The sequence below is a fragment of the Rhipicephalus sanguineus genome, chromosome 6 (genome assembly GCF_013339695.2).
Source record: "Rhipicephalus sanguineus isolate Rsan-2018 chromosome 6, BIME_Rsan_1.4, whole genome shotgun sequence".
NCBI classification, from domain to species: Eukaryota; Metazoa; Arthropoda; class Arachnida; order Ixodida; family Ixodidae; genus Rhipicephalus; species Rhipicephalus sanguineus.
The window spans coordinates 149,394,060-149,466,148 of record NC_051181.1 but is presented as its reverse complement, the minus strand read 5'-3'; the positions used below and the strand labels follow the sequence as shown (position 1 = coordinate 149,466,148).

At 47.2% G+C, this 72,089-nt stretch overlaps 1 protein-coding gene and 1 long non-coding RNA gene across 3 annotated transcripts; one reads left to right on the top strand and one right to left on the bottom strand.

The window, feature by feature from the left end:
* Positions 1 to 20,517: 20,517 nt before the first annotated feature.
* On the top strand, positions 20,518 to 21,421 carry LOC125759042 (uncharacterized). Its single transcript, XR_007416643.1, has 3 exons — positions 20,518 to 20,632; positions 20,664 to 21,060; positions 21,241 to 21,421. It is a non-coding gene; the product is annotated as an uncharacterized LOC125759042 (long non-coding RNA).
* A 567-nt stretch (positions 21,422 to 21,988) lies between these two features.
* LOC119396747 (metabotropic glutamate receptor) lies at positions 21,989 to 57,105 on the bottom strand. Of its 2 annotated transcripts, none has more exons than XM_037664053.2 (6): positions 56,345 to 57,105; positions 53,158 to 54,073; positions 46,015 to 46,751; positions 45,073 to 45,399; positions 28,503 to 28,704; positions 21,989 to 22,530 (listed from the first exon to the last, which is right to left on the bottom strand). In XM_037664053.2, the coding sequence occupies exons 1-6, from the start codon at positions 56,819 to 56,821 to the stop codon at positions 22,433 to 22,435; spliced, it is 2,757 nt and encodes a 918-aa protein (XP_037519981.1). In that variant the 5' UTR covers positions 56,822 to 57,105; the 3' UTR covers positions 21,989 to 22,432. The 2 variants fall into 2 exon arrangements, with proteins under 2 accessions (XP_037519981.1, XP_037519982.1); XM_037664054.2 differs by having other exon boundaries at positions 28,471 to 28,704; positions 56,345 to 57,104.
* Between the last annotated feature and the right edge of the window lie 14,984 nt (positions 57,106 to 72,089).

Below are 72,089 nucleotides of genomic sequence, written 5' to 3'. Positions count from 1 at the left end.
AGGGGCGAGTGTTGTAGCATGGAAGAGCCAACGAGGGAGAGCAGAACGCGTAATCCTAATTTTCCCTGTCCCGAAACGTGCCGCTAGGCCCCTGGAACGCTATTCCCCCTCTCCCCCACCCCAAGTGTAGGGTAGCCAACCGAGCCAAAGCTTGGTTAACCTCCCTGCTTCTCTCTCTCTCTCTCTAGGCCGGTCGACGCGATAACCTTCAAATCGCGCTGGACTGAGCCAGCGCTCTCTAGAATATGTTCGTCCAGGTGGCGTTGACTGAGCGCGGCGCAGCCATGGTACCTACACGACTTGGCTCGTGGCTTTGTGCACCGAAACGCCATTTATGAAATTAGCCAATGTCTGTCGTGCCAGCTTGATGCGCAGTTGATGACAACATTGCGACGAAAAGAGCAAGTTGTTTTTGCCTGTTTCTGATACAGAATAGTTAGCTGTTGCTCATTAATATATGGCTCACATGTAATCGCGAAACATAGAGCATCGGGTGAACTGCTGTGCTTCCAAACGGTGAAGCTGCTACGAAGTCGATTGTCTAGTAGGACTGAACACATGCGGATATGAAACCTTATGTCAAAATGCATCATAACACAAACTTGTATACACGACAACACGCATTCTTACGGTGTATGTGGCACCACGTGTTTGTTTCGTTCTTTTGTGATAGCGTATGAACCCAAGAACACCTTCCGGTGTTTGCTTCCTGGCTGCCACGTGAAAGGCCCACACTCAATGAAAAAGAAAAAAAAAGGAAGAGTATGTTTTACTCTTTCCGGCGGGTCGTGACTTGTTACGTATACAACTCTGCTTAGAGAGACACATTACCTCTCCTTTGGGTCCGACGACTCTCCGACGAGAGTATAAAGATCTCCAAAGAGAGTTCACGTGTTTCATTAAAGATAGTCATATACGTGGCAAGTCAGGCACGTTGACTCTCTTTTTGGTCCCACGACTTTCCCACGAGAATGTAATGATCTCCAAAGAGAGTTCACGTGTTTCATTAAAGATAATTGTATACGTGGCGAGTCAGAAACGTTGGCTCTCTTTTTGGTCCCACGACACTCCCACGAGAATGTAATAATATCCAAAGAGAGGCGTTTCATTAAAGACAGTCATACACGTGGCAAGTCAGGCACGTTGACTCTTTTCGGTCCCACGACTCTCCCACGAGAATGTTGTGATCTCCAAAGAGAGTTCACGTGTTTCATCAAAGATAGTCATACACGTGGCAAGTCAGACACGTTGACTCTCTTTTAAATGCGAATGCATTTCTTAGTCGGGCTATGTGAGGCATCCGGCGTTGTCCGCAGCGCCCTCTCCCATAGCAACACCTGTGGACGCGCGCGCGTATCCTCGCCCCTAGCAACCGGAGCATGTGGTGCGAGAGAGTGTAGGAGAGGGTAGGTGCAGTGCTTCGCCGTTCGCTCTCTCTCCTCCCTGCGCCCCACTCTCCCGTCCACTTGCGCCTCACTCTCGACCGTTCGGTGGCTGGGCGCCTCTCAAGAACATCCGGAAATGTGTGCTCGAGACGCCGCTGTGAAACGACAACGCCGAGCCGAGAACGCTGGCGCCCCACTCTGCCGTCCGCTCGCGCCTCACTCTCGACCGTTCGCTGGCTGGGCGCCTCTCAAGGCGATGGCAGAAGTCGGTGAAGGCGAATGTCTGACGGCAACGGTACCCTCTCTCGGCGCAAGAAATGCATTCGCATTTCCTCACGATTCCCTTCGGGGAGGTGGGGGCATTTTTTTTTTGGTACCTTGACTCTCCCACGAGAATGTAATGATCTCCAAAGAGAGTTCACGTGTTTCATTAAAGATAATCGTATACGTGGCAAGTGAGAAACGTTGACTCTCTTTTTGGTCCCACGACTCTCCCACAAGAATGTAATGATCTCCAAAGAGAGTTCACGCGTTTCATTAAAGATAGTCATACACGTGGCAGGTCAGACACGTTCACTCTCTTTTTGGTCCAAGGACTGTCCGACGAGAGTATAATGGTGTCCAAACAGGGTTCACGTGACCCTTTAAAGAGATATGCGTGGCAAGTCAGGACTCACAAAAAAAGGTCAAATGACTCTTTTACAGGGAGTGCACGAATCAGGCTCACCACTGGTGGTAAGCGAGGAAGTAACGAAACTGTGAGACGCCATGTACGTAGGTTCAATTATTTTTTTTGTTTTCTTTTATTATAAGACGGACACATGATAACGGGTCGACCTGAGTATGTCACACTCACAGACAGATTGACACAATCTTTTTTTTTTTGTTGAGAACAACACGCGCATTCCCTGCACATACGTGCACACTGGAAAGAGAGACAGATAGAAACAAAAAAAAACCTCACCACACATGTGAAACAACGCACACCGGGTTCAGAACGTTGCTTCCGTGAACTCATGCACACTGGCGCGCGAAACACTGGCTAACAAGAGGTGAGCTACAAGATTTTTTTTTGTTACCGTACTCTCGAAGAACACAGATACTTCTACGACCACTTCCGCAACGACGTTCTCTGCGGTATATTCTCGTGAAAATTGTACAGGTAATGACGGCAGCGCGTTGTCCCACGAAGGGAGCAAACAGCGAGGGATTAGTGGACAGACACAACAAAAAACGAAACAAACGAGTCAACCAAAACGCTGACGTCCGACAACTTCGCTTATCCGAAGATCGGGTCAACGCACGTGGGGATGATACAACTCTATGAACACTTCTTCCATCTTTTCTCGCTCGCTCACCTGGTGAACACCTCACGAGTGTTCAACGAGAACATTGTATTTACAGAAAAAAAAAGAAAACAACAACATCGATAGTGGGTCTTTCCGAGTGTTTCCTGCACTCGAATGGTGCAGACGTGCATTGGGATGGGAGCATGGGGATGACACACGTTATATTGTACTGACCCTGACAAGAGTGTCGAGGGAAACGCACATGCGCGACAAACTGCTCTTAACACGAAGATAGGATACTACACGACGTTTCAGATGCCACGTATGCACACACTAACGGTTTATCAGGGGGTAAGTGAGGAAAGGATAACACAGCCGTCTAGCCATTGGACTGGACGAACCCGGTCACAGTGGACTTTCCTGATTGATCGAGCGCGAACCACACTGTAGACGGAATACAGATGTAAAGAGAAGACAAACGCTATGTTGTGTGTTGTCTTCCTACATTCGGCAGTCTGCCTACAGCGTGAGTTCGACGTAATGTTTTAATGTTCTACGTGATAATAGCACTCTTCCATCGACTTCCCTTTTAAATGTTCTCGTCAAATGCTGTGTATGCAATTGCTATTTCCAGGAATATGCGCAGTTCTGTGGACCCGTAACTAATGAAGGAAGGGTAGCCACACCTCCTTACCTATTTTCAACGCGATAATTTGAAGGCAAAATTTCGATACAAATTTAAATACGTGTACGCTCCCTGGGTGGACCCCTGTTAGCACATAAGCTGGACTCGGAACAACGGGAGCAGGGTGTCGAACACCACGGCACTAAAATGAGTTCACCAGATTACAAAGGTGCGCACAGAAACATGCCGTATTTCTCTCCGCAACTCTCAATTACTTATTCCCGGGCCGCATTTTGCGAGAATCAATTTTTCATTAAATCATCTCCAGCTTTCGTCATTGTCTCGTTCACCACCTCGCCGACGTTATCGTCTGTATCGACGTGGAAGATGAAAAAAGAATTTAAAAAAAGAAAAGAAAAAAGAAATGTTGCAAAATACGGCCCAGTAGATCAACTTCCTGCTCTGTAGGCTTCAACGAGGAGTCACCGATAAACGCAGTCTGATATCTCAATGATAACAAGTGCTCTAAAACCGGTTCCGCACACGTTCTCCCGATTCTGGTAAGCACCCGACTCTCTCTAATCAACAACGAACTGGAGAGTTGGCTATCACAGCCCAGCTGCCAACTTTGCAGTCTCGAAGGAACTAACTGAATGACTAGTCAACATGAATGGGAGATGGGAATACAGCACTTCCCGAAACAGTGTGGGAGCGAGGGACGCACTGTACTCACACTTACGCGCTACAGGATGTGGGACGCTGCGGGAGAGGGAACTACGCGGGCTTCGCGATGTCTAACACTTGTGAATTAAGAGTGAGTGAATGCATGTGCGGCACGCGAGGCAAAAATTTGCACAGACGAACATTCACGAAGCCATCGTTATCGCACCAACGTTTCTTCAATTAGCATCGCACACTTGATCCTTTATTTGGTGGCCAGCTCAGAGACAGAAAAACCATTCTTGCGGACTGCGCACTCTGTTCTCTCTCTCTCTCTTTTTGTATTTGGTGTAGCACGTTACTAATTAACAGAAGGAGTCTTTTATATGCACTAGCAAGGTACCAGAGGCGGAGAGAGAGACGAAAGATATTAGGCAGAGAGGTTAACCAGTGTAGCTGACAGGCGCGCTAGTCCGCAAGATAGAAACGTGAAGGCTTCAAGATAATGCGCATTTTTTTTAACAAAGGAGGCCGCACTCTTTCAACATGGTGATGTTGAGCCAATAGCCCATATATGAAAGGTTACTTACTGCATGAGACTAAGGTATGTCAACTCACTTCAAGCTTTCGTAATTCGGCATCAGCCTCTTTACGTCTATCAGCGCACGTTACGACGAGTTAATTTTGAAGTTATAAAGCTTGACCACAAGCTGGAAAAAAGATAACGAAGCAGCAAAAGTTTTGTTCGCAGTGACGTACCAGAATTCGACATGTGTCCAGAGCGCATTATGAAATAATCGGCCACCAGGATCTGCTGTGCTGCGTAGCACGAAGCCGTCTTGAAATACAGAAAACAAGAACGAGAAGAGAGGAACTTGTCTGCGATAACTCAGGTGACTGGCAGAGTTTAAAAGTTAAATAAATGAAAATTTCGGTTGCGCATTCGTTAAATAAAATGAGATACTAGATGCAGCTTTTTTAAAACCTTAGAGTGACTGAGAATGATAGCGCAAAAAAAAAAAATATCCAGTGCCTCCATCTGCTTCAGGAACTAACACAGCTGTCGACAAAATTGCCCTCTTGAGTACAGCGTCTCTCTTCACTACATCACATCGCCCGACATGACGTACGTCATCAGTAAGTTGGTGCAGCGCAGAATTGACGGGCTCAACCCGAAATGTCAGGAGTTACAGTTTGCCGATCTCTACTTCTTTGGGGGGTAACACACAGAGAAAGTGCCAAGTAATACAAAATAGTACCGATACAATGGCGTGCAGAGCGCCAATAAGAATATCTGCAGGAAAAAACATCAGATAAAATTGGGCAGATAGCACTTCAACTAATTGCATTTCAGTTACTACCAATCTATTACAGTTTACGATTTATGAACAGGAAACAAACTGTCGTATGGAGATCATAAACCAGCATGTGAGATATTTCCCCCCTCGTCTGACCTGACCAAGATGGCGGACCTCGACTAGTATCGTTACGAAGTGAACGAGAATACCGGTTGTCGTTTTGCCTGTTGACTTCGCCATCCATGCTTCTAAGACACGCATTGTCTCAAGTTTAACAAGAACGCGGCCATCTTGGTCGGGGCAAATTCCGAAGTGTGGGAAGACCATCTTACGAATTTGGCGTATCGCCTATTGTTCTGCAACCTTGTTTTTTTTATTTTTTCGCTCTGATCTCGCTAGTGACAGAAAAAAATTCGAAATAAGAATCGGTTTGGACCTTTGGGAAGAACAATCTATCCATATAGCTGCACTTAAAACATTGCCATCTAGTGTTTCCTTAGAGCGATGTCGAACTTCAGTGGCTTTCAAACATACTACACAAACAGCGCTGCGCTGGTGAAACATCGAGGGTAATGTTTAACGGCGCTGCGCAGTAACATAAGCTCGCTTGCGCACAACACTTTGCACAGTCACGTGTAAACGACGTGCGAGGAAACAACTTTGACACTTGGTTTTGCACTCAATGATTCGTGGCAAGGCGTGAACAAAATGTGGGCGACGCTACACAACAGTTCTTTTCCCCTTCTCGTGGGAACCATTGGCAAAACAGCCTTTTCTTTTAAGAAGAGCTTTCAGCCTTCTAAGCGTTTTTCTCACTAAGACGACCTATGAGAATGAGAGCGGGACTATAGACGTTGCGAGTTTCTTGTGAGAAGCGTTTCACTGAACGCGCACTGTCGTATGATGATGCTACTGTGGTTCAAATGCAAACTACGATGCTAATCAGTGTCTAGGCAGACTACTGCTAATCAGTTAGATGGACATAATCTATTGTTTTTTCATGCGAACGAAGCCAAGCCAAGCCCGCATATTCTCGTAGGCTCGACTACGGTCGCGGTAGTCTCGCTTCACGCCGTGTATTACATGCACGAGAGGGACGCTTCAACGGTGAGTTTTAGCTTACCGCCACCTTATCTACGATTACAACTATTTCACGCATAACCTACCAGTTTCGCGCGTTTAACCAAGTGGCGCCGAACATATACCAAGCGCAGATTAGCAGGCAGATGCGAAACTGACATGTGGCTGATACTGAAGCGGTAACAGCAGAGTGCAGCAGCGCTATGCTGAAACTCTCCGATACTTAATGAACGATAGTAACCTGCTTGGTCGGCAGTCGCTATGTGACACGCACCCACTAAGCATCGCTGAACAGGGAACTCAGATGCTCGCGCTCATATCGACGCGGAACAGTGTTTGGTCGTAGCTGGACTCGAAGAACACGAAGCACGAAGAACAAGTCTTACAGAAGAAAAGTTTGTGAACAGCTGGATTTTTATCTAGACGGCGAACTCCTAAACATTTCTTAAGCTTCGAAACTGTTTTAACAGGGATCAAACAGTGAGTTTCGGAACAAGGAGGTCAAACACAGACGCGGGCCTCCGACGCGCTATATCTTTGGAGTTCTGCAGTTAATTGTTATCTCGCGTGGAGTATCCGCCAGACGATAAGACGAGCGATAGCATACAGTCGGTATGTACACGTATGTATATAGGCTTGTCACATATATTAGCGAGTAACACGTACGCGAGACCCTGCGGATACATCGAGCACACTCAAGTGCGGACTTTCCATTGTATAGGCCCTATGTTTTTTATACATACATATGAATACGCTGAACCTCGACAACTACGCGAGCATTTCTTTTTTCGTGGAGTCCTCGGTATATACATGAGGCCTCCTCAACCGAAGAGGACAGAGGACCTGTACGTGCGCACTTTCTCATGAGTGTAGACTCGATGAGATTCGAGAACGGTGTGAACTTATGGCACGCTTCGTTTGGTTTTCGCACATCTAAACACAAGAAAGCGCGATTTGTTCAAGAAAGAGAAAACATAGAAAACGTTAAGAAACGTTCCCTGCATCCCCGTACATACCAGGCGATCACTATGAGCGCATTATCCGTCTTACGCGAAAAATTATTCGTGAGCCCACCAAAAATGCAACGCGGGGATTAAGATACGCCTCGGTCGACATTCCGGAAACAACAAAAACGAACATCAGGGCGAACACCTTAATGGTAGAAAACACAGCGCTTGCACACAACAGCGAAATATCAACTCGGTTATCAGAAAAAAAAATCACGAAGAGTAGAACATGACGTCACCAACGCTGGCGCCCCGTTTTTTCTTTTGCATACGTGCGCGACCTTCAGCATCAAGGAATCAGCTTAGCGACTAAGCGGACATTGTCGCCTGTCTGAGGAATCACCAGCTTGAAGGTTTTCAGTGCACATTCGCTAAATTAGACCGTAAAAAACATGAAGTGTATCACGCACATACTGATTCGCTGTGCAATACATTTTCACCATGGCTGCACCACGGATTAAGTGGTTAGATATATTACTTGATTTTTTATGTGCTTTTTGTATCGCGCCAGATTGTCATCTGGTTCACTCTATGTCTCAGAGATAACATTCTAATATTTTGGGTGCCTTCGTTTCAAGTGCGCGTAAGATTGCAAGTCTTTGCGATAGTTGACTGTGGCCAGTGGTTTCAGGCAGTTTTGCGCATTTAGTTTTTGGCTTGCGCCGAGATGAGTAGCCGGTACCAATAAATGCGCCAACGTCTTCTTATATTGCATATCGGCAAATAAATTAGTAACTCATTTTTAACAAACAATGAAAATAGTAGTACAAAGTCCATACATATTAACGTTCCGCGCATGACTGCACCTTAAGCCTCGAACAAGGACCAGCGACAGTCTGGTCGTTTTTCAAAAGGAATAGGACGTGCCATACAACGTGCAGACTGAACAACAGTGAAGCCATTGTTGAATGTAAACGCCGCCAAAAAAGAAAAGGGAGAACCTCTCTGAAAAAGTAACGTCTATTAGCGCAGCCAAAAAATCGGCTTACTCTCTGCAGTCATTGCACATCATTCCAAAAAGCACTTCATCTCACGTGTTGCGCCTTCGAAAGCACGCAGGATCGAGTTGTTTTCGACGACTATGGCGAGACGTCGTCGAGGTACGACGTCCACCTAAAAATACCGAAACGTGGCTTGAAGTAAGAATGCCAGGAAGAGCGGGAGGCCGCGACGTCACAGTACACAACTATGCAGTTGATTGGCAGGAGACCTCGCAGTTATGTTCTCTGTGTGAGAACAGGCAGGATACGCGTTTTACACAAGCAAAAAAAAAGAAGAAAGAAAAACGGCGAAGTTGCGGACTTAACGGTACCACAGCCCCTTCTTGGATGTGACCCTGCGCGATTGCTCAAACGTGATTTCGACACAATAACAACACACCGTACGCTTTATTATTATTTTTTTTTCTGTTAGGCAGAACGTTTGGTCAGCAGTAAGTGAAATACGGAAAATATTTCTTTTCCCAGACAGAATTGCTGTGGGAAACAACCATAAAGGCTGCCCCCATCAGGCCACGAAACTGCGGATGCGAAAGCAGGGGCATTAGGAAAAATTAACCGCACATACAACTCACTACCGCCTGTGCCATAGAATGCTTCTTTACCCTCACAAATGTATGCTCAAACATGCACTTCCATTAGATACAGATTAGCTGTCTGGAATGTGTGGCGTTGTCCAAATGCGGCTTATCTTAGTCGCGGTTGGCGCTATCGAGGTCACGCAATTTTAGTGAGGTACTGAGCATAAAGACATTTGTATTCATCGTACGGCGTAACAAAAGGAAAGCAAGATCAGGTTTCTTTTTTGCAACTGCTGTTTTATGGTGCAGTGCCTAAGCGGTCGCTTCTAAAAGCTATAAGAAATGGTAAATTATAATTTTTGTCTGTTTTCATTGATTACGTAATGTTAGTCATTTCAGTTGCCGTAAATGCTGTTCTTTATGCTCGGGATCCTTTAATTTCACAATGGTTTTATGAACGAATAAATCGATTACGACGTGATGAAATTTAACCTCTGTAGATATAACCTTGCCAACTCACTCAGACTTGGAATGGCCGTTGATTGAGCTCAAAAAGAAATGGTTCAATTGTAGTATTTCGATAGATGCACGTCGCGAGATTATCGTGGGCGGAAATGTTAAAGATGACCTTATACTTAACTTTCTCGGTGTATGTATCAGCGTGAGACGGTCCTTCTGCCAAATGCTTGTAATGCATACCCTACATCTGATACGGTCTCTACACACGTTTAGGACTCTCAGGCGTCCTTATCTTCCAGCAACGGCACGCGTTCTCTAATATATGGCATTATGAAAGCGAATGTTGTAACCTACATTACTGCACCACGTGACTTCAACAGAGCGGCTGGCAACATGCACTCCCACAAATCCGCCTCAAGGATGCGGATCGACTCTCAATGGATTGCCCCTCAGTGGATGGATTTTAGGACATTGCGCGAATGTCAAGAACCGTTTTAGTGGCCCACTTCAACGTCAAAGCACGTTAAAGACATTAAATATCCGGTTTAGTCAGCTGACTAGCTGACTTTAGCTGTAAAAACGAGAACAAAAGAAAAAATCACACCATCTCCGCTAAAGGAGACCATGAGGCGATGCGAAGCAGCGTTTCGGCATGTCGAGACCGCGTTTCAGAGGGGAAGTGGAGAGGGGGAGAGGGGAAGTGGAGAGGGAGGAAGGCGGAGAGGGGAGGATGAGAGGGGGAAAGTGGGAGAGGGGCAGGGGAAAGGGGAAGTGGAGAGGAGAGAGGAGAGGGGGAAGTGAGAGAGGGGTAGGGGAGAGGGGAAGTGGGAGAAGATGTGTGTGGAGAGGGTTCGCGGATGAGCAGTAAGTGTGGTCACGCCGCACACCACCACCACCTCCACCGGTTTGAACTCCGCCATCAGATGCTTCGCATCTAAAACACCACTCCAGTGCGCAAGCCTATTGGCGGACTGTCAGAGCACACACTTATTGCTGCCCAATTTAATTTTCTCAGATCAGAGAGGCATGCTCTTGGTCCATCGACAAGAAAGACTACCACGGCAAACAAACAAAAGCAAGCCCCATGCCTTGTTACAAAGCGACCACTCACACTCGCATTCACACCTTTCCGCGAACACACTTCGAAAGCTCGAGCGACAGGTGGCAAGGGCTGGTGCAAGACAGCGAGGAAACCTAGCGCAGTGGATGCGCACGTTGGGCGAAGCGATATTTACACAACTCGCGAGCGACGAGCTAAAACATTTAGGAATAAATCCACACAGATGGCACGACAAGTGAACCATTCGCGGTGTTGATTTTTCTCAGCGTGAACATCAAAGTGCAAAGGAGCACAGAAAAATTGTTCCACATAAAACGCTTTTCTGTTGAAGTTGATAAACTTCTACCAGCCTCGATTGCATGCGTATTATAGAAACATGCTGCCGCGTAGAACTGTCGATTACGAGTTTAGTGCATTTAATGGCGCCAATGTTTACGAAAATAGCGGATGGGCCTCCGTTAGTTTGTTCTGAAACCAAAGTGTTATCGAAAGCCACAGAATTAATCAAACGTCAAAGACATCCAAGGGAGGCACACCGCATTTAAATTTTGAATAAACGTTTGCAAGAGATAGCATCATAATAACGAAATTACTAATCCATACAAAACGCAAACGTTCGCGAGGATCTCATTTTTGCTCTTGCTGCTGGCGACGTCAACGTGAGCCACTGTCAGTTAGACGGTCAGTAAGTCTTGCGCCACGAGCAAAGTGAATGCATTGTGAGACGAATTATGTTTAAAGGATTGCTTTCTCTGGTTTGTCATTAAATAAAATGTGAACAGCTACACACAACACACATGCAGGGCAAACGTCTTGTAGACATCTAGAAGCGTACATAGACCCGTATCGAAGAACTCTTGAACTGTACATTCGGCGAGGCTACGGTGCAGGACTCTCGCAAATCTCTTTGGCATATAGATATTCTCGCCACGTGGCGTACATGACTGTAACTAACACGCTGATACAAAGAGAGAGAGAGAGAGAGAGAGAGAGAGAGAGAGAGAGAAACGGCTTTGCGAAAACGTACTTAGACTACAGAGACCTGTCCCTTTTGCTCTTTCACGGTGAATATCAAAATGAACGTCAACCAATCGTGACGTCGAGGGCGCATACCTTGGTATTGCGGTGACCAATTACGCAGTGAAATTGTTATCCAGATCTAACGAAAATAAAGAAACGATGGTTCGTAGCACGACCTACTATACTCCTGACCTGCCCAGATGTCCCCTCTCCAGCGCCCACGTTCTAGTTCATACCTTCTGCCGCTAGGGATGTAACCTACGAGCGTTGTGGCGCTAGTCAGCACCTGTTCGCTGATGACAGCTTTAACGCTCGTGATGATGTTTCACCAGCACAGAGCGTTCATATCATGTAATTATTATTCATAAATGCAAAATACTTTGGAAATAAAAATACGGAAAATTAATTAGAACTTTTTTTTGCATTTAAAAGGACACAGCCGTCCTACACTATGCAAGTCTACGGCTTCTCACGTTAGTCAACCAGTGCGCAGTAAATACTTAACTGCACAGAATAGCTTACTTGACCCTCCGTCTAAGTTTGCAGAAACAGTCACATAATACAGGCGTTCCGACTCCAGCGCCGTCCAAACGGTCGCAGAGTAGCAGACGATGGATGGATGGATGGATGTATACGGCTGTGCCCTTTAGATCGGGCGGCGGCTCACGCCACCTAGCCATAAAGTTAAGTACTATCACTATGTATTGAAGGATTGTAATTCACTCGTGCCTTGATTGTAGCCACCAATCGGTTAGCCTCCTCCTGGTTATTTCTACTCGTTTAAAGTCTATTTTGCCTTCACTGTCCCTAAACCCCAATGCTTTGAAATATTCCGCGCCATTATCTTGGACTGTAGGGTGAAGCCCTTTACAGAACATTATCAAATGTTCAGCCGTTTCCTCCTCCTCTCCACACGCACTACATAACGTGTCTGTGCCTTCGTATTTGGCTCGGTACGTCTTGGTCCGCAATACTCCCGTCCTGGCCTCAAACAGCAGAGAACTACCCCGAGAATTATCATAGATCTTTTCTTTTGCAATTTCCTGCTTGAAAGTTCGGTAGGTCTCCAGTGATGATTTCGTAAGCATCCCCATTTTCCACATGTTCCTCTCTGTTTCCTTCACCTTCTTCTTAACCGATGTTTCCTTTTGGCTTGGTATTCTGCTGTTGTCTAAATACTTGCTTGACAATTTTCGAGTTCGCTTCCTCCATTTAGTATCAACATTCTTCATGTACAAGTAGCTGAAAACTTTCCTAGCCCAACGCTCCTCTCCCATTTTTCTCAATCGCTCCTCAAATTCTATCTTGCTGCTAGCCTCCCTGCCCTCGAACGATGTCCATCCCATGTCACCCTGTACCCCCTGATTTGGGGTATTCCCGTGTGCTCCCAAAGCAAGCCTACCTATGCCACGTTGTTTAATTTCCAATCTTGCTTGAACCTCTGATCTCATGCACAAGACCGCATTGCCGAACGTCAAACCTGGGACGAACAGGTTATAGGAAGCGCCACCTACGGCAAGCGGTTGAACGAGAGCGGGGACGCGCGCTCCCATAGGACCCCCGATATCTGGGCAGGTCAGGAGTACAGTAGGTCGTGGTTCGTAGGAGCTCTCGTCTCCAGAACTCCTATAAGTCAGCCAGCGCCTAAAACTAAAGGGAACTGGTGGTTTCTATGCAACAGTGGATACGCTTGCGTCAAGACATCTTTGAAAGAGCACCGCCTGCTTCCCAACAACGTGGTAAGTGGTTGGGGTAAAGCAGTTTTTCCGCACTTTGTGGAGTCAGGTTGCTTGCTCGCAAATGTTACCAATACGGACAGGTCTTAGAGGAAGTCATGAAAAGTTGTGATGTTTCAAAGCATTTCGCTTTCACGAACGTTTTGCTCGCATAATCATTTTCCTCTCGTTGAAGAACGTCACTCTCGCCCCGTCGTGCACTGTTTCCATTTAAGATCTACCAGGTGGATCTCTCTCTCTTGATTTTACGAAGATTATAGTCCACTGTGGATACATTGACACGAGACAACCTCCAGCGCCTTGGAGTTCTAACTCTTAAGTTACAAATAGAGCACGTACTACTACAGTGGTTAGTGCTGCCTAAAGAAAGAACCCAACAATAGAGCAGAATACAGATTTGATTATAACTTCAGTAAGAAGAAAAAAAAACACGAAGGGTATAGCGTAACCTTTTCCGATAAGTTAACAACGGAGTTCAGTTTTCTGAGCATAATGAAATCGTGTCACTGTCATTCTACACAAAGACAACGAACAGGATTCCATGTACGTTTTTTTTTAAATGCTGTCTGCAGTAATCCTGTGTACCGCAGAAACTGATGCCATAGCAGTGGTCACCAAGGCGCCAACACTGCGATGAAGTTAAAAGCCGTTATGTCCAGGACAGACGGTTGGTTCTCGCGGATGAAACGAGACTGATCGGTTGCCACTGATTTCAGATTGTGTTATCAAGAAAAATGAGAGGTGTTGTAGCGATCTACCTTTTTGTCACCTTCAGTTTCGGATAGAATGTCAAAACTCACGCAGCACGTTGATGGAAGGCTTGGAACGCACTTAAGAAATGTGGTAGCGGCCATTTCGCACCGCATACATGCTCGCGGCATTGCGCAACGAAGACTCGCTTGGATTATATCTAAGAATAGAGTACATTAGCAGGTACGAGGTAGCTCACGCAGAAACGTAGGGTGTAAAAGAGAAACCGAAACGTGACGACGGGAACCGACAACGTGTCGTGGACCACACGGGATCAAATGCGGCGACGAACGGGACGTCGACCTCCCCGAAACGAGGGATCCGGGATGGCGTCGTGAAGACTGAGAAAGGAAGTGACGTCACGAAACAAAGCACCGGTAAATGACGTTAGTTAGTTATCGCCAGCGTTACGGTCAGAACAGCCATTGAAAACGGTAACCTTTACAGAATGAGAACGAATACCATTTCCGGATAAAACGCCACTCCATAAGATCTTTATCGAGGCAAATCGGCGAATATGTTTTGTGAAACGGGACGTACTGGTTGCCAGCGATCATACAGTGTTATAAAGACAAATTAGGAAGAGCTATAGCATATGCCTCGGGCAAAATTATGTAAGCTCCAAGCAGCCCGTATTTTAGCAGTTTAGTTTATGCTGCCAACCTTCATATATATATATATATATATATATATATATATATATATATATATATATATATATATATATATATATATATATATATATATATATATATATATATATATATATATATCATGACGAGCTCTGTCCTGCGTAAATTTCGTTGCTTTTACCCGTTCCTGTCGTGTCATTAATTTATATCGCATCTAACGCTTTTTCTACATTACAAATATGAAGCAGGCACGTCAGAAACAAGTATTAAGTGACAAGATGTTCTTATTAGCATATTCAAAAGAGAAAGTCGACACCTTATATAATACTTGACCTTATATAGTTGTTTAACACACAAATAATTTAAGAAAATGTGGCAACAAGCGTAGAGGTTCTGCGCAAAGCAGCATTTAAAAAATATATAGCTTAATCCAAATACATCTTTCAACATTCGAATCGTCAGACAGACGAAGCACGCTCTCAGAAAAGTTAATGCTATGAACGTTTTCCCAAAATCACGAAAAGATAAAATTTGTGGCAGGCATCGTTAGAGCGCATCAATGGCCTTTGATCTAATTTTGTATTTTCAATAGGCAATCACTTTCGAGAGCAAGATTAACAATCATTATCTAACTACGTCCACATGTCAAAAGGATACCTAGAGTGGTATCCACTTGTCGAAAGCAAAAACCAACAATTGACACTGCGCAAAAGCTTTCTTTCGTGACTATACGTGTGCTAGCTTTCACAACAAATTTTATCAGCAGTGCTACGATGTCACTTTCAACTTCAGTCTTCAAGAAGCACCAACGTTCCGCGTTTTGAGCCCGGCAGAGGCGCTCCCCCGCGCCGCCATGTAGAAAGGTCAAGATGGTTAGACGTTACAGAAACTGCGTATTATAATCACATTCTTTAGGAATACACATGTGCATATCGTATATGTATACAGGAGAGCAGAGAATCAAATATGAGATGCAGTTTCAGCATAATACCCCGATCCCCACCTCATGCTGGTGGTGGTCTTGCACACTTTGACGATACACTGTTGTCCACTGGAAAGTTATGCATGCATATATATAACATACGTTAAAACGACAGGCGAAGCCAGTAATTCGGAAGTTCTGAGAGTGACCTACATTGACGCTTTTCCCCCTTCTGTTTGCTAAGGTGCTGTGGACCTGCTTGAAATACAGAGACAGAAAAACAGACAGGTTTAACCAGAGGAGATCTCAGTTTTGTTACCCTGTACTTGGAAAGGGGATGTTCTTTCAAATGTAGAGAGTCGGAGAGACAGAAATGAGGTTAAATCTAAAATCAACGTACACACGTTACCTGTAGGATTTCCTACCCACGAGTAGTGGTAAGGGTAAAATACAATGAATTCCAGATCTGTGATCTTATTTCAGTGGCTTTGATGACTGCGAGAATTAAAAGTACATGAACGATAGTTACCGTAAGGAAGACACTGTTTACGAACGTGTAATAAAACGTTAACCAAACTCGAAGTAACGTCGCAAAAACGTACAACAACCGAATCGATCGCGTTCGGAGAGGCGGTGGTGAACTGCTTTCGCAAAGCAGCTGTGAGGAAACACCACCTTGCAAAGGGTGCACATGGAGAAGTTTTACGGTGAGAAGCAGGGCAATGTTGTGCTTTACAGATATTGCAACGAGAACTGGGTGACTCGAAGTTATTCTTTGAGAGTTAAGAGAAAAAACCACGCGCAAGAGGGCATCACACGAACTATGAGAAGTACAAAACTCGGAGCTAGCTACAGAGACCGTATCGCTTAAGGTCGGAATATTTCTGATAGTTCCCATCAAAGCCACCGCGGTCTGTACAGAAGAACGAAGCGTGCACAGACATGTTAAAACTGAAAGCCAGTGCACTCGTATTAAATGTTCACGTACGCACACATCCAGGTAAGCAGACACGCGCATACTCAAACACTTTTATCGTTCGACATTTGTAACAAGGACTGGGACATCTTGTAACACATTCTTTTACCACAAGTTTAAGGTCGTATTTTATGTTTCGGTACGAGTGTAGTCTCTACATGAAGACGAGAAAAGAAAAGTGTAAAAGAATTGGTCCGCACGTTTAGTGTGTGAACGTTTTCTTATTTACTATGATTGTTGACCAGATACCTATTTTGAGGATAGGTAAAAAGTAGCAAGGTCGAACTCGCACACTGCTTTTGTTAACCAACATGTGTAGCCAATTAACTTGCAAATTAAATTTCAATTAAATCGCAATTAAAAGATCTCAGAAGCAGTGTGCAAGGCGGGAATGCTTTGCATACGCAATTGAGCCTGAGATAGCCGTGATTGTGATCTCACGGGATCGAACCTATAGTGCCTATGCGCGAGCAATTTGCATTGAGATTTGATCAAACAAAAAAAAAAACATAAAAACAAAACAAAATGAAATAACTACATCCATTAACCAAGACAAGGCATGTTTAATATCTTTCTAACACCAGCGCGTATCAGAGTGATACCTAGCAATAGTAAGCTCAAGAGCCGCCCTTCGCAGAACTGCGAAAACATACATACATTACGAATGTTGCTTAATATCTTGCAGCTCACTATAACCGGACAAAGTGAGACACAAACACGCATACAGTGCTCAATGAATAACTGTAGGACTATCGTGTTATCGTGCGCTGTAAACTATTCTTCAAGAACCAACTAGCATGACAGTCTCTTCAAGCGTATATTTCTAATCAACTCGAGGGGCCGCAGAGACAGCGAGAAAGATAACCGACTTCCGATGAATTGCAATAAAGCGCCAATATTTAATGCCACCGCATAAACAGGACTAGAATAGTCGCTGAGGTCCTGAGGGGGATACGACTCACGCAGCAACTCGATTTATGGTATAGGGTTGAAATTTTAAAAGTGGTCTGACGGCGCAACAATCGTATAACGTACAATTATTCTACGTTTTAACTCACATTGCTTGGCATTTTTATGCAAAATGCTCCCGAAACGTGCGCGCTGATTATATTTCTTATAAGCTGCAAAATCCGACACTCGACTAAGAATGGGCCCCATAGATGTGACAGTCGTTTTAGTTATGTAACTAACTCATCATTCTATTCGCATTTCAGATCTCTCTCTGACAGACACAACACAAATACATAAACACCGCACGCTTCTTTCGTAGGACGGTGGAAACTATCTTCAACAAAACCTTAGAACCATGACGATTGCCACCCGCGACATAAGCGTTGTTGTCCACCCTCCTCCCCCCTCCCCTCTACGTCTGAGATGCTCTTACACGCTGATTGACTGGTTAAAATGTGGTCCCTAACCTCTGGATGAACAGATTAACGTTGGCCGAGATAAGCGGACCACGTGTGCTTCCCTATTCGTGCAAAGCATGCGCGTATGTCGCAGTTGACTGCAATGAAGAAAGGCCAGACTTTCGCAGCCGGAGCAAACTGCACAGATTTTTTAGTCTTCCTAACATAATGCTAGCACAATAAGACTTGCATAATACTGCGCCATGTAACCGCCTCTTTACCTGACAGTACTTCTGAACTCTGCACGAGTCAGTCTGAGATGCATATTTTTGCGACAGCTCGGCCACAATCGGAGACTAGACACAGCTTTTCCTCGCGCCACAAAAGCACACGACGTGCGATGCACAAAGCATCAAAACACGTCCAACATGACGTGTTCCCGGCACCAAAAAAAAAAAAAAAGCACTTTCGGCACTCGCAGTCAGCATGACCTCCGAGATTGGTTTCCGCTACTAGCAGGAAACAGTCCCTGAGGCGTGTATCTGGACGCCCCTACAACCCACCGCAAGCTATCCGCCCCTTCGCTTTGCTCTGCTACGAAATATGAAAAAAAAAAAAAAACACGTACTAAAGGCTTACGTCAGATGCGCACGCATTCTTGCGGATAATACGCAGATAATAAGGAGATAATACGGAGATAACACGAAGAGTCTAATTAGTATTCACAACAAGATATATTTGATCTTATTTCGTTTGACGGTCATTCCCGCCTTTTCTTCAAGTTATTCACCCCCCTTTCGGGTAGAACGACGATTTATCGCCATCCATGCTTTTCCTTTAATTTCGAATAACCGCTTAACTAGTCGCAAAAAAAAAGAAAAAGAAAAAGAAGGAAAATAAAAAAGATCTACAAATAACTCCAACCGGCACTGAAACACCCCTGGGAACAGCGAATGATGAACTGGATGTGAAGGAGAGGCAATCACATAATACTGAGGACTAGACATGTGGTGAACACTTGACACTCGTGGGGGCGTAAAACGACATGTGAAAAAAAATAAAATAATGAGCACAGAGACACCGTTATCATTCCACCGCTGGCAGGATTGCTCCAGGTGTTCGGATGACACAGATTCGTACATAAAAAAAAAATGCGACGAAATAACAATGCAGACATCGGGAGCGAGAAAAAAACATGAACACAGAACAACTGCGGATGACGCCTCAACTCTTACTTGACACACAATAAGCAAATAATGTTTTACCGTGATTGCGACAGGTAGGCTACACATATTTTGTGGGTACTTTCGCTTCTCCCGCCTACGCTACAAACCGGGGCTATTCACGAAGATGTCGAGTATTGTAAAACACTTGGATTGGAAATAGATGATAACATATCGAGAGTCAACCGCTACCTCCTGCGACAACCATTAATGACGGAACGCTGACTTCGACGCGAGTACCCTACAGACAATTAAGGGACGCTGTGAGACGCTTGAAGACGACGAATGAAGGCATTTCAAGATTAAGCGACTTATGAAGCAACTCGTTTGGCTTTTCTGTCGTTAAATTCTAAGTCGACGTCAAGCGCTACCGATGCTGCAAACGTGGCCTCCGCGATTAGCCCCGGCGACACGCTGTCGCGCTGCCGGAGCTAATCGCGGAGGCCACGCTGAGAGTATAGTTAAAGTAACGAATGATTGCGCGCAGAAATCGCAACAAGGAATGCCGCGGCTCGGCGCGCTCACATCTCGCACGCTATTGGGCAAGCAACCAGCCGCTTTCACTAAATTGGAATAATGTTTTGCACTAGGCCACTCCGCAAGCTTAATAAACAACGAATTACGTGCAATTGCGCAATTAAAAGCTGCTCGAAGCAAAACCGCCTGCCGTTAGTCGATACGAAAAATTTTGACGATAAGACATTCTTTCACTTTTAAGAAGAAAGAAACATTCGAGGACTGAAATGAAGTTCGGAGCATTGGCAGAGAGAACCTTAAGACGTGTAGGATGCGTGCCTCCACGTCCATGTCGCATCTGCACGTAGAAAGGTGTTAGCTGCATCATTTTTTTTTCACTCGCTCCGCCAAGTGCAAGTAAGCGTGTCCGGCGCAGGCCACGCACTTCAGCTTGTTCATACTTTGATGCTGTTGGACCCAACTGTTGCAAGAGGTTTATCGATTTGTATCTCAATACACTTTGCAATGTGAAGCTCGGGATTCTTGTTAAAAGAGTGACGATCTTTCTTCAAGCTCAAGAAGTGGTGCACTGACGTCGACTACTTAAACGTAATCAAGTAATCACTTAAGCAGAGGACAGATCAAATAATGACACGGCCACACACGAAGAAGGAAAAAAAAATGTGCTAGAAAAAAAAAAACACGAGTGGCTGCTATACTGAGTGGTTCCGCCATGTTGAAAAGTAGGCGTTAATATTCTGCTTGCCTTGGTGAATCTGCGTCCCCGTCAAAATGCGAGCGCGCCGAGATTCGCGTCAAATGGTTTTTTTTTTTCTGCGCACATAAGAAGGCGTAGGTTTTCTTTTATTTTTTTAAGGTCGGAGCTCGTAAGCTTTTGCCAGGTTGCCAGGTCCGGAAAGTTTCGTTCCACAGCCACTCACTTATACGGTAACCTTTTAAAGCATCTGGTCGTCGTACGGCGTCGTGTAGTCATCATTCGGCAGAGCTCAAGCTTAACCCACCGGAAAGTTCGGGAGGAGCTCAGAATTGCCACCAAGAGACGCAAAAGTTATCGCACGAATCAGAGGCAGTGCTCTCGACCGATCACTTCCGAGGACATTCTAACCTTTGTGTGACATGTACAGCGACAGGCAAGCTGTCATTCATTCGGGAACTATACGACTATGTGTTCCAGTTCTGAACAGCATCGTAGACAGTCTACGCTAAAAGCTTAGAATATAGCATCGAACCCTAGTTGTCCGTGTAATGGAACGCGTCTGGACGACGTCTGTGCGACGTGACGCCATCTCGCGAGGACAACAGAAAACTGAGAAAAACAAACAGGATTGTGATTTCCTTAACTTTTTTCTTGTACCTACGTATTTATGAAAAACAACGTGGCTTAATTAAGCGTAAAAAAAAGCGTCTACTTGTGCGCAGACGACCATACGGGAAAGATCCGAGCTGTCCGAGAATTCCGCTGAGCCGCCGTCTTGTTTGTACGGCAAAGTAGCCTGCGTGGTATTTGTCTCCGACGCTGTCTTCGCGAAGCTGTCTATTTCGCTGGCTACGTAATAACTGGAATGTGACTTAAGATGGCCGCTGTCCAGGCACGTAGCCAGGATTTTTTTTCGGGGGGGGGGGGGGGGGGGGGGAAGGCCTAATTGTTCGAAAGAAAGTCTTTCCATGGCAAAAACAAAAAAAAAAGTTGCCTGGGAATATAGAAGGCTGGAAAAATTTCGGGGGGGGGGGCGCCCCCCCCCCTTGCCTACGTGCCTGCCGCTGTCCGCTTAGCTGTCTATTTACCATCTACAGTGAGTATTGGAGCACACCCGATACAACATTGCTTTTGGTAGATATGCTACTGCCTTCGTCACATCCGCTTCCACTAGAATAGCCAATAAGTACGAACTACGATTTTGTAATTACAGAAGTGATCGGTCGAGAAGAAAGGTTCTGGAATGACTGCCGCCACCTTATCAACCTAGCTCAAGCTCACGACTCGCTTTTGTTCCTGTTTTTTGTTCCTTCTCGCGTAGAAAAACAAGAAAGGTGCTCCCTTGAGAGGAGCTGGAGTATACCAAACTGCTATCGGGCTTGCATGTTGCGAAGAGATTAGATGGAAGGTTGGTGGTGCTGGCGTAGGCGCGGCCGGTGAGAGCCGTGCATACACGCGCGCACGGGGGGGTCTTCCGCCCCACCGGAACCGGTAGTGACGCAATACGCAGCGTCATCGACACCGCGGGTCCGGATGGCTGTCCGCTGGGAGAAGCACCACAAGCACCGCTGTCGTCGTCAGAGCGGTTCGTGCCCGTGGTGTACGTCCACCCGGGTCAACGCTCCACCGCTCCGCGATCGTCACAGCCGTCAGCAGCGTCCACGCCATCTCGTGGCAAAACAGCGTATGTAATTGCATTTGGCCATGGCACCACACTAAACCTGAAGATTGGGGTCTAGCGGACGTGGGCGACTCCAGGCAGCACCGGACGAACCGGTTCGTTCCTGTTTCTCACATTTTTTTTTTCTCCATTAGTCCATCGCGTTTGGTTTCACACAAGCGGTCTCTCTACCTCTCTCGCTCGCACACAGCACTCGGAAGACGTTTGATGATGGCGCGTAGAATAGAATACAGTTGGCCTGGCGGCACCATTAGGCCGCAGCCACAAGTGGTAGTAGTTGTAGTTAGTAGCTGTAGGCTTCATCTCATAAATAACTTTCTATCTTGATTTGGGCTTGAAGAAGGTTTCCCGGCGGGAGTGGCGACGATGCTTCCTCCACCACCGTCGTAGGAAGCCAGCGCCGTGTCGTGGGATGGCGAGATGCGGCTCTGCGGGACGACGGTTCCAACATGGCGGCGGCCACACGGGCAGAGCCGCCATGGCGCTTGGCGGGTGCGTGAGGAGGGGGGCTGCGGCCCCTGGTTCTAGAAGAGGAGGGCCTCTTCCTCCGGCTCGAGGAAGAGGCCGGCGGCGCAGCGGGCCCAGCCTCAGAGCGAGGCGAGGCTGTCTTCGACGCCACCGCCGTCCACTGCGCCCTTGGCCGGTCGCTGCGCGAGGCTCAACTTCAGCTGCTCGCCCGAACTGCCTGCTCCCCCGACGGCACCACCAAACGGGCCAGCCAGACAGGGTAGTCCGCACGCAAGGGCGCATGTTGTCAGGCATGTGGGATGGGGCGAGAGAAAGAGAGGGTGGGTGGGGTGGTAGAAGAAGAGGATTAAAGTGAGAGTTAGTTATGAGTCGCTCTAAAAGACACGTTGAAACAGGTACTCTCAATTTTGAAGTCAAGGGCGGTTCGACCCCTCACAACCCTATCAATCAGAACCCGAACCGGTTGGACTTGCATCAACAAGGTTGCTAGTTGGGCAAGTTTTAAAAAAAGTCATTCGTAATGGTACTTAGTGCGAACACTACATACAGAGGACAGACGAGACGACAAGGATGCAGCGCATCTTTGTCCTCTCGCCTGTTCTCTGTCTAGTATTTGCGCTCAGTACCATTATGATCGACTTATATCCACTCTCAAGGTGAAAACATCAGCTCAAACCAGGATGGACCACAAAGAAGAGATGAGACAAGCACTCGCGCTGCGTCTCATCTCTTCTTTGTGGTCCGTCCTGGTTCGAGCTGAATTTTTCACCTTGAACGTTGTGCGCAAAGTAGGCCAAACCGAAGTTTTATTGCGTCCACTCGACCCAACTAACCGACAGTACGAGCGAGTCATAAGCAAGTAGGTTCAGCTGGATTGTTTATATAGAAAGGTTGGATTATCAATTTCATTCCCTAGTTTATTCATGCTTCACAGAACCTACGCTCGATTCTAATATTATTAGTTTCCTTCATCGCTTAACGAAAGTGAAGGGCCATTCCTGCAACATGACACATCAGGCTTTTCATTTCAGTACATCAGATACACTGAACGCCCTACTTTAGATCTATCGGAGTTGCTGCATACGTTGACGATACCGTGAACGCTCAAGACCAAAACGGTAGCGTGCAGGTATACTCGATAAACCAGAATAGAAGGGGAGAGAGAGAGAGCACACGTGCACGTGTCAGAGATACATGCGCAAACACCTTCTTATAAACGCATCTGTTTTAAACAATTTGACCGCAAGCCTCAGAGAAGACCCGGATGTGACACGAAACACGCATTGAAAGCCACGATCTTACGGCTGTATAAATGACCAAAATAGAGGTGAAAGAACATTAGACACGCAAAGCTAGGAGTCTGTGCGGGGCAGCTATAAAACGGAGAAATCTTTCTCGCCTCGAAAACAAAGTTGAAACCGTCAGAGACACCAGAAAGCCGGCAGTATAGGGGAAAGGTTAAGCTGCTGAAAATCGCTCCCGCAATGGGAGAAAAAGTATTTCCGGAAAGGGTCGTCGTCGCCGCCGCCGCCGCCAGAAAAGCGAAGAATCAATTACGTCGCCGACCCCGGAAGTGTCAACAGAGCTAGCGCGAACCACCCGTGGGAGGCAATCTGCAGCCACTTTTTTTTCTCTTCTTCTTCATAGCCTTTCTTTCTTCCGTTTCTGTCTACAGGCTGTGTTTCCGTGGATAACAAGAACAGTGCACTTTTTATTGCACGTAATAATAAAAACCTAGAAGCGTGATAAATGCAAAAAAAAAAAACCACACGAGACACGGCTTTCCGCGACATATCGTGAATCCCGCATTGATTTAACCGCCGGTTAACCAGTTTGAGGTCGCAATCGTTGCCGTGTACGCGTTGTTGCAATTTCTGCAGTTTCAATTTCGGCTTCAATGTTTATATTTTTGGAGCTTCCTCCTCGCCGAAGCTAAGCAGTCGGCGACTGTCGCTAATTTTGTGCAAGAGTATATAGATCAGAAGAGTATACATACGCGGAAGCCATCAATGAGTGCTCGACAGTTTCCCGCGAGTGAAAAAATTAACAAGTCGTATAGCAAGGTTTGAAAACACGTATTGACAGACCCCTACAATTCAGGAGATGCTCAGGCGGAACAATTGCCGAGCATATAGGCCAGGTTAACCCCGCCTGCAGTATCACAACCGCCCCACAACAATGATATGCTAATGTAGCCAACTAGTGATTGATTGATTGATTGATTGATTGATTGATTGATTGATTGATTATTTGGTTGACTGATTGATTGACTTAGACACAGAGGATTATAGGCGCATGTTGTGTCCATTTTCGTGCGCTATCCATATAGGTGTTCTTTATAGGTCTAGGTAGGTGTTCTATAGTAGCGTACGTAAGTGTTCTTTTTTTCATCGTTCATGCATTGGGTGGCCAATATTGTTAGCTGCAACATTACCGATTGGGCTGGTTCGTCATACATAACATAGGTATGAAGTCGGGAGTACAACGGAAGTACGTTCAGTCGGGATGACACGAAAACCGACGAAGCCGCCTGCTTTGCCTGCTTCCAGTTACTGTGAACAAGGCTCGCACGGCGGAGCAGAAATCTTATATGCTTTTAAATGATCTTTACCGGTGTCTTGGTTCTTCATTTTAGTATAATCTAAGGTATGCAATGCGAATGTTGAAAGTGAACAAAGAGAAGATAGATAAAAAGACACGAGTTTTCTATGACCTCGTTTAGCCTTCGTGCTGCATGCCCAAGTATACTAATTAAACGCTTGCCTCATTGACCGACTGATTGATCGATTATTTGATTGAATCATCGTATTAGGCGTCTAACTTTTGGCAGAGCTAAATATGAATTGCCCTACCGCAATTATGAACCCAAACCAACTTGCTCCGCCTATCGGTTACACAGCTAAGTGGGAAATATTCGCGTAGATATATTTAAGCTATACTGAGGTAGAAGCTTAGGTAAGTAGGGGATTCATGATCCAATATGAACAGCGCACAAAAATGAACACAACACGCGCCTATGAACCTTTGTTTACAAATCAATCAATCAATCAATCAATCAATCAATCAATCAATCAATCAATCAATCAATCAATCAATCAATCAATCAATCAATCAATCAATCAATCAATCAATGACTACATAATATGTCGTTGTGAATCCTTGCTCTACGACTTGCCTAGCCAAGAGCAACTCACAAAAACCACCGTCCTTTCGAATTCTGTTCATTTAGATCACGCGTGAAGAAACGGAATTCCGTGCGCGGCGCCGTAATGTTTGAGTCTTCCAATCTCAACCCATTTCTCTTCCAGAAAAGGCATAAGCAAAGAAAGAAGAAACAACAACAACAAACAAACAAGATAGAAGCGGTCGCGTATGAATAGTTGCTCCGCGTCATCATCTCGTTCGGCTTGACCTTCAGGACCACCGGACGGCAGGCGCGCTTCTGCGAACCGCTATATATCCACGTCCAAGCAGCAACCGCTAAACACCACCACACCGGGGTCCACAGTCTCATCCATTGCCGAGGCCGATCAATTTACGTAAGCAATGGAAGCGGCCCGCAGGGGCGGCGGCGCGTATAGGAAGCGCGCGCAGCCTAATTTACTGCCCGCCAGACAGCGTCCCTTTTTCCTCGGGCCCCCACGCTACATGCCACATTGTGTACTAGCCCAGACCGCAACGTTCTTGGGACAGGCTGCTCGCGACCGCCGCACGTCCGGGCTGTAGCGCGGGGGAGTGTCGGGTCGATTATGCATCGGACGACGCGGGCTGCGGTCAATTGTTACGCGCGGCTCTTGTTTTTTTTTTTTTTTTTCTTCCTGGTCTTTTCAATCACGAGGATGCAGACCGCCAAGGACGCCTCGCGTGTTCCGCACTGAGCGGATCGCCCAACGTTTAGCACGCACTACGACATCATGTGCTGGTTTCGACGCGTGCATATACCGTGCTTTTTTGAAACAAGGCTTGTTATGAGTTACAGATTTCGGTGGCGGCGGCATAGCACGCAAAAACGCGGCGAGTGTACAGATATGCGGGCCTCAAAGTAGCGCCGATCGCACGCTTATTTGTATGCGTCGTTTTTCAATAACTGATGCTCTCTCGATCGTTGGCTTGTCGGCGATCGGCCGCTTCTGATACGGGAGTCTGTTTCTTTATCGAGATCACTTCACGACGCTACATTTCATTATTTCCTGGATATGAACTCATGACCATCGTTGTTGTCTGTCGCAACAGAACTGTTGCGCTGCTAAGCACGTCGGTGAAGGTCCATTTCGTCGCATGGAGGGAAGGATCGCAATATGGGCTGCCGATACCAATGAACCTATACTCAGAATAGTTGAAAGTCGCTAAAGTGTAAACGATTTGATTAATTATTTTGTTAAGCAAATATCGATGTAAGTACAACGCCTACAATAATGCAACCATTAACTGATTAGTCCAGGCATGAAATTCGCGTAACCTTCGCCTATCATGTTGAGTAAGAAACTTACGAACTCATGATCTCTCTCTCTCTATTCTTATGGAGCATATGGAGCTCCTTGTTGAAGCTCACATCGGTTTGCGGACGTACGGTATCCTATGCGATGCTATGCGAAGAAAGAAATACCCGAAGAAAGAAAATTTTGAATAGAATTAAAGACAGCGAAGTGCACGAATTATATCACCTTAACTGCAAATATCTTAAGTTTTATGCGTTTTCAGTCCGAGTAGACGTTCCGAGTTAAAGCTTGAGACACAACTCGCTGCACTTAAAACAATCCCAACATGTCCTAGATGTCAGTGTAAGCGAAGTCTTGTTGGTTTTAATGCATTGAAACAAAGCAGACGGTATTTACAACGTGCAAGTATCCAAATTTACATAAGTGTACATACTTCGATGTTCAGAAAGACACCAATCACATCGCAACATATGATTAAACTCCGTCCTCTGGTTCGTCTGCACGGCATAGCGAGGCGAATACCGTACATCCAGAAAACGCCAAGCCAACCACTTGTACATCCATTCAGTCGGACCCTCCCCTTTTCTCCGTGCTCCACCTTTTCATTTCTCCTCGCGCGAATGATGTTCTACGACAAGATTGACGACGTATTTTAAAACACAGCAGTAACAACAATCGATAAACGATAATTAATAAACAACGAAAAGACAGCGCTGGCAACTACTGCCTAAGGAGTTGGAAGCATTCAGCTTGATATTAGTTTGTCAGAGCAGCAACATTGCCCCAAGAGCACCTCGGTGATCATGCCAATGTTAATGTGTTATGTTGGGAGGCCAGATACACGGAGGGAAACGTATACTAGGAAAAATAGTATAATGTAGGCCCGAAGGAGTGAGATGAGCTGCGGCAAAGGTTTGGTTGCCATGGGCAAGGGTTGGTAACTCAGCGAGAAAGTCGCTAATTTAACGAGCATTTTGTCACCTTAACGACAGCTTTGCCTTCTCGGAGTAAATGACGTTTCTATGACATAAACGCAAAAGCCAAGGTCTCTTGAGGAGTATCTTAATGCGCATGGGCATTACGTTATTGGAAGTCAGCGCTAAGTGTGTGTCTTCATTTATTCCTCTCCCGTACCGAGGCTGCATACCGGTTAGCGCTATTCAAATCGTCCGCCACCGAGAACGGCCGCCTGACGTAGCCATCTTCGCCCTTTACTCACTTTACCGCCCTACAGCCGGCGCAACGGTGCAAGGGGCTTCAGCGGAGCTACAGTGCCTAGACTAGATTATATTCTAGGCATTGTAGTGGAGCAAAGCCCGGCGAAAACGAAGCGAGGGTGACGCCAAGAAGTTCTTTTTTGTATGAATCAGACTCAAATACACTAGCTGCATATTATTCCGTATCGTAATGCACTGAAATGTTCTTTGCTGTCATGGGTAGTTTGAGTACTTATCATCAATTGTACTGATGCCCTACGACGTCATCGGACTTGTGTTCCAGAATGTCGCACTGGTGGCGCGACTGGTGTCCTACATTGACTTTAATTTCTCGTTTACTAAATCGCTGCTGCGTATAACAATGTCGTTTCAGACGTGCTCAAGCATTGACCTTCCACTATGACGTAAATTGTTATTTGACTTTAGTGTCCCTTTAAGCGTTATCTAGGTGTCCCTTTAAGCGTTACCTATAGGGGACCTGTGATAGCAGAGGGTGTTTACCGTCGAGCTGCAGCTTGGGTCGGCGCACTCACCGGTGCCGCAGGTGCCGTGGTTGACGGAGGTGCCGCACGTGCTGCTCGTGGGCGCCTTCTTGTAGGTGGCGCTGTTCATGGTCAGCTTGCGCACGTTCTTGTCCGGGTGGCAGAGGATGATGTAGATCTTCGGGGAGAAGAGGCAGAACAGCGCCACGTACGCGCTCAGCGAGATGGAAACGCAGAGCGTCGTTATCTGAATCTGCGATAGTCGGAAGGAGAGAAAGAAATAAAGAACATCTTGTTAGACTGCTATGAACGGGCCCTGTATACTTCTCGCAACATAGAGCACGAGATCACGACTGAAGTTTTTTGCTGCGAAGCTGTATATACGGCTAGGCGAAAGCAAAAATTGTCTATCCTATGTGCGCAAGAACTCCTAGCGCGCATGTGCCACGGAAATTGGGCAAGCCCGTCTACTCACCACTGGTCCACCAAAAATGAAGAAGGGAACACATGGGCGGCAAACGCCAATTAAGATTTCTGGACAGACGTAACCAATAATCCAGAAATACTTTAATGAACCACCGCAATTAACCCCGTGATAAACACCGTGGACGCACGTTTCCGCTTCGCTGATTAACCACCTGTACGGACTGTATGGGCGGGGATACTTCGTACTGTTGAAAAACGCAGAAAAAGTACGGGTCTTTCTTTAAGAACTGAGTGTTTCGTAAATCGGCAAGGTTCAGGTTGAATCGATCGTGAAGGAAGATGGGAAAAGTTGGGAAATCGGGCAAGAGGGAGCAAAATGGAAAAGACTGAAATGACAGACTTTCATCGGAAAAGTATGCTCCTGATTTTGTAGGTCTTCTGTTCGGTATTGCGCCATCGGAATCGGCAGGGATGTGACAGACAAACCTGCGGATTATTCTTTTTTTTTACCTATACCTGTCGGCTAAGTGCGTCATCTGCACGACGCAATGGGCCAACATCGATAGACTGACATCCATGACGACGTTGTGTCGGCGCAGGCCGCACTTTTAACAAAAAGAAAAAAAAAAGCTGCTGAGATGTCTCAAAGGTAGGTTTATCATTAGTTTTGTTGTCTACCTGTATTCGTTTTCCGGCAAATGCTGTTGGTCAGTCTTCTTTCTTGAAAATGCAGCGGCATCTCCCATTCAGGACACGTCTTTTCTTAGTCAATTTGTGCCTCATTATATATAGTGTGTAAAAGTAAGATGTCGTACCAATCATCAAACTATTTTTGTTGTAAATGTAGCACCGTGTGTGTACATGTGTATGACTTGTCTGCCCATCTATATTTTGCGCCATACATTATTGCAGGATTCCACAGTGTTGTACAGATTCTACTCCGCTGACGGAGGGTATCTCGTCATGTCCTGCAAATTATTGCTCAGCAAGGTGTCGGTTCTTCACTTTCACTCGCCATTTTCAGTAAGCCTAAACGCCATTTTCAACGGCGTTTAGGCTTACTGCTCTTCTGACACTCGGCATTCATGAATTGGCCAGGCCCATGCCCTAAGTTCTCACTGGCGCCGCAGCAGCATAAATATGCACAAGGCAGCAAATTCATGTACAACAGTTGTTAGAAGTTCTTCGCAACAGTTAACAATACCACCCCCCCCCCCTCTCCTCACCTCAACCACCTTCAACCACATAACCCCCCCCCCCCCTTCGTACGCGCACAAACATTGTACTTCTAACAGCAGGCTCGTGCCGATAAATGCTACACATTTAAGCGGCTCACGTTGAAAGCCAACAAAGGGGCTGCGTTGTTTGACGCTTGCAAGTATGGAGATGCGCGAGTACGCTGCGTGCGCTGCTGAGATAGTCTACGGGACCAAATGCAGGAGCGCACGCGAAGTCGGCCGCTCTTCGACAACTATACTGCCCTTAAGTCGCGCTGCAGGGCTTTGAGGCTGTCGCCAGCTTGCGTGTTGGGTCGCGCAGTGAAAAGCTAAGCTTCAGAACAAATAAAAAAGTTTGTGCGCAAGCGGGCGTCTGTTAGGGAAATTAAAAAAAAATGGCATGGAGTAGAAGACGGCTCGCAGGGGCTTAGAAGCTGCCACTCACTTAATTGTTCTGAACACAGGCAACAGTCAAAGGCGCAATCGATGGCCAAGAGAAAGCAGTCGAGGAGAGTTTTGTACACTCCGGAAGACTCTAAACATGTAATGCATTGCTGAGAGCAAGTAAGTGAAATTGCCGCGTTGCACCATGCGTTGATGTAAAGTTAAGCTACGATTAACTCTCCATGAATTAACTATAGCCATAATTTTATCATAGCTTAATTTAGGACGCCTAGAGCTAAGCTACAAATTTAGCGGGTTCTTTTAGGATAGAATATCTAATTCAGGCAGGCAAGACATTAGGCAGAATTAAAAACAGAGCTTGGTGGCTCTCGGGTTACCGGCCCGTTATAAATAGGGACGCTCGTGTAGCAGCCATGCATCCATACACAATGACAGAGGCACGCGCTAGACTTGTTAGTTAACGGAAAGTTCTGCTTTGTCGGCTCTTCGTTGCCGATGACATCACAATTATCCGGCAGCCACCGAGTCAGTTCTGTGCCCATTGGGTCCGACGACCGACCTTTGCCGGAATAATTCTACGGTACCGAGAGGACTTAGCGTCACATCAGAAGGACGCGCAAGCGCTATTGTGCCTCTTGAAATCCACCGCAGCCTGTGTCAACGCCTCTAACTGAAACGCCTTTCCCGTTTTCTTCTATATATATATCTCTCTCTTTCTTTGTCGCCTTTCCATCCACAAGTTTTCCACACCAGAGCAGGGTAGCAAGATTGAAACTGGCACTTGGTGAACCTACCCTATCAATTTCTTTCAATTTCGATGGGCCCATTTCGACGAGACTTGCTGATTTTGAATATCACAACGCCAGCGGACATCGGAACTTGCAGCTCTCAGATTTATTCCCGCAAACTACATCAGCGGCTACAAACATCAACAGCCATGTAACCGACCCGCCATGTTAAATGATTCGAGGACTTCTCTCCAAACTCTGCAGTGAGACCTATTTTACGTTTTTTCAATGAATCAAAAGAACACGATAAGCCTATAAACCCAAGAAAATAATCCTGCTAGTACAATAAAAACACTGGCTAATAAACACAGCAGTGCTACGAAACACAGCTGTGGACTGCAGAAGATTAAGTTATAGGCGTTCCTCCGAGGCTACACAAAGCGTCGACTGCGTAGCACGTATCTCGTTCCGCGAACGCCATCATGAGTGAAAAAAAAAGAAAGTAACAAAGTAACAAAACAATGAAAAAAAATAATAAGAACAAATGACAAAATGAAACGTGCTCACGCACTCAGGTTCTGTCTGATAGCTGGGTCAAAGGGCATTCATTTTCAGCCGGTGCACTTTGGGATGCACCGACGACAGGGGAGATGCTTTCAAGAGCTCCTGGGGAACAATTCATCGTTTTGAATAATGACAACCACCCGTTCGCCTGAGTCCCGCTTTTGCTGCCGCTTCGCGCATTCTCCTGCAAATCGTTCGGTATAGCGGATAACCCTCGGAATGCGTAAACAACGGCTAGAAATACCATCACTCTTGCTCTCGGCAAACATGTCATAATGACCCGTTGAATTTTCATAAGGCACCTGCTACTGTTTGCGAGGTTCGCGAATAACTCCCGGAAACAAGCGAAAAAAAAAAAACTTTTCAAACGAGTTCATGCTTGCTCCCAATGCAAGCGTGAATCTCATCAGCAATGTTTTGCTATGCACGCGCGTGCCAGATTTAGTTGCGCGCGTGTCATGGCGCGCTTTTCAGGGGGATTCGTGCCGTCAGAGAATTCTGCACCGTCCGAGCGATAACACACGCCCGTTATGCTTTCAGCGATGTTCAGGTGATATGCAATTACGAGCAATGTTTGCCCGGCATATTACGCGATTCGCGCTTGCGTCCGCACGGCAGAAACAAGGCACGCCTTGATATAGAACTACAGGAAGGCATCTGTGTTGTTGAATTATTTCGTTACGCAGACAAAATAAAAAACTGCTTCGAGGAATAAGAGGCGGGTGGTCGGGCATCCAGTCGAACTATATATGTGTATATTTATATATATATATATATATATATATATATATATATATATATATATATATATATATATATATATATATATATATATATATATATATATATATATATATATATATATATATATCCCGGCCGCGAAAGCTTTCTGCACCTCGCGTGGTTTTGCACAGCCTCCGGAATCCGAGCATTGCAAGCTTTCTGCACATCACGTGCCTTAGGGATCGGCCCACCATGACCAAGCGACGTCACCACGTCACGTCCCCACGACGTCACAATTTTTGTAGCTTTGTGACGTCATGATGACGTCGTAGGGTGACTCCATTGCCTGATGATGCTTTTTTGAAGCACTCGCGTCGACGCCGACGCCGCCGGTCACTTATCGTGTTTGATGAGGCATCTAAGGCTTTCGCCTGAAAAAATAGCGTTGAAGGAGTACTGGGCACATTGTTTCCGTCTTCTCCTTTATTTTTCCTGCTGTAAATTTAGGTCCGCGACCTTCAAGGACTAGGAATAAACCATGAGGAAACCAACGGAAATGATTGCCAATGCAAGTGGATAATCGAACGCTTTAAAACTGGCGTATAATAACTGCGAAGCATTTTTTTGGCGGGCAAAAAGCACTATGACCGTATTTATCCGTATCGCCTCCTAGCTCTTGCCCATGGTGGTGCCGTGACCGTTCAGATAACGCGGTGTATATCACAATTTGGAATGGCATGACATGAATTTATGGCGAAAATGAATGACAGGGCGTGACATGTAAGACAAATAACACTCTCTCACACTAACTAACCAACCAAGCAACCAAATTGCTGATGGCAGTAAGCGGAAATAACTTCAACTCCCCTTGTCGAGAAATGACAGTTGAACGCAGACCCCGTTTTCAATTTCTCGCGCACTCCATTACTGAACGGAAGACCGAGAGCGCAATTTCACTCCGGTTGCAGCAATGTCGCACCGGAGTTGAGCCATTTAACAACGGGAGCTCGCTCCGAAAGAAGCCGTCGCTTAGTCTTCCGGCCTCAAAAAAAAATGAGTACACAGCCCCCATTTGGGATGCCCCAACATACGCCCAGGCTTGGTTCACCCCCTCTCCCCACTCACTTCCTCTGAACTAATCTCATCATAAATAACTAGCGCGAAGACGCAATGCACTTCGCTCCCCCTTCAAGAAGTTGCACAAACTACGACGCAAAAGCGCTGCTACTATAGGGTCGAAAGAACCACACAGGGCGGGCGCGTAGAGCAGTATTTTTCTCGAAGATCGAGAGGCTGGCTAAAGGACGGGACGAAGCTTCCATTCCTGCAGAGAAAGGCCTGGCGAAGGAACCTACTGCGTCTCTGGTTATGTTGAGAGCGGCCGGCGGCGGGGCGCCCTGGAAATCCCTGGAAGGCACGACGTTGCGCTGGGCGCGCAGTGGGACGCGCTTGCAGGACAGCGGCGACAGTTTAATGAAGGTGGTCGGTGGGCCCGCCCGCTGGCTTCGGTCGCTCGCTTACTTCGCCGAATGATTCCTGGTCGCGCGCACCATTTATCGGGAGGACTTACGGAGCGGACAACCTATCATCGGGAAGGCGGGAAGCAGGGCACAGTTTCGCTATATACATTGACGATTGCTCGAGTGTGGACCAAGGTTGCGGCGTGGGACGGGGGGTTCGCCGAAAAGCAATAGGTAATCTCTGGAGTTTGGGAGTTGTTTGTGCCGTTTCGTGGTCAGCGATGCGCGCATAGAAGACGATTGAGACACTTCTAAATTTGGGAGTATGGATGAAAGTTTGGTTAGGTTTGTGACGGCCGGGACCACAGAACGAAATCCATCATCTTGGAACCCTGTACACTACGATGTATAAGGGCGAAGAGTGTTTTGAGAGCGGGATAGAAGCGTCGCGACTCCCATTTCCGAAGTCATACACCGTACAAATCCCTGCTATCAGTGGTTACGGAAAAAGATCACGAAACAAACAAAGCGAATTTCTTTTTTTTTTTTACTAGCGGATCAATTTCTTTCCCGGATATTTTTTCTGGTTATAACATTGTCAGACCAAGCGACACAGAAAGTTCTAACAACCGCTAATGATTCTAGAGATAACACTCTTGTCATTGGTCCGTTGGCAAGAGCTGCCGGCTTGTGCTATGGCAAACAAGCGCTTTACACGACTATTATAGCATATTAAGTGCGGAGCACTTTAGGGGGCCGGGCTTTCGTATGCTGTCATCGTATGCTGTCGTAGCTCGGCGTAACGGAGGCAAAACCACGACTAGCATAGCCATCTGTAGCATATTTTTCTTACTCTTTTTTTTCTCTTCCTTACCTTTCTATCCCCCTTACCCCTTCCCCAGTGCAGGGTAGCAAACCGAAAAACTTCTGGTTAACCTCCCTGCCGTTCACTTAACCTTTCTCTCTCTCTTGAGCGCTCGCTCGCGCCAAGGAGAAGTCTTCGTCTTGTTCTTCGAACGCCTTGATGATGATAAATGCGGAGCACTTTAGGGGCCCGGAAAAACCACGCATAAAAATAGCAAAAAAGAAGAAGCAAGCGAGAAATAGAAAGAGAGAGAAAGAGAAAGAAATAAGATAAAGAGAGGAAGAAATATACGGAATTAAAGAGAGGAAAAAAAGACAAAAAACCGGTAAAAGAGAAAAATAAAGAAAGAGAAAACCGAAGATAAACAAAGAAGGCTGCCCAGCTGCGCACTTCCTTCAGGCTTGGCCCCACTATAGGGCGAAGCTGACTTAAATTTTTTTTTGTTATGTACTGCCAAACAGGTACAGTCGTGAGCAGTATGACAGGGGCCACTGAAATTATCTTTCAAATGTCGTAGTGGCTAAACGCAATTAGCAAGCGCAAGTGTGTTCATAACACTAAAGGCTCAAACGGAAAGTTCTCCATTCATATAGGTACATTACAAGTGTTGGTTGACTAAACGCAAAATCGATGTTCCCTACCATAATGTTCACGACTGCGCACCTCTGAATGTGAGATTGAAGGCTTAACCATCTGTAGTGAATTTAGACAGGCTGGTGGGCTGGTGACTTCGACGATGATGATAAACATGAACAATGTAGCGTTCATTGCAGAATTCCCCTCGTCCACATCTACATCTACAGTTTCTGATATCTAACGTCTGCTCGTTTTTGTAGGAAAAGACACACACCACGCGCACGCGCACGCGCACGCGCACACACACACACACACACACACACACACACACACACACACACACACACACACACACACACACACACACACACACACACACACACACACACACACACACACACACACACACACACACACACACACACACACACACACACACACACACACACATTTTTCTTGCACCTTTCACCGTTTTCAGAAATGTTCCCTCTAACAGGTTTAGATCTTGCGTTTTCCATTACTGTTCATATACTTATTTTCGTTTCGAGACGTTCGTTTCGATTCCAGTGACAGGGTTGTGAGCAGTAAGCTGCACACACTCACGCAATCATCTACAAAATGTTAGGTTGCTGGGGTTTTATTTTACTTCTAATTATTGCTCCTATTTCCTGCTCCTAGTTTTTCTACTTCTAATTATTGCTCCTATTATTGCTCCTAGTTTTCTGTCCGTTCTGTTCAATTACCGCATTGAAAAAAAAAATGATCTTTTACGTTTCACTTTATATGATCAGTCTGTCACCGCGGTATGCGCCATACTTTTAATTATCTCAACATCAGCATCAGCGCATTGCTACGTCCCGTATTGCCGGACAAAAAGCATTGGCCCCCGCCTTGAGTGATATTCAAATCGCGTTGTAAGCTTGAGACCAGACAAAGAAAATGACAAGAAGCTGCGGAAAAGCTCGCAGCTTATGCGATCTCGTCATTATTTTCAGGTTTCCGCTCTGACGGCAAGGAGTGCTTCGGGGCGTGCTTACTCGCTTTGCATACGCGCCGTGTCGCAAAGCCACCGAGATTGAAGAAAAACAAAAACAAAACAAAACAAGCAGAGTTAGCGAAATGCATCGCGATAAGCACCTCGCAGGTGACGACACAGGGAATAACCAATGACTGAAGAAGGCGTGCTTAACAAGTCCTAGAGTTATGCTTTGGCCGAGACGCTCTTACAGGCACAAACACTGGTAAACGCGAACGATGGATGGTATGATGGAAGTAGAAGGCGAGAGGGCAGCAGCCTGACGTCAGGTACTCGTCAAAAATGGATTACGTCATTATTTCCGAATTGCCGCGCTTGCGAGGCTGGGAACGCACGGCGAATGCTTAGAGCGTGAGGAATGGCGCAGTGGTTGCGTTGAGGAGTACGAAAAGAAGGCAATAAAGAGAAAAAGAAGCGACTAAAACGACTAAGAAGGCGGGCGACGCATATAGGACGACGCGGATGACACGGTTAGAGCTTATAGGAACACGGCGCAGCATTTGCATCGCAAGTGTGTCGCTCCTCGGGCGGTATATGCAGATCGCTCAAACAATTTTTTTCCCGAGGAAAACGTGACCGAGTGTTCGTGTTTCAATTTATTATTTTTTTCCCTTCCCGTTTTGTGTGACGAGAAGGCGAAATAGGTAGAGTGTTGCGCTTATACTTATTTTTCAACACAAGAGTAGAAAAAGAAGAGAGCGCTTAGGGGCACTCAACAATCTGTGCGTAACGAAAGTTTGGCGAGCGAGGTAGGGGAAAAAAAAAAAAGAAGAGACGGAGGAAATCAAAGTCAAGCGTACGAAAACTGGAATAATAACCAATTCTGTTTACACTTTTTCACGACTTGACTTCAGAAGAGCTCCGGGACGGGCATTAGCATTCCAGATGGAGGGGGGCACGGATGCAAATAAAATTCGTTGCGTCAGCCTTCGAGGAGGCTTGCACGACGCACTTGCTGAGCGGTCTGAATGGTACATTTTCGTTGAGCGAAACTTGTCGAAGTGCACAGCCTAACATCTTATGTCCCACGGACTCTTGAGACCCGAAAGAAAATAATCAAACATAGTTTCGGACGAGAACAAAGAGGCGTTCCAGAAGGTGTTATTGGTGGAGAAGGCGGGAAAAGCGCGTGACGCTGACTAAAACGTTTCGAGGCTTAAGAACATTATCTTCCTGTATCACTTAGGCCTTTAAGGAAGGAGTTGGTTTCTCCAATTCAATCGAGGCTTTCCTCACAGAAACGCCTGTTCCAACTCTGTTCGGCGCGCGGAGATTATAATGCGAACCAGACAAGCGCTTTAAGAGTGGGGGGCTCGGGCTTGTTTCCTAACCGTGTAACAACGCAGACGTACCAGCCGGGTAATTGGATTTTTCACCACTGAACCGAGCCCGCGGCGCTAATCGCGTTCAACGGCAACGCGCTGGCATTCACCAAACTTTCGTCGTCCTCGCCGAGTCTTTGGAGCCTCGCGCTGGCTTGAAGCCGCGGCGGCAGTGTTTCGAGAATGCATTGTTTGCTGCCGCGGGCCAGCTGTACACGTTATCGCGGTATTACCCGCAAGCATAGACTTTTTGAACGAGAGAAACTCCACCGCGTGTTTTCCCGAGCCCTAGGTAACTGGGGTCTCTGGTTTTACGAAGACGGAAAGCAGTGTCTGCTTACAATAGCGGCTTGGGATGATCGAATTACACTGTTTGTAAGCAAGCGCCGAAGACGCGCTGTTTCTCTTAGCTATTTAAGCTACAGAAGAAGACGTGAACACGTTGAACTTTGCGCAACGTAATCGTATACACTCGTCGCTCTGAGAGGACAAGTCTGCCGTCGTTCGTCATTAAGATGAGAGATGAAGTTAAAATGGGTGAATTTCTGGGGTTTTACGTGGAAAAATCACGACACGATCATGAGGCACATCGTAGCTCTGGATTGTGATTTAACACAGGGAAAAATCCAGGGACTTTAGATTTAACCAGCCGTGGCTGTTTAACGTGCACCTAAGTCTAAGTACACGGAAGCTGTTGCATTTAGCCCCTTTCGAAATGCGGCCTAAGCGGTCGGGAAGCGAACCCGCACCATTGAGTAGCTTGAAAGCTTAGCCGCGAAGGTACCACGGTGGGTGAATTTGTATAAATTTACAAAGTAAGAAAGAATAAAAATGAAGAGAGGGGAGGGCAGTGCTACGCCAGTGCTACCTTATAGCCACTGCTGCGTTAGAGCCAGTGCTACGTTACAGAAACGAGTAAAAAGAATAAACAGTCTTGTTCACTGGCGTAGACGGGGGGGGGGGGGGGGGGGGGGGCTGGGGGGTTTGCATATAGGCGCACATATGTTTGTATGTAGACGCACGCACGAAAATACAAAAAAAAGATGTTTTTCTTCAACGCTGCGTAGCTGAAGAAAAGAAAGAAAGAAGTAAGGAAGTAAGGAGAAACGAGAGAGGGGATAAGAGAGGGAAAGGAGAAGAACTGAAGGAAGACATGCGTCGCGTATATCCGGGCGTCTCACATGGCCAGCGTACAGTGTTCGCAAATATTGCAACTCCGTGATAAATGAGATCCAATACTTCGTTCCTCGTGGCTAAAGAGCGGAGAGGGAGACACCGTTTTCTTTGTTCGCCATGTTTTCGCACATCCTTTCTTTCCGGAAGCACGGGAGAAGCAGGAACGGTGTATAGTGTGCCATATTCGTCACTCGACGTTTTTTTCTTTCTCCTTATTTATTGTTTGCCGTTATATTGTCCCTTCGACGCGCGCTTCTCTGCAAACAACACACCATCGCGTTGCGTGCCTTCGTCTTCATTGTCGTTCGGCTCGACGAAGTCGTTTTTTATTCTGTCTTTCTTGGAAGTCTCCAACCGAACGCCGCATCCTCCGAACCTCGCCTCTCGCCCCGTATACGTCTCAGGTTCGCGAGTGCAAAAGGGTTATTTGCAAAAGCATAGCTTCCTTTCGCTGCAATCTCCTTTTCTTTATCTCTCTCTCGCTGTCTTTATCGCGAACTTTTTTTTTCACCGATTCAGCGCCTGCCGAAGCCACTGTTTCATACTACAGAGAGACTATCAGGCAAGAAACACTAGGTCTTAACGTGTTCAATTTTACGAACCCCGTTGATAAGTGTTCCTCGTGTTCTTCATCACGCGTTGCTATGCGCCAGGTTCGCACCTTCCTATTCGGAAGTTATGTTGCTGTTTGTTTCAGCTAGGCAAAAACGCTACACGCCAAGACGAGGCCTGCAGCTAAGCTCGACAAAGCTCGCACTCTCTGTGAGCCTTCGCTGCACAGGAGGTGGAAGCACGCAGTGCAAACACCTTCGCCTCGAGTATTCAAAGCCCATACATCAGCGCTAATCTGCTAGGCTGTGTTATTTGCTAGTGCATCTACAAAATGGCTCGTTTCTCTTCTTTTCCGCCGCGTCGGGCAAAAGAGCAGCTCCGTGCGTGGAAAAAAAACAACAATAAAAAAAAAACAAGAGCTACAAATTTAAACGACGACGTCCTACCCAAACAAGTGGAGTGAGGCGACCGAGGGCGCGTGCTATGGTTTCAACTCTTTTCTGGGAAGTTCACTAAAGTTTGCCAAGAGGAAAGGAAAAAGACAGAATGAGGATGAAAGTAAAAGAAGGCTGACAGTTGAATGCGAACTCTTCCTGTCCCGATGAAAGAAAATTTGTTGTTTCAACGCTACGCCGGGGCCAAGTTTGTTACGCAAACATAGCGTGCAGTGTTTCGTCTTCTTTCTCTCTCTTTATTTTTTGTCCCGTGTTCGAAAAGTATAAGCGAACGGCTCACAACGGTGCAGGTGCGGCAGCGCAGGAGTTTCCGACAGCTCTGATATCGAGCTTCTCTTCTGTCACTTTATTTTTTCTATACGCACGTGAAAACGAGAGTTGCTTTCACTCTTAACTAAAACCAAAACTAAAGATAAAAGTTCGTCCTCGTTAGCCCTCTTTGATTGGGCGAACTAGTTGAACTCCAACAAAGTTTACTTGTCTACATTATTTCTTTTCTTTGGCTCTGGTTTCGAAGGCGGAAGCTGCTGGAACAGAAACAAGGATTAAAAAAGCTATTTCCACCAGTAAAACTACGCGAGGATTTCTGTGTGCGGAGTTTCGAAACGTACTCCGTTTCTTAGAATACCGTGCTGGTATCTGCGTTCCATCAAATTCAAAACGTCCTTCGGAGAGCCCTTATTTCGTTGCTCTTCGGAGAACACCTAAATACATTTAGTTAGACCCTATTGATTTGAAGGCAGCTTTTGGAGACAAAATATACTGAAGGCCGGTATCACCCGGACATTTTTTAACTGTAACCAAGCCCAAACGTGATTGGATTTCTTGGTCGCGAGCGGATCCTTTGCGTAGGCAACGAAACCGATCCAATCACGATTGAGAAAGACGGTCCGATCAGGGCGCCGTCACATCTTGCAACAGGAGTACAGACCCAGTGGAGATATATTCCGTAGGTATTGTTTCCATAACGTGAGCGCGACACATGAAGGATTTTTCTTAGAGGAGCATAACGGCCTTGCAGTAATCGCAAATAGATGAGTTAATGCTGCAAAATGATGACAAGAAATGCGTGCGAATGGTCACGTGTTTACGGCATCACACGCAACAGTGACCAAACGACGTGCACTAGCTCATTTTATCGTTACAAAACGTTAAAAACGTGAATCTTTAACGCCCGAGAAGTTACGGAATACTCAATTCAGTTCAGATGAAAACAAATTCTCGAACAAATTCTCGAACGCGTGTCGCTGGTGCCGACGTTTCGACAAACAGACTTGCCTTCTTCAAGGCAGCACGTGCTTTCTTTAGCACCGTGCATGTGTACGCCTCTAGCCGACTTATAAGGGCACTTGCTTGGACCAGTTGATATCTATTCATTGTTACGTTATTGCGCACCACTTTGAGGACGAAGACTATGATACGCGATTGTATAAAAGGATCATGTATCCATCCAATAAATTCACTAGCCTCCTGCCCCGACGACATAATGCGAGGGGGGGGGGGCAGTGTTGAAGGTGATGGGAGAATGGGAGTCGGAGAACCTCCCCATGTTTCTGTCGTTGGGGGAAAATTATTATGGGGGATGAACGCATTTCATGGGTCATGGGGGATCATCATAAGGGTTACCTTGGGGGATGAACGCATTTTCAAGGATTTCTCATCTCTTCAAGCTTCCAACTTTCCCTGAGCTTGTGCCTCAATTCCCTTCAGTCACGTGATTAAAAAAAAGCCCAATTATAAACTTTGAAAGACGCCTCAGTCGCGAGATTACCACATTTCCGCCACGTGTTCCAAGTTATCCAACCCCGGGCCGTTCACAAACGAAAGCAGGAACGAAGCAAAAGCGGCTTTTATTTTTGCCAGCATGCAGAGAAAAACGTGGTTGCAAGGACTGGCGTTTTGAGCGCTGTAAGCTACGAGAACAAAAAACACGTCGCTCTTTAGAAGGCGTATCGGAATAATTACAGTTCTCACGCGTAGTGCGTCTCTCGCAAACATTCGCCACTGTTACGCTCCAAAGAAAGACAATAAAAAAACGGGCTCGGAAAACGGGTGCAATTACGGCTGAATCATCGTTGTTAGACTCATGGGCATTTGCCACACCTTCCCCAGCCGTCCCTCTGTGCCTTAACTTTAGTCAGCCTCCCCCAACAGAATGATCTGCACGAAGCAATAAAGCACCATCTTGCGACGTCCAGGTGAGGTATCGTTAAGCAAAGCGGCATTCTTTCCCGAATAATTGCGTCGAGCCATTACGCTACGCTCAACGTGCATCGGGGCAGCGAGAGGAAGAAAAGATAGCCGTAGGTAAAGGAAAGTAAAAATATTACGACGGAAGCTAGCAAAACTAGTAAACACACACACACACACACACACACACACACACACACACACACACACACACACACACACACACACACACACACACACACACACACACACACACACACACACACACACACACACACATACGCACACACACACACACACACACACACACACACACACACACACACACACACACACACACACACACACACACACACACACACACACACACACACACACACACACACACACACACACACACACACACACACACACACACACACACACACACACAAAGAAAGCTCGCAATAACTCACGATCTATGTCTCTTCGAGCCGCGCAGAGATCATTACAACTTCGCGCGGAGCCAGTCTGAAATTAACCGCTGATGAGCGCAAAGTTAGCGTGCCTTTAATGACAGCGTACACACTTCCGTGGCGCTCGAGCGAATGCGAGTCTTTTTTTTGCGCAGGATAGCTTTTGCAACGCCCAATGCAGTCGCTATAATTTTGCCCGCTGCACCCGTTCGCTCCACGCCGCCGCGAATTCCGGCGGAATTCTTTGACAGCAAACAAACCTTCTCCCCCCCCCAAAAAAAAATAATAAAAAAAAATTCCAAGCTGTGTGAGGCGGGTGAGCGGATCGTTTCCAACGTGCACCCTTCTTTCTTGGTTATTGTCGACGGTTTCGAAACGGCGTTCCCGGACCTGCAACTGTGTTTTTGCTCGCTGTAGCGAAATAAGGAAATGTTACGGAGGCGCCATTTTGTCGCGTTACGGCGAACTTCTCTTTACTGCCCGCACTTCCTGAAGTCATAAAGCGTCAAATGGAGAAAAAGGTAAAAGCGTATAAACTCGTGACGTCATCAGAGTGCACATTTCGTCGAGTTGCTTCCACGAAGCAGCTAACCAAGCATCGTCCGGCGTTTTATTATGTTTTTTTTTCGAAGCATGAGAGGAAATATAACGAACTGCGTGTGTGTTTTTTTTGTTATTAGATGGACAGTGAAAGAGAAAAAAAAACACCCCCCAAAAAATGTTCGCTGTGTCAAAGAAAATGCGGAGAAACCTAGTTAAGGGATTGCTTTTCGTTTTAGTGGTGGGGACGATAAATAGCGTAGAAAATATGATTTGAACTCATAGATCTGTGCGTTGCAACACCGCCTCATAGCTCTATTGCAGTTCAGTGGAGGTCAACATAAACCACAGCTTCATCGCTACTGTCTGCATGTAAAGGCTCGATGTATTATTGTCGTCTGCAAACAAACAAACAAACAAACAAACAAACAAACAAACAAACAAACAAACAAACAAACAAACAAACAAACAAACAAACAAACAAACAAACAAACAAACAAACTGCAAATAGAATAAAAAAGGAGGAAAGTCTACATAATTTTTTGTTTTGTCTTTTGGGCAGTCGTATGTAGGACAGACTAGGTCGTGCTTAATAATAGACTACGAGATCATACGTACGCCGGCAAAACGTGATCTGAAAGTGGGAACCTCCCAAGGCACTACTCGATGTGTGCGTGTGCTTGTTAGCCAAAATTAAAAAAAAAAAGAGGCATTGTGCTTGCCACGAACTCTAAGTAAAAACACCAACGAATTGTCGAAACACTCCACGTGGCTTCGACATTGCACGTGTGTCCCCTTACCATCTTCTTGTTAAGTGCTAGAAAGTAGGAGTATAATTAGAAAGTAGAACTGCTGTAAAAAGAAATTGCGCGCATGCAACCATTCCTTAAGAAACGCCATGTGACCCTGCTTTTTCTGTGAAGCTTGTTTGCTTTTGCGAATAATTAGTTTCCGTCGTCTTCATTCGCTAACTGACATTCTGTGCTTCTGGGGTGCTTTTTTTCTCAGTTCACACCACCCACACTCGTATGACATCAGTGTTCAACCATTCCTGATAACTACCTGACCCACTACAGTCATTAAGAGATCATATATAATCCTAGATTCTCCCAGTTGAAAGTAAAGGTCTACCAAGGAAACGGGACCGCATTAGAAATGTTTTTTTCGCAGTCTGTACGCTGCATAAATACGTATCATGAGTCACACAGCTACAGCATAAAGTATACTAAGTCACTTCACGAGTGATAGAATGTGGAGTGGACTGAACAGTCTTTTTCAATCTCAACGTTGCATACATGGATGCAAGAAGTGTAAGCAGCGCGCGGGTCGACATCAGGTTCGGTCTCATGTACACTGACATCGAAACATTTGAGAAAGACTGAGCCCGTAAAACGCACCAGCATTGAGCTTGTCGCTTAGGAGGCGAATTCCTCTACAGTAAGGTACTGGGACCCAAGAACAACTACTGCGCTTTGGCATTATCGCAGTCAAGGTGGACCTGCTGCCCTCAGCCGCAAACTGCAATGGACTACACCGCAATATGCTCACCTTGTGGATACTGCGGCTGATGTTGAGCAACCATAGCTCGGCCCTTTGTAATGAGTTGGCAGCTTTCGACTATCCGCTCGTTACGCAATTCACGCGCCTGTTGTGATTCTACGCTTCTGTTACGCAATATTACATCTGTTAATTTGACTCTTTTCCCGACATGACGACTGTATAGGGTCCTTTTTCAAGTGGCGTGTCTCTGTGGTAAAATTGTTGACTGCCACGCAGAATACTCGGGTTCGTTTCGGACTTGAACACTGACCTTTACCCGATATTTATTAAGGTGACGTGGGTTTTCGTACCGCACGTCTTCTCACGTCTTCGTGCCGCCTTGATAATGCAGTGCAACCCGTGCATACAGTAGCGCTTGCTCGGCCGCTCACCTGGAATGAATTTCCTGTGCCGAAGTAGATGGGCACGAACGCGAGCCAGATGATGCAGGTGGTGTACATGGTGAAGCCGATGAACTTGGACTCGTTGAAGTTCTCGGGTATCTTGCGCGTCTTGATGGCGTATACGGTGCACACGCAGATGAGCATCATGTTGTAGACCAGGGACACGAGGAAACTGGAGTCCTTGATGCGGCACTTGAGGATCACCTGGTCGCGCTTGCCGTCCGGGTGCTCTCGGCGCACACTGGGCGGCTCGACCACGAACCACACCACGCTCGCCACCACTTGCACCGAGATCAGCATGAGCGAGATCACCACCTGCACCGTTCACGGCAAGAGGGACTGCTATGCTGTGATCTTTCGAAGTAATAATGTTAGCACTCCTCGGAGAAGAAAACGAGCAAGTAGGTGAACACACGCGCATCTGGCGGGGAGCCATAGAACGCGTGAGGGGTGCAAAATAAGGGATCGAAAGAGAAAACTCTAACTGCAGTGAATGTCCAAGGTTGTACCATAATTTACTGACAAATGATCGGAAAACCAAGTCCACAGTTCAGCATAATGATACTGCAGCTGCCTCTTTACGCAGGTTCTTTCGCTGCACTTGCAAAGCGTTAGATTTGGTTAGTCTCCTACTCTGTTATTTTGCTTGCCTCATGCAGTGCGTCACTTCGTTTGAGATACTGAGTTTTCCGAGACTTAATTCTTGTTTCAAACGCCCAGCTTTGTGCTTATTTGTGAGTTATCTAAGCACAATACTTTTTAGATGATAATGAAGTATGTTAAGATAGACCAATTAACAATAAAGACTTCTTTCTTTTTATGTAAATTGGTTGTGGGGAAACGGTGAATTAATCATTATTTATTAGTACACCGCGTCCGAGCATCGTAACCTGGCACCGCCGGCTTCGAGCAAGTGTCGCCGACACTGACCTGAGACTTTGGACTGATGAAGGACGGCCTTCGCGCCGACCGTCGGGCGCTCTCGAAGATGCGCGAGATGCGATTCGTCTTGGTGAGCAGCGCGCTGTAGATGATGGAGAAGCCGAGACCGACGCCGAAGCGCTGAGACGCGCACGACGCCGGCGCCGGCTTGAGCAGCAGTACGAACGTCATGAGGTAGCAGATGAGGATGCCCGACAGGAGCAAATAGCTGAGCTCGCGACCCGAGGCCTTCACGATGGGCGTCTCGTTGTTGGCGACAAACACGGCCATCGTGGCGAGCGTGAGCACGATGCCGAGGCACGCGATCACCACCGGCACCACGGCGAAGATGGAGTCGAAGCGCATGTACTGCAGCGTCAGGTTGTAGCAGCTGAGCTTGTGCGCGTACGGCCAGCGGCCGTCGCCGCAGTCGGCGCACGTGTACTCGTCGAGCACGTACTGCCACGGCTCGCAGCGGTTGCAGATCCAGCAGCAGGTGTCCCCGGCCTGCACGATCTTGATCTCCCCCACCCCGCACTGGGCGCTGCAGATGGACACCGGCACGCGGCGGCTGTTGCGCGCCCAGCGGACCTCGTCCACGTTGAGCTGCAGCTCGTCCAGCCAGCGGCCCACGGCGCGGTACTCGTAGCGTGACGTGTTCGGCTGCTGCCGCTGGTAGTTGTAGATGCGGTACGGCGCCAGGCCGTCGCCCTTCGGGTCGAAGCGGACGATGCTGCCGGCCATGTCTGTGAGAGAGAACGTACGGAAAGACGATGTTCATCGGGAGTACTTCATCATAATCGTATCATCAAACTGACTACGCCCACTGCAGGGCAAGGACCTCTCCCATGTTTCGCCAATAAAAGCGGCCATGTGCTTGCTGCGACCACGTTATCCGCGGAATCTCCTTAATCTCATCAACCAAGTTAACTTTCTGCCTCCCCCTCGCGCGCTTGCCTTCTCTTGGAATCCAGTCGGTTACTCTTAATGACTCAGCGATAATCGTGCCTAGCGCCACATGCCCTGCCCATGCCCTTTCCTTCTTCATTTAGACAAAGATGTCCTTAACATCCGTTTGTTCTCTGACCCGCTCTGCTCTCTTCTTGTCCCTTGAAGTTACACCACTCATTTTCCATTCTAGGGCTCGCTGCGTTGTAGGGGTACTTATGGTTGGCTAACAATCACAAGGTACATCTCGCTGGCCCACAAGGCAGAGAAGGTCCTTTTGTGCTCTTTGAGGACGACGGGCCTGCGTGAACGCCTTTGACTTTTGTAGTGCAACCCACACGTACGCGTCAGAGCATTTGTTGCTCATTCACTTCTTTCCTTTCCTCCTCTCCTTCTCATATACATATTCCCTTTTCCCATTTACCCAGCGTAGGGTAGCCAACCGGACATGTTTCTGGTTGAACTCACCGGCTTCTTACTTCCTTCTGGCACAGTGTACATGATTAAAAATCAAACAGCGCGAATTCAAACGCAGACAAGAAAAAACGGTAGAAGACAGCGTTCTCAATGTCTATTAAAGGTCCGCGGACTCATAAACTTCAGTAACGAATACATAACGTTTGCTACATCTGCGAAGCGACAAATGTAACAAGAGGTCAAGGTCAATACATACAACCGCGATCGAAAAATTCGGCAGATCCGACGTACCGTGGGAGTCGATGTTATGCGAAGCATGCGGCGGGTAGATGACTGTGGCGTAACTTTTTTGCTGAGCGACACGTTACAAAATGGTGCTAAAGATTTGTATAAATTTTATACGCACACATATATGTTGAAGAGCCGCATATGTGTTATATAACCAGTTGTTTACGGTTGGGTAACGCTGCCAATGGCAACGTGGGTATGACCAACACCAGAAGCGGTAAGCTGATATGTAGAGTACGTGTCCCGAGAACGCACGCACGTTTCACGAACCCGTGTGATGTGTGCAAGTAGTTCTTGACAGTTGTTGAACAAGGGCATCATCACCGTGATCATTGAGCACCAGCAGCTGGTCATGACTTGTTATAGGATCCGGTCGTGATCGTGGCGACGAGGGGTCCATGTGTAGTGAAGTGTGTGGTATAGTAGAGCTGTTGGAATTCGTGGATGCCTCGGTCATTTCGTCGACAAATTGTCTGTCGACAGAGCCGGCGACATGTCGGAACCTGAAGCCACCCTTTGCGTTGGTGAGGTACAGGCCGTCGAGGCTGGTAGGCCTGGATAGTGCTACGTAGACCAACATCAGTGGATGGTGTTTGTCGTATTTGTAGACTACCTGGGCGTATGTGGCCTACGTAGCCTAGTCTACAAAGCGGCTGTCAATCAATCTGGCATCATCCTCGGTCAGCATGAGGCCATCGCCCAGCCTCGTAAGAAATGAAGGGGACACTGCGTCGTTCTGGCGGACTAAGTGCACTTTACGGTGCGGTGATGTGGATATCATAAGTAACTTTCGTTAATGTATTCCTCCGGGGTCGAGCAATGCTTCAGTATAGCTTGGTGAATCAATCATAGGAATACAAACGTAATGTTTATCAGACTGCTATAAAAGCGGAGCCAACACTGGAACTACAGATGTTAATCTGATATGACGCCTGTATCGTAGGAGTATCATGTAGTGCTTATTGCTTTCTTGTATAATTAGATAGCCAGCACCACAACCACAATTGACGTTGCACCGATATTACGCCTGCGTAGGCTGTTTTTACAAACCAATTTATAGACCTGGCGTGGCTCAGTGGTAGAATACCCGATTGCCACGCAGAATGCTTGGGTTCGACTCCTGCTAGGATCCTAATTTTCATTCTTTCCATTCGTTGAGTCAACGCTGCCGATGTTGGTTTTCCGTAACGCTATAGCATTTAAGTTAACAATGTCTGTTCTCGCCGTTCCTGGGTAGATATAAACTGTCAATCACCTGTGGCGCATACCCGTACACCGCGGCCCGTGGTAAACGGGTATGTGCCACACGTGTCTAGTGGAAAGGGTTTGACGACGTACGCGACAAGATTTTAACGTTATTCATGTCATGACCCGGCAGTCATATTCGTCAAATCCTCTTACCCTCCCATGCAAATTTTGGTCTACACCAAGTTAAGGAGGTGATCATGAGAGCACCCAGACGTAGGCGGCTAGATAGATAGATAGATAGATAGATACGTAGATAGAAACGCTCAAAGTGCCAGAGGTTCGCTAAGAAATGCTTCGCATTTAAAACAAGCTGCAAGGAACAAAGATCCTGGTGAAGAAGGTTCTTTTTATTTCAGTTACGGCGCAGGAACTAAGACACATTAGTACACGGAAACTTTCATTTCGTTATTTACGCATGGGGGATCTTTCAAAGTTCAAAAACTCGCAAAAGTTGGACTTTGCGTGCTTCGCATAATTAGTCTTTCTGTGTGCGATATCGACGCGCCTAGAAGACCGAATTGTAAGGAAAAAAATGAGTTATCCTTGCGCTGGCAACAGAAAGCTAGCGTTACGCAGGAAACTTCGACTGAGCAGTCTCCACCGAGTTTCTGCGGACTCGCTCGGACCCAACTTTTCAGATGCCGCTTTTTACTCCAGCAGCTTTCGGGAACGCTGCAACTTTTCCAAAAAAAAAAAAAGCGAGAATTCATTCGCGCATCGCTGATCGATGACGTTGCGACACGTCCACACACGTCAGCGCCTCCTCTACAGAGGAGGCGCTGCACACACACACACGCGCACCCGTCAAAGTGTCCACGTTGCGTTCTTCGTCATGTCGACGTCCGAAAGGCGCGGTCTAACACTAGCGCAGTGTCCCGAGGCGTTGTTGCTGCAGATTTGGGACAAACGGCGCTTCCGTCCGCTCGCATACACGCTCCTGTCACCACTCGTCATTGTCGTCTCGTTTCACTGTCATCACTCGCTCTCGAGTCTGGGGATATTGTAATTTTTCTATTTCCTCCGTAACAGACATTAAAACAACAACAACAAAACGGCAGGACAGAAAGCGCGGGAAAATAGGGGTCGTCCCGGAGCCTTCTTCGCCACTCGCTGCGTATAATGCCGGAGGCGGGTTAAGCATCCGGGAATGAAGAATGAGGCGGCGCGGACGATCTCATTCTTCAACCTCCCAGCGCGGAACGAACCCACCCACGTGACGATTGGTGGCGGGGAGGGTAAAAATTCGAAATCGCTACCCCACTTCTTTCTTGACATTCTTCTTGCGAAGCGCCTGAAAACGTTTCATTCTATCAGCGGTCTCATTCTATCGTCCGCCTCCCGAGTCTCGCTTATTATTTGTCTTTTATTTCTGTCATTTTTCGAGCTTCCCGTAATGAATCTCCAGCCGCCGAAACGTGATGCCGCCGTCGTCTCTCGGCCCTCTTACCGCGAAGAGATGTGATCAACAGAAGCAGCAGTGGCAGCCAACCGACGACGACGACAACGACGTTCGCATACGCAACGGGGCCTACACGCTTTGCAATCCGTGCTTTTCCTGTCCCCATATTCTCGGTGATTCGCAGTGAAGCGCAGCGAACGGCGCGTGCCCTCTCCGGTTTTTTTTTTTTTTTTGCTTCTCAGTTTCGCGAGTGAGAGATATTTAATTTGCATGTATAATGGATTGTGGGGCGAAGGAGAGAAGAGAAAGAAGCAACAAAATGACAGAAATTGCCGTACTCGCTTCGGAGAACGCAGTCCTGAATCGGGTACCAACTGCTTGGAGACTATAACGGCGCGCTTATGCTGAGGCGTGTGTCCACGCGAGCGAAAGCGATCTATACGAACTTTCAAACTAGTGGCGCGGCTGAAAGCTCGTCGGGAGGTCTCGTGACGCCAAAAAATGCGGACGTAATCGTTATTCTCTCCCTAGCTGTTGCTGCGAATGAACTGCGACCAGTTTTTTCTCGCGTGCCAACCTTTCACTACGCTTTGCAGTTCATCATTTTTTCTCCTTTCGTTCGTACTTTCGTACGCTATACGTCAAATTTGCAACCGCGCTTTCGAAGAATTTTTAGTCGCTTTTAAATAATTCATCACTTCCTTTCGGTCGGTTTTCAGCGCGTACTCCATCATTTTCGAACCAAGCCGCTTCTGTTTAGAGCGGCGAGTTGAAAAGCTGGCAGTTGATGGATTTCCGCCCGCTTATACCTGACCCGCGAGGGCCACATTTTGATGGCATTTAATGGCGCCTCGCACTTTCATTAAAAACCACCACTCTTGAGGTGAACGGCGCCCCTGAGCGAAGTAACAATGTCATATTTAAAAATGGCTCCAGTGTTGGATAGTAGTGATGACGAGATCAAAGTAGGAGTTAGCCTAGCAGACCTGGCCGGCGATCGCGCCGCCTGAGCGCGTATCTTTTCGCGTAGTACATTTCGACCACGTATGACTTAATCTATTCTCTCACAGAAACGTAGGAACACACCGGCACACTTTCATGTGCACTATTTATGGTTCTTCTGGGAATACCAGCTGTTCAAGCTGCTCGCGTTTTAGCACGCTGACTGGAAACCCACTCCATTGAGGAGAGAAGCGCTTGCAGAGCTATACTAAATGCTCCATGACGTCCAGTTCAAAGCACTCAATGCACGAGGTAGAAGTAGCGTTCCTGAATGTGAACATCCGTGCAGCAGTGCACGCTATTCTTGTCCTTACTCTGCAGACGCGAGTGACGACTATCCGTACAGTAACGTTGCCGTATACGCGACAGTTTCTCAAACAGTGAAACTCCGGTAAGGCTACCACGGGTTTCGGTATTTAAGCCTACCGAGTTTTAGCTCATGAACAGAGTGAATTACATGCTGGACTCCGGTAGTTTATCTGCTGCACAGATTTGCACCAGGAGTGCTGGTAGTGCGCAGAAGTGAGACATCGGTATTCAGAGAAACAGATGGGGAAAGGAAAACAAGGAACGCAGCTAGTCACAGTAAGATGCGGATCTGGCTGGTAACCTTATACTCTGCAAGGATTCGATGTCTTGATGCATAAGAGCAAGGGAAGTATTAACGAAACAAAGGTGTGTGCGTAAATGTAAGAAATCCAGCCTAAGCTGCAATTTTACGTGTTTCATTGCTTAAATTTTCAATAAGAACACCGACCGGTCCTTTGTAGTTTTTGAAGTGTTGCCACACCGAGTGGCGAGGCACTTAATGATAGCAGCGTAATTCGTAATTACCTTATATTTACGTAGTTGCATGCTAGCGACGCCTTGAAGCGCCCGCTTCAGCAACAACAGAAAGAAGGATTGCAGGCCTAGATAACTTTACTGCATTCATCCACGCGATGATCTAAGTGTACGGCTTGTCGAGCGCATGCATCAAATAGAGAGCGACCAGGCTTGAACGAGGTGACATTATGCGAGGTTGATTAAGCGATCACTAAGCTTTGTCATGTTGCAGTATCGCTTGAGGTAGTGTGATCGCAGATAACTAATTCAAACATAATCAGTGGACTGTTAAAGGAATAACAGCGAAGCTGGCTTTTTCTGGCTAATACCGTTGTTGTACAAAATCCAGCTTTGGTGAATGTTTTGAAGGTGAGCTGCACTCACCATGTACTATCGTAAGCAATATGAGCGGGAACACGCGAGCGCATGGCAAATGACCTCAAACCCGAATTCGACCGAGAGTCGCTTTTCCGCGAACTGGTGTCAATCCCACCACGCGTCTGTTTTTACGACAAGTTAAATGTATATGGCACAGATAGGAGCTTGGTATTGTAGCTCCTGTCGAAGTGTTCACGTGCAGCGAAAACGCAGGACCACGCCTTTTTATCTGTTTTCCTGTATCTTGATTTTGTGAGTGACACACGCACAGACAAGCGATTGCAAAAGTGGTATTTGGCGTGTAGCACACTGTCGCGCTCTGCATGGGCTACACACCTTGTAATTGCGAGCGGTTGGTGACGTACAGTTGGCTGCCGTTTTGCATCAGCACTATATCGAAGCCGGAGTGCCAACAGTTAGAAGAACGGCGGCGTCCTTTCTGTTTGTTTCCGACAGCGGCCGCCGCGAATCGCCCGCGTCGGGTTCGAGGCTATTTGCTACGCGTTCGCATGTTCGCGCTCATACTGCTCTCGTTGTATCACAGAGTAGCATGTTAGTGGTACCCTGGGACAGAGGGGCATTGTAATACCCATGTATATAGGTAAGCTATCATTCACCAAATACACAAATACAACGGCGTCGCTCACCTTCGAACGTGACGTTGAGCAGGTATTTCTTGTACAGCACTCCGCCGTCGATGTCGCGCATGGCGTTGCAGTAGACCTCATTACGCGGCTCGCAAAGGTGCTCCCACACCTTGTGGAGCGCGTGCGCCATGGCGTACACGGCGTCCAGCACAAATTGCACCTTGGTCTCCTGCTGGTAACCGACGGACTCGTCGAGTCGCAGGTTCTTGGAGCAGGTGGGCAGCGAGCTGCCGTTGCCGCTCCTCCTGGTGGCGGTCGCGGCCGCGCTGCCGGCCTCGTCGTCGTCCCGCACGACGCACTGGAACACGTCTTCCCAATACTCCTTAAACCACGGGTTGCGCCTATTATTCTCCACCGTCAAGTTGCGCATGTACGCGTCGAAGTCCGGTATGAACCGCGACTCAAGTTCGATGGTGATGGCGCCTTCGGCGACCTCCTCGAGCCCTTCGACGAGCTTCTCCTGCTTTCCCCAGCCGTCGCTGGCCACCCAGACGAAGTCCTCGCTCCGGTTGGCCCGCTTGGCGGCCGCCAGGACGCCACGCGCATCCTCGGCCCGGGTGAAGAGGACGACGCCGCGGGCGTTGGCCTTGAGCAGCAGGTTCTGGTAGATCTGGTCGAAGGTCTCCATGGTGGCGGAGTGCGGGACCTTCTCGTTGACGGCGATGCAGATGTTGCGCGCGCGGGCCTCCCGCGTGAAGGCGGTCATGCCCGAGTCGCCGTACTGGCCCTCGGACGTGACGAGGGACACGTAGGACCAGTTGAAGCGCTGCACCACGTCTACCATTGCTAGCGCCTGGAACGTGTCCGGCGGCACGGTGCGCGCAAAGAAGTCGTAGCGGGTCTTGTCGCTTAGCGAGGTGCCCGTCGAAGCGGGGCTGATCTGGGGGATACGAAAGAGCCGCAGCAGGTTGGCTACCTGGGTAGGAAAGAGATATGGCGGACTTCAGAAGTGAGATCCCTGGCAATGTAGAAATTTGGGCGAGTAGGTCCTTTCTCGGTGCATTACATTTTAATGGCTACCAAGTCACTGTGGGATTATCGGCAATGAACGGGCTGATCAAGCTGCCCGTTCAGCCCATACAGAGGACCGCGACCTGTCGATACCTCTTTCTAGGACAGACGCTGCTCGGAAGCTCCGCATGCTCGCTCGCCAATGCACCATGTCAAATTGGAATGAGCCACATTTCATGCATGCACGACTACACTCCTTTGATCCCACGTTAAGCCTTCGACTGCCATCAAGACTTCGCCGAGGTGACGCTACCGTTCTGTGTAGATTATGGCTGGGCGTCGCGTTTACCCATGTGTATGCATTTCGCATAGGGATGGCCGACACCACCGCCTGTGAACACTGCGGCGACGAAGAAACAATTCGGCATGTTCTGTGTGGCTGTCCGGAGTATAGCACACAGAGAAAATCTCTTTGCCATGCTTTCAACAAGTTAGACGACCAGCCTCTATCAGAAGAAAAGCTACTACGCCATCGTCCGGACATAACGTCGCAGAAGAAGGCTTTACAAGCACTGCTAGCCTTCCTGCGATTCACTGGCCTGTCAGAGCGCCTCTGAGCGGAACGCTCTCGTGTGTGTGTGTGGTTGTGATTGTTTTTTCCCTTATTATTTATTTTCTATCTCTCGCTGTAAACCCCCTATTCCCCAACCCCAGTGCAGGGTAGCATACCGGATACAAACTTCTCGTTAACCTCCCTGCCTTCCTCTGCTCTTTCTCTCTCTCTGGGCGAGTAGGGGATGCATGATAAATCACGGCGCAACCACCGAGATAAGGACGAACGGAAGAAGGACGAACAAGGCGCTGACTTACAACTGATTTATTTCCGTCAGAAACGCGCGTAGATAAGCGGCACCGAAGAAGAAAATACAACAGCATGAAAAGCAACTAAAAAGCCAAACCACTACTCGTTATCGACTCGTGATCTGGCAAGATAGTTAAAGGGACGCTAAAGAGAAACAATGAATCGGTTTAGATTGATAAATTCTACTTTGAGAACTATGATGTCGTTAATTTCACTATCATAGGTGTATTAATAAACGAGAAAATGAAGTTCAAAGTTTCATTTTTAAATTTCGCGCCAAAATCTCCACGCGTGACGTCACGGATTTGAAAGTGTATTTATCGTATTTTTGCGCCATTCGCTCAACAAAATTTCCTCATACTTGGTATGTTAACTCTGTGGCCCCCTCAAGGGACAGTGTACTTCATTTTTACCGTTTAGGAACTGCGTAGGCTCTAGTAGGAGCCGTCAAAATATGTGACGTCACGGCGAATGGTGGGGAAACTTCAAGGTGTCGTCGCCACCCACATTTTCTTTTTCTGCGATTTCTCGCTTACTAAGCGTCTTCTCGCAGCAAGTGTGGTGTTTTTGGTATCGTGAAAGAGTAGTTTACTGATACGAGAAAAATTGTTTTGCTCTTTAGTGTCCCTTTAAACTCTCGCTTTGTAAGCGCAATCGATGCCACGCTTACGGATCACTCTGCCAAGCGGTCAAATGCCACTGCTTCGATTATTTCGAGGGTTAATAAGCCCTAACTTTTGCCAGTTTTACGGCAACTCTCAAACTTGTGCTCTTAAGCGCCTGCGTTGAAGAATTTTCTCAATCTTATTTCCTACTTTTCCTTTCTTCCAGTGCTGGCTAGACAACAGGGCTCTGCACCAACTGGAAGAACAAAGACGCAAGCATGTCTTTCTTGCATAGTGTTGTGTCTTCTATCGCTCGATTTCCTTCGCGTTTGCTTTCTTCCAATGCAACCGTACTTACTTTCAGCTTACCCAGAGTCTTCAATCCCGGTTAAACTTCTGCCTCTTCATTCATGTTCCATTTCTCTCTTACCCTGGCTTACGGACCGAAGAACGACGGGGACGGTGCTCCATGCAGCAGCTTCTGCTTTTGTGCACTTTGAGGACTACGGGCCTGTGTGAACGCCTTTGACTATTGTATACTTCAACCGACATATACTAGTCAGCGCATTTATTGCTCATTTCCTTCTTTCCCTCCCTCCTCTCATCTTTATATTCCCCTTTCCCATTCCCCCAGCGTACGGTAGCCAACCGAACATGTCTCTGGATAACCTCCCTGCCTTCTCCCCTTTCTTTCTTCCTTTCTTGCTCCCGTTCTTCTCTCGTTTAGCAGCAAATGAGCCCAACCTCTGCCGCGAACGAAGACACGCACCTGGAGTGAGACCTCCGAGTAGGAGCCGCCGACGACGCCGCTGATGGCGCGGCTGCTGAAGCGTAGCTTGGGCGGCGCTCCGTCCGAGCACTGGAAGGCGTTGGTGTCCACGGTGTTGAGCGAGGCCCGGATGAACTCGAGCGACTGGTTGAGCGCGTAGGTGTCGCTCGAGCAGGTGTCCAGGATGGTGGCCCCGAGCCGGATGCCGCCGAGCAGCGACGGGTCCTCGTTGATGCGGTCGATGGCGAACAGCATGGCCTCCAGCCGCTGGATACCGCGGTCCTTGTTGATCTTGCCGCACCTGGTACGCTCGCCCTTCTCGTGGATGGGAAACAGCCCGCCCAGCACGATGTCCCCCGGCACGTGCGCCTTCATGGCCCAGCCGCCGGGGGGCTCCAGCCACAGCCAGGGCCAGAGCCAGAGCCAGAGGATCGGCCGTGGAGCCGGCCACGCCCACCAGCCCCGGCGCCTCAGCATGTCGCAGCAGCCGGCGCCACGCCCAGCGGCCCGCTGCCTGCCACCTGTATCCCATGAAAACGAGCGTTCTTAGCATTATGGAGAAACGTGCCCATTGTGGGTGCAGTCTGGCCTCTTAGAATACCACAGTCTTGTACCGTCACGCTGATCAGAGAACAAGGGAGGTGGTAGAGGCTTACCATATCAACAGGGTGGCTGACACGTGCGCGCACCATAGATTGCTTTACTTGACGAAGAGTTCTCTTATCTGGTTCTAATGGCTCTGTAACAATTGTGCGTCTGCGCAGTTTCTGTTCTCTTTTGTGGTTTCTGGTTTATATTTGTCGTTCTAACAAAAATGGTTTAGTTGATGGTCAACGTTTTCTTGTAGCTTCTCTTTATTTGTCCCGTCCGTTCTTGCACTGTCGAAGAGAACGTATACCACCTAGCCCGCATCTAGACGCTTCTACAGTGCTTCCTTAGCACCTGAACCTGTGTCATCGGGCAAATAGTTCTGGGAAAATATTTACAGAACGTTGTACTATACTCGCGCACAACTTTTCCTGGTAATGAAGGGGAGGCTATAAAGCCGAACTACGCGTGTGCTACCGCTGAAGGATGTAGTCTCACAATTGCGTCCGTGTTTTCTGCGTGAGAACAAAAAATAACAACATTCCTTTAATTTACATGTGCATGTGCAGTAGTTCCGCCCCCGTAGCCTTTCCTTCATTGCCAAGAAAAGTGGTCCGCGAGTACGGAGTTCAACTGACCTTCGTTTACAGCGAACGATGACTGGCGGCGTTCAATAGCTAGCCCAGTTATGAAGTAAATCACAATGAAAAGAGCATGATCAAAGCCAACACCGAAGGCTCAAAGTACGATATGTGACGACTTGTAGTTTCCGTGCCAGTTTGACTGCTTCTGTGCAAAAGCCCTGTGTTTCAAGTACGCACGTTGCCCTCAAATCGTTCCTAGAGCAAGCTATATACATAAGTTCAGATGCTCACAAGTTCTAGTGCACACAGTAAACAAGTACCTTATTGACTGGCTAACCTATAAGAAAAGGTATGCAGTCGCGATCAAAAGTACGGAAACCGCATGTACCACGGAAACTTTTTTTTCTTCGCAGCTTCAGCATGCAGGATAATGTCAAATAGAAGAGTCTTCGTGCGCATGTTCTACTAATGTAAACCACTCAGAAAAAATATCTCACTACACAGATATCCTAGAAGAATCATTGTTTTGTGTCTGCCTGTGCTGATGTCGTGGTCTCAACTTCAATGCCCAACTTCAATGCCGAATGTATAACTGCAAACTTTTTTGTATGGACCCAGACACTAGCTTGATGCTAAGGATCCGGATGTTTTTTTAATGTATTTATCGATTCGTGTATCTTTTGGCAAATAAAATTCAATTCGAAATTGAATTCAATTCAGCTGTGCATTTATCAGCGCTGCTCCAGCGCACGAACAGAAAGCTGCTCATTCGACAATTTTAAATGCCATTCCGTACGGCTCAATGCTTGGAAGGAATGGGTCGAAGTTATTCACGACAATAGAACTCCTTCTTCGTGACACGAAAATCGGCACTTTCTGTATATAAGAACAGGTAAAAATTTTCCGCAGCTTGCACTAAGTAGCGCAATTCTGGGTCACAACAGAGCTGGTGGAAACCCAGCTGGTTCTGGCTTGGCTTGGCTTTTGCCCTCTCACCTCTCTCTTTCCCACCCCTTGCTATACAATACATGGCTATGCTTGCTCTCGCCAAGAATTACTTTATTTCTCTCTCTCTCTTTCTGTACTCGTTTGCTCACCCATCAGGGTTGTTTAATCACACGCTGGAGAAATGGGCGCTCGTGTTCTGAGAGCGATGCAGAAGACGACAATGAATAAGAGAGCACGTGCCGGTTCATGATGATGATAATTTTCTATCTACGGCACACGGCCAGCCTCGAGCACATCATCCTCTGCTGTAAAACGAAGAATAACGAATTGACTAACGGATTAGGTTTTTACGTCGGATTTCGCCTGAAAGACGGAAGAGTATACGTCCCCGTTACGATTGTTTCTGCTTCATTGCGACACGGGCGGCGGACCGTCTTCTAACGAAGCCTTTCATTTCGGGACAGGAAGTCAAAATAATGAGTTCGATAATTGGAAGCCTCCGCCACTCCGAAAGCGGAAAACGTCAACTTCGTTGCGGAGGATTTGTGAAGACTCGCCAGTGAACAAAACGAGACTGCGGACTCGGCCCACAGAACAATGTCCTTAACGCTTCCTTCTAACGAGTGCAAAGTGGTAATGCGGATTAGGAGCTAAATTTAGTAGCTAAAATCGCTTGTACGCGTAGATACCAATTACTTTGCGCTGAGCTTTTAATGTCCCGAAGGACCTCAACAACACAGTGCCGTGAACAGAAATGTGAGTCACTTGGAAAGAAAAAGCGCCGGCATTGGACGACAGGCAACTGATAATGGTGGACAGCTGTAGCTAATATTGGTCACCTCGTGTCTTATTTGACATTAAGAACTTCCGCTTGAAAGCACAGTGACAAGTTACACTTATAGCAGACTGTGCTAGCTTACAATCATTCTAAATTTTTCACATGCACACTGTAACATAATAAAATCCGCTCCAGTCGCCGCGGACTGACTGGTTCGATCCCGCGACCACCAGCGGCGCTTACTGCTATCGCCGCGACCGAGCAGCATCTCAATTCTGATAACACAAGTGCAATAAATAAACTGCTTACAGTTTATTCTGTCGCGGCCTGCGTGCGTGATTGAGTGCCTGCGCACCTCTGTTCTCTCACGGCAACGTGGAAATATCGACCAACAGTCGTCGACTCGAGGTTAACGCCGCCGCACACTGTTGTCGTTACTATTGACGAGCTCAAAGAAGGCATCCGCGGAGAATTGCTGGATAGTCAGCGACAACAGGGATGACAGTTATTGAATTGTCCTGTTTGGAAAAACCTAGGGCAGGTCTACATGCACATTTACGTGGCAGAAAATTGATGTTCGCTTTAGCTATGACAGATGGCTCCACCTTTTTGCTGTACAAAAATTGACACGCATTGACTGACGTCGGCCGCAAACGACACGCACTACAGCTTTCTTGTGACAAAGGTGGCAAGTGTTGCCAGCAGTCGTAATATTAAATACTAGACTTACTGCATCATTCAAGGTATGTGCGAAATTTGAGCGTAAACGCCCGAGCGCTTAATCATAAGGGGTCGTGTTTACTTCTTTTCGCTTGTCTAGACAATGGGCGCTGCCATCACGGACGCTGCCAGAAAATGTTTTACTAAAAGCACATCCTGTGCTTGGAATATCCGTTTCCTTCGTCCCCCATCATTGCTTCAGAGAACAAGACTAACAAATATCGTTTTTATAACTGAGCCGTCCTAAAATGCCAATAAATAGCAGAGTTGCTTTTAATCCTGTTTTCCCTCCCCCCGAAAGAGCAGGCGGGCGTTGTGCCCCTTCTGGTGGCAGTTGCCAGCTTGCTCTCTCCCTCTTTTCTCTGTGTCCTTGTGCTTGTATGTATGCAAATCAAATAAATAAATAATAATAATGTAGGACCCATAACACGGAGTAGTAATAAAGCCAACTTGAAAAAGAAAGAACACTTGCTTGTCGGGCTTCATCTTATTCTTTTTTTTTCACACATGTTTCTTCCCACACCCTTCTAGGGCCTTTCTTTCCTTCCTCCCTTCTCACTGCAGAATGGCACAGTGGGCGAATATACGCTAGGCTGATCATTCTGCTTTCAAAAGAGGGCTTTCTTTCTTTCTCTCTCACGCAGGCTTCTTGAAAGACCAAGAAACAAGCTAACTCTGGCGTAAGTTAGGCATGCGCCAAGTAAGGCGCCGCTGCGTTGCCTCTTGCGCTTAATTATGGTCGTCGCCGCCTTAATTCCGAAGAATTAAATACGTGTTGCGAATTTTAAATAACGCTGAACGTGAAGCCCATTGAAGAAACTCTTCTCCACCAGGAGCTCGTACAATACTTTTCTTTTTCTTTTCCGACTACCTTGGTAACACAAAACTCAAATCAGCGGCATGCGAACTTGCGCCTCTACTTGAAATGCGCAGCTTTAAGGAACACAGTGCGAGGCAAGCATCGACGCTCCGCTCTGTAGACGATTAGATGAATTCGCCCCCCATGTAACGAGCAATTCGCCAGCCCGAGTCTTTGTGGACTTCTTTTCAAAGAGACCGTCGGTTACGAATTGTCGCACCGTCCCAAAGGAGAGCCCCGTTTCTTCCTGCTTGGAGCCTCATAAGCATAAATTGAGTGCAAAAACAGCCCTAAAATAGCGTCTTGAAAGATCCAAGAAAGAAAGAGAATTCGCGCCGGCAGGCAAGGCAGCTCTACCGTTGCTTACACTAAGTCTTATGCACTTCGGGCGTACCAAAACAAGTACTGACGTCGAACTGCTTCTGCTTACGTCCCCGCATTTGCAAGGAGCACGGCCCAGTGATTTCAAATTTAGAGTCCGTTGCCTCGTTCACTTTCGCGTCTTTTTCACGTTTTCCGTCGCTATACGTGCTCCCGCGTCTCGCGGCGGCCCCGCAGTTCTCGTGGGACCTCGAACTGCGAGATCATTTCATTTTGGACTCTGTGTATATGTAGAGAGAACCGGAGCACGGATGTGACATACATCGCGCCCCGCATTTCGCGTCGCTGCTCGTTGTTCACGAGTCGACGGCAATGCCGAGATCAACATCGCCTAGGTTTACGTAAGAAAGAAAATAAAGAAGCGGGTAAAGCCAACAAGAAAGCGCCGAACCGCCGGTTGTTTATGTTATGCCGCTGTCGCACGCTCTCTAAACAGTTTTGTGGCGATACTTCTCGGGGAGTATATAGTACATGCTCGGCATGCCCACAGCTCGGTACCTCCCCTCCGGTATACATATTGTCTCTACCTCGGTTTTCAAAATATGCCTATACTTTGTTTCATTCGCATCTTATCACCGCTCTTTCCGCCGTGTAACATTATGGTAGTCGACAGCCCTTCACCGAACGATACAGTATGCGTCGAGGTGCGTTCGCGAACGAGCCACGGGACAACTGTGAACACGGAAAGAAACTCAGAATATCTCAGTTCGCGTTCACCACGCCTTTTGTTTTTCAGTATGCTGATAAGCGCGCGTTCTTTGGAGGCGTACGGTCTTAGCCAGGATACACATGTGTTGACGAGCGCCTTCAACGCACGTCGCCGTGGGTACGGTGAGCGTAGGAAGTCGCGAGCTGTCAGCGTGCATACATCGTATTCGGGCGGGTTCGCAGGACTCCGCGACAACGGGCTATACCGTAACGTGAACCGGGTGTCGTACCACCTTAGCGTGTGCGTGCGGGAGCGTGTGCCACCTTGGAAATGTGGCGACTAGCAGGCTCGTTTTTCCGCATATCGCTGACGCTTCTACACACGACGTTGTCCGAAGCATCGGTACACTTTGTGCACGTTGACTTGCTAATGCGGCCTGAGAGCGCAGCACGACTTTGGACTCCGTTCTCTGATGGCAAAGTCAGCAGGTGTTTTAGATGTAACAAAGAAGTAGTAGTAGTAGTAGTAGAAGAAGAAGAAGAAGAAGAAGAAGAAGAAGAAGAAGAAGAAGAAGAAAATGAAAGAAGGAAGCATGCTGTAGGTGAGACCATCCTATAGGCTAGCGAGAGCCACGCCCACTATGCCCTTTCGATTCTGTTCGTTCGTTAAGCTCTATGTACTGGAGGGCACGAGCGAGAGTCGTTTACTCTTCATGCATACCTTTTATGCTCACCTGAAATGCGTAAGGTACATGTCTGCATGCGGAGAACGGCGTGAGTAAATATATGAGTTGTTGTTTTCAAAAACAACAACCAGAACTGGAAGAAAAGAAAAAAGGAAATGGGCTGCTCAGACACAACGCTTCCTGTTTGAAAATTTAACAGTAAACAAACAAATGTCATACCATTACACCACGTCAAACTCTGGAAACCGCTCAGCCGTGGAGATGATGCGCAAGACCAAAAAAGCGCTACCAGATGCGGTGTCTTTTTTTTTTCGCAATCGAAATAAAAACAAATAGCCGAATTCTGAACATATGGCTCTGCTTCCGCATTCTTATTCGTCGCGAACATTAGTTTTGTGCAGTCGTTGCATTCTGTCGGTACCAACACACGAGAGAGGAATTCTGAGGTTCAGAAGCTATAACAAGAAACACAAGGACAGAGCAACGAGCGAACCGAATGAAATCTGTTAGGCGCAAAGTTCAGAGACAAGGATGTAGCGGTTTGGATTAAGAGCAAACGGGGTAGCATATATTTTCTTTCTTAGTTTACATCACGTAAAAAGAAATGAAGGCTATGTAATACCTAGGTACATAATATCATAGCTTCATAGTATCACGTAGGTATAATAGTTTTTCGAAGTAATGTCAAATGGAACTCATACGACCGATAGGTATACTTAGTGAGCTCTCCCAGCTAGTCGCGAACAGTAACTGTTTCATGGATGAGAACTACAGAGCTTTATATCCGGCGCAATATAAGATAAACTAAGGCAGGAAACGCAACGCTGAACGCCATTGGAAAAGCCTGGGAAGGAAATCCAATTACTGCCAGCCGTCGAGAAGACGCTCTCACGTCACGACGGTTTCAGCGCTCTTGGCTGACTGCAGTTTGAACGCTGCGCGCTAAGGATGCCACAGTTCTCCTACGTGCAGCGGTAACCTAGAAGCTGACCCTGCAGGGCTGAGTGCCTTCGTGACCTTCGCAGGTAATGTTAGGGAAATAAAGGGACCCAGGTGAGGGTGTTGGTGTAAGGGGAAGGCTCATTGTAGCCATTGTCATTACAGAGTGAAGACCTGAGTACCTTACCGAGATAGCAAATATATAGCCCTAGCTTATCTCGAAACCTATAGCCTGCAATTCCGTAGTCGGGTCAGCGGACAAGTTGGCAACTGGGAAGGCAAGGGCTAACTTCTCAGGTGTGACGGGCAATGCCAGATCGGGAACCTTATCGGGCAGCCAACCGACCGCTTCGGAGCCATTAAGATTAGGAAGTCGGGATTTCGCGGAGAGGGGAAATGGACGCTGTTTGCTGGAGGCGTTCATTGGGATGCAGTAGGAATGGTGTGCGGAGGAGAAACTATAGCAAAGGATAAAAAAGAACGAAAAAGTCCCTCGTGCGTGTTTAGCTTAGCGTACAGGATAACAACATCCAACTCCGAACGTGCACTGACGCGCTATTCAGCTCGAAAATTGCCTTGCTGTAGAAAGATTCAGCTTCGAGGCAGTGCTAGTTTTTTTTGCCCGTCTTGCAGATGACGATGCAAGGACGGAATGAGAAGCGATCCCGGCACTTTAGGAACTACGAAACAACTGCATTCGAAAGCGCATTCGGCGCTTGACTCAGAAACGCAGTTTTAATTAATATTTCTCTTGAAATAAGACCCGATTAATTTTTATGTGTTGGGTTTTACCTCCGAAAATCACGATATGAATGAGACCCCGTATTGACGTTAAAAGAAAACAGCAATGCAACACTCATAAATGCAGTCCGGTGAGCGGCTTTAAACGGGAAGGGGATCAAGGTTGCCTTCATTGCGCGTTAAAAGAAACAGACGGAGATGTTGGAAGCAATGTGCTTCTGGGTGCACCGTGCCGCTAATAGGATAAGTGTAATGAAAGTAGGAAATACCCAAGAACAAAAAAGTGCGTCATTAACGAACTCTTGCGAGAATCTTTATAAGAACCTTTCTTTATAACTGTTTAGGTAGGATGTAAAATCTCACAGGAGGAATTCATTTCCTGGGCTAAGAATTGTTCTTGGCCTATGGACAAAGGCTGCCTGCGTATCTCCCGCAACGAGTGTACTTTTTAACTTTCTCAGCGGCAGTGTCATGGAATGCTGTTGCTCGTTGAGCGTTTTCGTGCGTTTTCACCCGCTGCACAGTGGTTGTATGGCATCATTCGCCATAATACCTATCCCGAATGAATGAATGAAAAACTTTATTGGTGCAAAGAAATTCTCCCGGCGAAGGTGGAGCCCTCAGTCCAGGGCCCCTGTGGCCTTTGCCATCTTGCGCGCTCTGTCGATCAGCTTGAGCTGTTCTTCAGGCTTCGAGCTGGACAGCGCAGCCTCCCACTGCTCCGGTGTTGGTGTGTTGTTTATTGGCACATCCTTTGAGTGTTGGCAGGCCCATGTAACATGATAAAGTGTTGCATGTTCCCCGCATAGCGGGCATTTGTTGTCGTATGTAGTCGGATAGATTTTGTTAAGCAGACTGAGATTTGGGTATGTATTAGACCGAGTAACATGTTAGGCGTGCTGCGCCACCAAACCTATTCAGTACTTGCCAAATATGTCTCTTTCTCCTTCTCTCTCACATCACCGACATTACAAGATTTATCCGATATCACACGAAGTTGAAAGATAAAAAATTACGACGGCAAATGTGTTGCTAACATGGAGACTGATTTCTAATATTCCCCTTAAAACTGCTTGTCCGAGGTTGAATTTGTCTGGCCTGCTTTCTTTGCAGACATTCGATGTTAAAAGGGTTGATACATGGGCCACCTGGCCCACCTTGTCTGAATTTTTGCGTAGTTTTCAATACATCCCTTATATCGTACATTGCTCCGGATGTTCTTATCTTGAGTAGGAGACGATACTAAGCGACTATTATGGAAATGGAAAGGAAGATAAAAGTGCAGGTCCGTCACTGTCTCTCACTATGATGTCACCCACCTCAATAGACCTGCACGGGGGAATGGGCAAAGGGATCCAACAAGGCTCTAGGAAAGCGGAAGAGAAGGTGAAAAGATAGGAGTTGGCTCGTGCCGACCCCGTGACTCCGCGCGGCATCGCGATGACGGTACGTCTCAAAATGTGTTAGTGCCGTCGGCCGTTAGCTGGCTGTATCACAAAGAAGAAGAAAAATAAAAGATGGTGACAAAATGTCTTCTACACTAAAGCTGCTCAATAATGATTAGTGGGACGCCATGTACTAAGCGAGACATCCTGTGTATGCGTGTCTCAAAAGGTATCTCGTCCGAAACTTCATATTTTATCGGCACGTTCTGAGTGATGTACAGTTGCACAACTGCAACAAATGCTCTGCTAGTTTTCTTGACTATTAGTAATTGATAATGGTTATTTGGAAATGTGTTACCGAGTATGCCACAACTTAATCTCAGTTGCACCAAACGTAGCTCAAAGAATTTTCTTATTCAGAATTTGGGTAGCCTTGAGCAGCCGTTAACGAACTTTCGCCTGAGATCTTGAGTGTTGACTAATTTATCGACTCGAAAGACTTCGTTTTAAACATTTCCTTCACATTAAGCATTCTAAACAAAAAAAAAAGACAACAACTACAAAATGACCCACCACCACGTGCCCGCAAACGAAGCGCCGCCTAGAGTTTAGCTCCCGGGTTTCGGTTGCGTTCATAATTACCACATCTCAGGTTGCACACACACGTGGACGTCCTACTTGGTCCCGCATCGCCGCATCCCGATAGTCTCCTTTCGTCTTTTCGTTTCTTTCTCCAGTTTCTTCGAGTTATTAATTATTCATTAACGAAGCAGCGCCGATGACCCTGTTAGCGGCAGAAAAAGAAAACCGTGGTGCAAGAAAGAAAACACCTAAACTGCCAGCAGGACCCGTACTTCCTGCGCGCACCGGACAAACGAATGCCGCCATGCAAATGAGGCAGATCTCCCTCGGAGGCACCTTCCCAAGTGGAGAAACTTCTCCCCACCTTCTGCCCTCTCTCCCTCCTCCTCGCACTTACGCTCTGCTCCTCTCCTTTAGGCCTTTACGTTCCCTGTGCGGACATCTTCTCATGTCGTTCTCGTCTTCGCTCCCAGTTCTCTTCCCCACTGCTGGACGGCTAAATATGAGACCCTTCTCCCGGGATCTCCCCCCTCCCTCCCTAACTACCACCTCCCACTACTGTCCTTCTGATCCTTTTATAACCTCGGTTTATTTTTGTATTCTCTTCAAGCTCCACACCTCTAGCTGACTCTCTATCCTACCTGTGCCTAGCGACTTTATTTGTGCCGTTCCTTTCTTCCTCTCCCTCCTCTCTCTTCCCTTCGCTCTCGGTCAATCGATGGACCTGATCGAAAAGCGGTCCGGATAATGCGCTCTATCGATCTGCGACACACCTGGATTGCGACGACGAAACGACGCCGCCGCCTGCTGCCTTTCTGCCTCCCCCCCCTCCTCCCTGCACTGTTCCTAGATTCTATCCTGCCTCTACTTCTCCTCCTCTTCCCTATATGGTCGTTCCTGCAATGCCATCTCGCCCTGCTAACGCCCGCCCCATCCCCGCCATCCCCAGGCATTTCTTCTTTTTTTTTGGCGTTTCTTTTTTTACCGCCTTGTGAGCTCGGGGCACCCACCGCAGAACTCCTAGAAACGACTCCGTGTCACCGCCCTTAAAAAAGAAACGTACTTGTTGCCACGTTTTAGCGTGAACGATTGAGATCTTTCGGGATGCGGAACATCTGCAATGTACAAAGCGCCGCATTACAGCGGATCTGCAAACCTGTACGTTTCCCTTAGGTATATCTTTCCGGTTTGATTTCTTAAACGACATTTGCGGACGCAAGGCACGTGTTTTATGTGTAGGACAATTTCCCTTACCTTTTATTAAGGCGAAAGCCTTAGATGCCTCTTCAAACACGAAAAGTGACCGTCGGCGTCAACACGAGTGATTCAAAAAATCATCATCACGTGATGACACTACCATATGACGTCACAGATTGCCAATATTTGTGAAGTCATCACAACGTGTAGTGACGCAACTGTGACTTCACATAACGTGACGTCACACTATAATGGCAATCTGTCACTGCCGTCACTGTGACGTCATCCCATGACATCGTCGCTTGGCCATAGGTGGGCCGATCCCGGAGGCAAGTGATGTGTAGAGAGCTTGCAATGCCTCCGATCCCGGAGACAGTGCAAAACCACGGTAGGTGCAGAAAGCTTTCGGGGGCGGGGGCATCAATGCAATCGAATGAGAAGAAAAAGACGATGTCGTTAGCCTTCCTGTCATCTTAGGCGAATGCATAAGGTACCTTGTGAGTTTTCTTTATTTTTTTTTTGCCGCGTATCACGAGTATGCATATTTAAACTCGGTGGCACCTACGCTGTTCCCCTCAGCGTAAACGGAAACATCGCATGGAAATCTCAATTTCTTCTCTCTCCTACGCTGAATCTCTTTGGATATCACAAAGTCAAATTATCTCAAATGAAGACGGACTCAAAAAAGCGACGCAGAGTATAAATGGCGCTAAAAAGTCATGTCCTCTTCTGCCTAGCAGTTTTGTGTCAGTCTTCAATTAGCGCTAATCCGACTTTGTTATAATGCGAGACGAACAGTCTGCTCTACCCTTTGGATACAGTGTATTCCTTTGTTAATCACGTTCCGCAGGTTGCGGTTCGCAGTTACGATAGTCTGTACCACTGCTGAACCCTTTTCTCAGCTGTAATGCCTGACGTTTTGTTTAAGTACATTACAAATGTGATAAAGGCCCTCCCTTTCCCCATATGCTACTTTGTTTTTCGCGCCTTCCCTTCACGAAGGTTTCTTTCCTTCTCGTTCTTTCCATCTCTTCCGTCATCTCACATTGCATTCTCAACATAGCACGGTTACACAACAGAACACCGTTTCCAACGGAGCTCACAGTATTGATTACGTTCCGCTAGTGCGCTGTACTGTGAAGCGAAGAATCTTCTCCCAACTCTTGCACGTCGGGCGAGGTCGTCGGCCGTACATGCCATGCATCGGTAGAGGACCGATGTGCGAAACTTCCCACGTAACGAACCGCTTAAGTGGCAACGAGTTGTAAACGCTAGGCTATACGTGGGGCACACGAAGAAAGTTGCGACACGGCCGAGCGGACGGCCGTTCGATGCTTGCTGACTGAGCACACCGAGCCCCGGAGTGGAAGTAATACTACCCGATGGCGGGGCCAACGCGTAGCCCGAGCCACGCGTTATTGCGTAACGAGAAAAAACGCGAGAGTGGGCTCCGTTGCGCGAGCCTCTCGCACCTCCGTGCGCGCTCGCTCGTGTTCAACGAGCGAATCGCACCGACGGACCCTCGATCGAATTCGCGATCCACGGTGCAGAACCGAAACGCGAGCGGTGCTCATGGTTCGTCGGTAAATGCGCTGCTGCTTATTCTTGCACGGTTCGCAGGACGTTCCTGGCTGACGAACACGAGTGATCAAGGCTTTTACAGGAGCGATTTATAGAAACTAGAAAGTGACTAATAGTTTTGTAACATTCCAACGGACTTCTGAAACGCTTTTAGTTCTATGTTTGATTCACGTGTGCATGGGCCCATTGGTTGGCAAAAACTTTTATTGAGTGTCCTGAAGTTTGATGAGCCGGGCTCAGGTCTCCCACGTTGGGACGTCCAAGCCTTGCCTAGTCGCCGCTTCGCGGGCATGCTGACGGTCCCAGATTTAATTGGCGAGCAATGAGCTGTGCATGGCATCGGCCCACCTCGCCGAGAGGACATGGAGATTGATGCCTTTAGTATATGTCTCACATTCTCAGAGCATGCGTTTGAGTGTAGCAGGTTCTATACCGGAGATCTTGCAGGTGCTGTCGTAATAGAACCTAGGGTAGAATCTACGACACGCTAGCGGGTTTGGATAAGCGTCAATCTGTAGCTGCCGCCGGTGGTAGATTGGGCTCTGCATAACTTGTTAGGGTCAGATAGAAAGTCTTAGATATTTCATTGTAGCTCGTTAACCTGTCCTTGTCTGCATCAACCGCGAAGGCTGCTCCGTGACAGTACCATGCACCGGGCAGTTTTTGCACTGAGAGTGTAGTATTACGAAATACATTCCTGTTGCAAGTGTCTCTTGAAGTGCTACTGCCTGCTATATTCTAGCTCAGACATTGCCTTCAACATTACTCACAGAAATACGTTAGGTAGCGATGCGGGGAGTGACTGAGAAAATACGGATATAAAAATGACTTACAAGCCTTGGAGAATCCAGCCTCCGGATGACTAGATGAGACATGAAGGCAGCCTGATGGTTATACCTGAAAGAAAAGGCAACGAATGTGTGAAAAAACTAAACACACACGATATAAATGCCCTACAAATAACATAAACATGCAGCGAGACCAGCATCAACAATGAATGACTACGCACGGTATCGTAAAATTCAAAATTTATTACGTATATATCTTTGCCATGCTTTCTTTGCATATCTAGAAGCAGTGCTGACTCATCATGAACACATGAAGTAGCATGCTTCGGCGTGTCGCCAGGCATGCTTCTCCAGTACATCCAAAGAAACTGTCTCTCTCTGCGTCTTTCTCTCTTTGTCATGCCAACTTATATCGTCGTCGTCATCATCATGATCATGATCATCATCATCATCATCTCGTATGTCCACTTCAGGACGAAGACCAACGATCTCCAATCCCTACTCTGCACGAGCTGCTTTCATTTCATACCTCTAAATTTCTTAATTTCGTCGTTACACCTAACCCTTAAGACCTATTTGGTCGGAACAGTGCAAGCTTAAACAGCGCGAAAACGCAAAGACGCACAGACGCGTACGCAGAGTAACAGTACGAGAAACAGCACTGGTCCTCCTCGTGCGAATAGAGACACGTAAATACAGAAAAAAGTGCAATGGAAGCAAAAAGGTTAAGCGAGGAGGCAGAAATATCTGGAAACGACTGAGCAGAGTGCGCGGCATCCGAGAAGTGCACTCGTAAAAGCAAGAAGCTATAGGCTGGGTGCTGTGCTCGACTACGAATCGAAATCCGTCGCAAGGATGCCAGCGATCGTTGAATACCACAGACGGTGCACCTGTTGTTGAATGCCCGGCTCCGTGAAAGGACTGGCCTGCCTTTATCCGCGCGTGGGTCGCTCGTGAAAGGACCGCTCGTTTTTGCCCGCGACCTCGCTGATACGAAACACAAAATTTGGGGCCACGGTCCCCTTGGCTGCGTTCCGTCATCATTCGACAGGGGTGAAGCGTGTATAGGCCAAATGCAGTAAACAAAAAGAAATCGGTGTTCTAATGACGCCTTGAACGAGACCAGTGGTGTCCACGATAGCAATGCATACTCTTTACCGAGAATATGAGTCCGCGTTCACGCAGTAAATGTGTTTATATTTGTTACGGCACGCAACTTTAATAGCTGGAATATGAAATAAATATTGTAAAGGCCTTGTGCTTCACAAGTGGCTCATGAGCATGGCATGTGTTGGAGTCGAATACTTTCCTTGTAATCATACGTTTAAGTAAGTATATACGTTATCATTTTAACACCTTGCATCTCAACCTTGAGTAGGTGGTATTGCTAACTAAAACGAAGGCAATATATATATATATATATATATATATATACACACGTACGAAATGTAGTTTTATTAACGTTTCGGCTGGTGGGACAGCCTTCGTTGCACTGCAGCAGTGCAACTACACAACTACACACACACACATATATATATTTATCTAGTTGCTAACCAGCCCTTCTTCGTGCGATCTCCTTTATAAATATAGAAATAACACCGTCTCTTTAGATTAATAAGCTTATTTCGGACATTAATACTGAAAGGGTAACACCATTTTAGTGTCTCTACGCTTCGCCAACTTGCGCCGTTTACTTTCACGTTCTCCGGACCTAAGCGAGCGCGTTCAAAGGACTACAGAGGCGGTTAAAAAAAGCTCGTACACCACTGGATGACAAAGTGTACCTCCTCTTTTATGAGCAAGAGGGTGGAAGATGTACGACACGGAGACAACTGCGCATTTCATAGACTAAGTCGTCTCCCCGTTCTCTCCTATTCATCAATGCGAGGAGCTCTGGCTATACGAAAAGAGTTGGCTGCTCCATGAGAGGTAGGGCATTCAAGTCTTCGATAGACGAAAAAAAAAAAAAGTAGCAGGAAAGAGAACTACGCCCAAAGACGGAGTAGGCGGTGAACGGAGAACGATAGCAAGATGTCATTGAGAGGATGCTGAAACGCAGAAGAGCACAGTGTCTTTTTATTTTTATTTTTTTTTTTGCCCGAATCTCTTTCGTTTATACCGGTGTTCAGTCGTCTGCGCTGCCGCCGGTGACACATGTCGGAAACAGGGATACGCGGTAATCAGCGCGAACAACCTCTGACGAGGCGGGGTAAAGAAGAGAGAGAGAGAGAGAGAGAGAGAGAGAGAGAGAGAGAGAGAGAGAGAGAGAGAGAGAGAGAGAGAGAGAGCAAAGACAAGCCGAGAAAGGTGCTCTACGCGGAGACAGGCGTTCCCGGAGCT

Coding starts and splice junctions, on each gene's coding strand:
- LOC119396747 (XM_037664053.2), bottom strand. CDS start 56,821: ATGCTGAGGCGCCGGGGCTGGTGGGCGTGGCCGGCTCCACGGCCGATC. Junction 54,074..56,344: donor ACTCGGAGGTCTCACTCCAG/GTGCGTGTCTTC, acceptor TTTCCTACCCAG/GTAGCCAACCTGCTGCGGCT. Junction 46,752..53,157: donor GCTCAACGTCACGTTCGAAG/GTGAGCGACGCC, acceptor TCTCTCTCACAG/ACATGGCCGGCAGCATCGTC.